This window comes from Humulus lupulus, chromosome 7 (assembly GCF_963169125.1).
Source record: "Humulus lupulus chromosome 7, drHumLupu1.1, whole genome shotgun sequence".
Classification (NCBI taxonomy): Eukaryota; Viridiplantae; Streptophyta; class Magnoliopsida; order Rosales; family Cannabaceae; genus Humulus; species Humulus lupulus.
The window spans coordinates 190,143,971-190,216,059 of record NC_084799.1 but is presented as its reverse complement, the minus strand read 5'-3'; the positions used below and the strand labels follow the sequence as shown (position 1 = coordinate 190,216,059).

General features: G+C 37.8%; 2 protein-coding genes across 8 annotated transcripts; one reads left to right on the top strand and one right to left on the bottom strand.

The window, feature by feature from the left end:
• The first annotated feature begins 13,858 nt into the window (after positions 1–13,858).
• LOC133788969 (uncharacterized) lies at positions 13,859–22,051 on the top strand. 7 transcript variants are annotated; one of them, XM_062226666.1, is made up of 18 exons: positions 13,859–14,241; positions 14,396–14,485; positions 14,577–14,731; positions 15,223–15,550; positions 15,688–15,777; positions 15,872–15,962; positions 16,848–16,914; positions 17,195–17,241; positions 17,593–17,763; positions 17,912–18,010; positions 18,195–18,263; positions 18,466–18,604; positions 19,901–20,105; positions 20,456–20,574; positions 20,706–20,739; positions 21,009–21,197; positions 21,275–21,329; positions 21,800–22,051. In XM_062226666.1, the coding sequence occupies exons 3-16, from the start codon at positions 14,597–14,599 to the stop codon at positions 21,176–21,178; spliced, it is 1,764 nt and encodes a 587-aa protein (XP_062082650.1). In that variant the 5' UTR covers positions 13,859–14,241; positions 14,396–14,485; positions 14,577–14,596; the 3' UTR covers positions 21,179–21,197; positions 21,275–21,329; positions 21,800–22,051. The 7 variants fall into 7 exon arrangements, with proteins under 7 accessions (XP_062082650.1, XP_062082647.1, XP_062082645.1 ...); XM_062226663.1 differs by lacking the exon at positions 21,800–22,051 and adding an exon at positions 21,469–21,792 and having other exon boundaries at positions 13,859–14,236; XM_062226661.1 differs by lacking the exon at positions 21,800–22,051 and adding an exon at positions 21,469–21,792.
• A 508-nt stretch (positions 22,052–22,559) lies between these two features.
• Positions 22,560–23,344, bottom strand: LOC133788970 (uncharacterized). Its single transcript, XM_062226669.1, has one exon. It carries the CDS (start codon positions 23,163–23,165, stop codon positions 22,722–22,724), a length of 444 nt encoding a protein of 147 aa, XP_062082653.1. The 5' UTR covers positions 23,166–23,344; the 3' UTR covers positions 22,560–22,721.
• Positions 23,345–72,089: the final 48,745 nt, after the last annotated feature.

The following is a 72,089-nucleotide window of genomic DNA, read 5'->3' as shown; positions in this document are numbered from 1 at the left end:
TTTAATGGCATAATTAAACAAGTATGGCCCTCTTGGCCTACTAATCCCGCCATTAAACCACATCGGAGAATTCGGGGCATTACATGGACCAACCATGAGTTGGAGAGCTTTAGGGGTGGCGTGTACATTTACAAGTGTTCAACCGCCACAAGCGAGGGTTAAGAGGGACTAGAGTCAAACCTTAATTTTGCCCATTAGGCCGACATATGTTGTAATTACTTTTGGAGTTGTAAATGCCTTGTAAATACTTATTTTGGGATCCCATATACATACTCAAGCTTTGAAATGAAAGTAACCGTTCCTATGATCAAAACTTTCAAACCCCAATCTATTAATTATTCTTAGTTACACATTTATATCCAAATGACTTGATTAACGAGTCTTACACCATTTAAAACACACAGTGTAATGGTCTTGACTATCCAGGGCGTTACAATTTTCTTGTTGGGCCTTGACTCATGGGTGCTTAATGGTGCAGGTAAAGGCAAATGAAAGGTCGACCATCTATGAGTTGGAGGGCTTTAGAGCGACGCCTACATACTCGGCTTGCTTGGCCACCACGGATAAGTTATTTTGAGGAACTTAGAACAGTAGTTTGATTTTGCCGCTTAGGTTGGCTATTTTTGTAATGTTTAATGTAACTGCTTTTTGTTATAAACTTTTTGGATTCCGTGTATATAATCAAGCTTTTTAATGAAAAGTTTAATTTTATTGATCAAAATTTTTAGTACCTAAACCATGATTTAATCATAATTACATTTTTGAGTCCAAACGACTCACTTAACGAGTTAAGCACTATTTTAAACTTACGGTGTAACGGTTCTGGATTAATAGGGCATTACATTATATGTCAATCCTTATACACTATATATTTTTATAACTTATCATAACTATGATATTACAATATATAACTATGATGTTCATACTATATTACCACACCATGCCTATAATACATTTCTCATCTTTTGAATTGATTAAATTGCATGTAGAACTATGAATTAGAAAAAGACTTGTTTTTTTATTTTAACCATTTGACTCATATCTTATCTTTAAATAAAAAAAAAACATAACATAATAAATGAACATATGCAATTTCAATGTAAAAATATAATTGATTTATGGAAATTATAAATTATATAACAACGTTCTTCTTCTCATTAACTTTCTACAACTACAATTTAAAAGATAGAGTTTAACGTACATACATATTACACACCGAGAATTCATATTAAATGGAACTCCCAAGAGATGTTTCAACAATAATATAAGCAAAATTGTGAATTTTATAGTAAAACTTGGTCAACTCCAATTTAATGGTATCTTTATAAGATCTTTCCAAAATTGGTGGATATAAGATACATATATTTCATTTTAGTTCAATTATATTTTTATTATAAATAATTCTAAAAAGAAAATAAATTGTCGTTACCAATGAAAAAAAATATATCCAAACCATTCTAATATAAACTAAATTTTACATATAATTTTTTTTATGATATTCTTTGTATATTTATTTTTACATTTTTAAAATTAAATTTATAATGGCAGCACATGTTTCTACAACTAGCTATTATATATATAAATATATATTTATATATATATACTAGTTAATGGCTAGTGCCTTAGATTTATTAACAATGCTACTATTTTTCTAGTATTTTGCTTATTGCCATAAGACCAAAAGTGATTTAAAAATGAATGAGTAAAGAAATATATTTTTGTTTTGAGTTCTTGTATGTGAAAAAAAAAAAAATACAAACAAATAGTTTATAATTAATAATTTGTTTTTCTTAGACTTGAAAATTAAATTGATTGTGTTACTTATTGAATTGAATATTCTATTATTATTATTATTATTATTATTATTATTATTATTATTATTATTATTATGTGTTTTGTCACTCCTCTAATTTTTGTACAATTATTATTATAAATTGATATTTTGTGAGAAGATAACTTGGTTGTAAATTAATATTTTTCTAAATATTTAATTCAACTATTTACAACTTCACAAATAGTTTATTAATTTGTAATAAATAAAATGCCTCATTCTCCCACTAAAAAAATAATAATAACTACAAATCAATAAATTATAGATAAATAGTTATTCTTAAAAATTTCAATCAGGTGTAAAGGAAAACTTAAACGAGGAGGTTCAATAGAAAAGAAAACTAACACACTTATTATATTAAGTAGTTTTTTTTTTTTAAATAACTATATACATTGGAAAAACTTCATAATAATATATTAGAAATGAAATATCAAGTAAAATATTAAAAGAAAACTAATACACTTATCACACTGAATAGTTTGTTTTAAAAAAAGATAACTATACACGTTGGGAGAACTTTGTAATAACATATTGAAAATAAAACGCCAAGTAAAATATCATTTAATACTTGGTGATATAGGTGGAACATTTTCTGCACAACTAGATGAAGAACAGATCACTTCACCTGTCATTGTAATTGGTATTTTCAAAAGTATATTAATAGTATATTTACATTGGAGTGCGTTAACATTATAATATTTTGTACATTTAATATAAGGGCACTTCTACAGTCCCTCGGTTATATTGAGAGGACTTAGTCCTTCAGGTCGATGTGAGTCGTTGGGTATGTGCAATTTTTGTGTTCAACGGCTGGATTTAATGTGAAAGCTTTGGGTGTGCAAAAATACTGAAATACCCCATATGTGTACCCATTAACCGGCTACGGTTTGTCTTCGTGTAAACTGCATTTTTTTTTTCAAAAAAACTTCTGAAAATTGAATCAGTTTCTTTCCCTCCCCCGACTAACCGAACAAGGTTATTCTCCTCCTCAACTCTGATAAGACATGTATTCTGAAAAGAACCCCATGGCTTCCTCAAGGAAGGATTCAAAGAAGGAGGATGAAAAGTTACACATCCAGGCTGAGTCCAACAGTCCAAAAGTTGTCCCAGAAAGCTGGGATACTACCATCGACAATTACGTATAGTCTCTGGGGAACTCAGTACATGTTCAAGTCAGCGTACTAGTACCTGGGATCAAGTTGAAAACCATCACTCCTTATGAAGTTGTTCGTAACCCCGTCGAACCGAAACCTGGGAGAGCAGAACCAGTAGATGTTCAATGTTTCATTGCAGAGCAAATACGCAAGTTCGACGAAACAATGGCGCAGGCTCAATCCGTGCGTAAGGAAATTGAGAACATTGGAATTAAATGGTGCACTGTGAATGGAATGCAAGATGCAGTTGACACTATGGTTCTGTGTTTCCAAGAGTTGGAGGACATAGTGGACCTTGAACTTAATGCACCAGTCATCTAATTAAGCTATTACTGATATTAATCATGTAGGTGGTTCAACAAGTAAGTTCTTTTCATGGAGTATAACACTATGGATATAACTTTTTGTGGTCATCGGAAGAGGGAAATTGCCATTTTAAATATACTATATACACGTCTGTGTGTGTACAAGACAAATTGGCTGGACCTTATCTTTTGAAAATGATCATGCAGTGGCCACCGTATTTTATTATGTTAAGTAAATGACTTATCATTAATCATTTAAATGTGTAGATGTCACCACCTTTGTATTCATTTCTTATACAGCATAAAAAAAATATAAAAGCTTCAGTTTTTGTTACGTTATTTTATTATACATTTGTCTAAATCAATTATAATAGTTACTTAGTACCAGTCAAATAGTTACGTGTCCACAATCGTAAATAAGTCTCAACCCTTACCTATATTTACTATAAAACCTTCAACTGTACTATTTATTGGACATAAAATTACGCTTCTACCCCCACTTATTTAAACAGTGCCAACTAAAAAAACACAACCGGTTATACAACCGGTTATACCAAGTCAAAATACTCAAAAGTCAACATTTTAATACCAATGTACATTTGACACTTGGCAAATTTCTAGACCCCACATAAAGGACTTAGTCCTGTGAGGGACGCCAGAATTTCCCTTAATATAAATTGCATATTCTTCTTTCCTTGAAGAAATAATACTTAGAATATTCTGAATTTGTTCCAGCATGTAAAATAGAAAATAGTAAATGTTATTTCAATAAAGTTTTAACTGTCAAAATATTCATTACCACTTGAGATGTACTCTTCATAAGAACTGTTGCAGAACATGACATAAAATCTTCAGCATTTCTTCCAATGACTCTATAGCAAAATTCAACAAAAGTCAATAAAATAATTGGTAATATTAGCTATTAAGTTGAAATTATCATGGAATTTAGACTTATGAAATTTATCATTTAATTAAAAATCCGTTGGACTTAAAATCAAGACCTATATTATTTTCTATTAATTAATTAATTAAATAAATAATTGTTTAAATCCATTATCATATTAATTATTTATAATTTGAACATTGATTTAAACTTATTTATTAATTTAGATACTAATTTTTCCTAATTAATAAATCTACCTTAAAATCTCTTTTTTCCTCTAAATTGTATAACTCTGTGAAACTATCCAAAATTGACCTAGTCAACTTTGATAATTCGAATTGATAATTAAATCAATTAATTAAGACTATCTAGATGATTTCATCCAAGATACAGTGGAGACCATGAGCCTATGAAATCAAGCTTCAATAAGTTATCATAAATTTAACAAATAAATTTACTAACTTATTAATTTCTCGTGACTCCACTAAAGACTCATAATTGCACTTTTGAATTCATAGAATGCTCTATAAGCAATATAGATACGTTATTAATTATCCATTGTTACAACCATAATTGTCACTCAATCCTCTATAGACTATCTACAATGAGATGAGACTAAAAATATCGTTTTACCTCTCATTGTATTTTATCCTTAAAACACTTAATTCATTGTAAATGATATTTCAGTAAACTAATATTAATTATTAAAATGAGATCTCTATCATTTAGCACATTGAACCAAACTAAAAGGAAACCATCATTTTACTTCTTCATCAGAAGCTATAGATGTTCATATCTATGATTATCACTCCCACGCAATTATACTACTGAGTTCCCAAGATGTAAGTATGAGCTAGTCCGTAGGGTAAGCTGGTAATGAACAAGTCAAAGAACTCAAATAATACAATTAGTTAGAATACTAAACACTCGAAATTGAGATTGAATTGACTTATGGTCAACTATATGATATGACTAGAATAGATAATAACTGTATGTTTACTTATCCTAACTACTGCCAATATCGGTCCAGTCTGATGTAACAAATACATCCGATCTTATCTACTTTGCTAATGTTCTGGAAAGAATATAGTACTACAATGTGTAAGTAGATTATATCGTAGATTGGCAAGTCAGTGTAAATCTTGTGCACTGACTAATCTTAGGACTAACTTATGTTTGAACATATAATCATATTTATATTCCACTGTGATTACGTCACTATAAATATGATTAGTTATATGCTCGGGATTTAATAGAAGTTTATATTAAACAAATAATCATGAAAATAAAACATGTGAGCAAAATGATTGACCAAGTCAAAAATTGATTTCTATTCTTTTATTGATAATAAAATGAGATTACAAAGAAATTGGGTTTTAAAAAGGGCATAAAACCCCAACACACCGCCCCTAGAGCTCTCCAACTCATGGTTGGTCCAACTTCTCTTTGCCCTTACTTGCACTACGTAGCACCCGTGAGCCAAGGCCCAGCAAAAAAATCCAATTAAGCAAATAGATAATCAACTGAGTATAAGTCATAAACATCATGCTTAGAAGTTATAGTCGAACTCAAGCAGGCATACAATTCATTTGTACGACCTCTGAGCCAAACGAGCGCATACCGGACTCCCAGAATGACCCAGTCGTAACGATCTGCATTCCACATGCTATTGTCGACCACTGCTTATTATCCGGGCTTTCCAGACAAATACAAACAAATATGCATCTCACATCCAACATAACTAGGCATAATCCAAAATATTCATGTTTAAACAGATATATAGAGCATGGTTATAACCACGTTCGATAACCGAGGCCAATGCCCTAATCTTAGTGCAGGTGTCGATTTTCTTACCTCAAGTCCTAAGCGATTTAGCAAGGCAACCCCGAGTATGATTCCATTCTCCCGAGCCTGGCAGAAAACCCTAGTCACAACACCAATAGTACAATTATTAGGGCTAACTCAAACACTGAACTCCAAGAACAAACCCTAGCCCACGGGACTTCAGATTCCACTAAGCCGGGTAGCAGAATCATCCAAGAGCCCTTTGATTTGGTTTACTAAAAACCCAAAACCTATCCTGAAAGTTACTTTAGCATTGTGGCGCCCCTGGCAGCACCGCGACCCCACAATGAATTGAGAAGTCTCCTATAAAAACTTGCATTTTGAGCCGCGACGCTCCTCGATTGTGCCACGGTGCTCCAACAACCAAGGAACCTTTACTAATAAAAAACCCTACATTAGCACCACGACGCCCTCTGGAAGGGCCACGACGCTACGACGGTTAGAGGGCAAACCCTGCCCTCAAGAAAACTCAAGTGGGTCGTGACACTCTTCCTAAGCGCCGCAGCGCTACCATGAAAAACCCATAATTGTGTTTTCTTCCAGCATTCCAATCCCACAACTTTAACCCCAAAGCAGATTCCCAGCAGTTATTCGACCATAAAACACTTCGTACTACTTAGACAAACTATACCGAGCACCAAAATACTACAAGATGCACCCATACTCAAAATTCAAAACCAAAAGTCTCTAACATTCAAAAACACCAAAGAAAATAAAAAACTTAAACCAGGGGAAAAGATTTACCCACTGAAATTTGAGGCCAGAGTTACCAGAAGATGATCTTAGCAACTCTACTCTTTTTGGGCACTTGAATTCCCTTACAATTTTCCTCAAATCCCCCACCAATTATGGGTTTTTCGTGGTAGCGCAAGGTAGCAAAGAGAGAGAGAAACGTGTATGCCCTATCTTTAACTTGAGTTCTAAGCCTTGAATTAATGGAGAGAGAGCAAGGTAGCAAAGAGAGAGAGAAACGTGCATGCCCTATCCTAAGCACTTGGTCCTTTACTCAGCCTATACTAAGGGCCAAATGACCATTTTGCCCCTATCTTTGACTTACCCTCAAAGTTAAGCCAAGGGCATTTTGGTCATTTTGCCTAAATTCCCACTAAAATACAAATTTCACCACTAATTCCCAATTTAATCAATCAACTCATCAAATGCAATTTATTCCCCACCAAATACTCACATTTATCAATAACTCCCGAAATGTGTAAAATTACTGAAATACATCTTGGCTCACCCCGAGCTTGGTATTAATCCCTATTGTGACTTTTCTGCTAATTTTCTCAAAAAGACCGACTCATGCCGAGTATCTCAAATATATCTCATGCCGAGTAATTAGAAACGTGACCTTCATTAACCAACATGAAATTTGTACAATGTTCTATCAAATAATACTTTAATATATAGCGGGTTGTACAAACTTCATAGGGTTTATACATTTTTGGATCCTATGTTTTGTCCCATTACCTGTTTGGACCCTATGTTTTGACAAATTCCTTTTTGGACCATGTGTTTTGTAAAATGGTTCAAATAGACCCTTAAACCTAATTTTGATGAAGGATAAATTGAATATAACAACACAGTTCTTCGGAAAAATAATTTTGTTTTTGTTTTAAATTGTTAGTTTGGTGATGTTATCCCGAAAATTGACATACCTGACGTGACATTAAGTTTGGACACGTGGAATAGACTGGGCAGACCCTCCGACATGTTGATCAATGTATACTTGCAGGATATACGACAAGTTACTGATCAGCATACTATCACAGAGGCCCAGCTAGGGGTGCACACGGGACTTGAAAAACCCGAAAACCCGCCCGACCCGAACCCCGAGAACTCAATTTTTTGAAAAACCCGTCAATTTCGGGCTTAACCCGACCCGAACCCGAAACATATCGAGTCGGGTTCGGGTTTAAAAAATTGTCACATTCGGGTTCGGGTGTAACCCGATGAACCCGAACTAAATTTAAAAAAAAAAACAAATATGCTCTAAAAAGTAAAAACTCAGTCAGATAACCCTAAAAAGTTTTTGTTTTGTTTGTCTTCTTCTCTTTCAACCTTTCAGTCCAGCCCCTTACTCACGCACGGCGCCGACCGACAAAGCCAAGCCACCACCCGCACGGCCAGCCAGCCACCACCAGACCAGACCAGATCGCCTCCCTCCCTCTCCCTCACTCACACGACACGCCTCGCCGTCGCTAGGCCAGCCAGCCACTACCCGCACCACAGATCGCCTCTCCGTTCCAGTGGTAGTAAGTTATTTTCTTTCGGTTAGTTTTAATTTAACTATTAATCTTATTCTTAAGTTTAATATTATATATAATATATATTCAGAAACATTAATATATATATTGAGAAATATTAATCTTAAACATTAATATATATATATATATATTCAAAAACTTTAATCTTAAACACTAATCTTAATATATATAATATATGTTCATAATAAACATTTAAGAGTTCAATTCAAGGCTTTGAAATGCTTTTCTAGGTGAATATTTTGCTACCGTTTGAAAGTTTATGCCTTGATCATAATGGAGATTTTGGTTCAATGAAATTTGCAATAGAATTAAGAGCCTAAAGGATCTGATTTCTTATTTTTCTGACTGAAACAGAGCATGTTGATGATGCTATTCGAAGAAGAGAACATGAACAAGCACTGCAGCAGTGCATAGTTTTTTGTTTGGTTTAAAATGCATATGCTTATAAACTTTATATATAATTGTGATTGTGTTGCAAAAGCTATAATTGGATCAGTCCATGGCAAAGATGAATGGCTTTAATAATCTCTGCAATTAGACTTTTGTCAAGTAAAACAGAGTAAAAAACAACTCCTGCTTGCCAAGCTTAGCTTTTATGTCTTATTGCCACACAGACAGAGGTTTCTAAAATTGCAAAATTGCTTCTATGATTCTTTTCTGGTGGAAAAATCTTAAGAGGATTTCAATTATTATTTGAAATCAACAAACAAAGTATTATTATTATGAACTTTTATGAATACAAAGAATGGGGAGCATAATTAGTGTACATATATCTAATTACCTATATAATTAATCATGGATGATAAACAAGTTAATAATGGGTGGTTGTGTATTGTGTTTGTTGCAGACAAGCTTGTCCAATTTAAATTCCCTGTGATTGTAAAATCAGAGCCTTCTCTGTATTATTTTGTTGCACAGTCACGGTGAGTTCTCTTGTTTTTGGCTGCCTATGTTTTTATTTTATATGTTTGAGTGAGACTCATATTATTATATTATAACTAATTGAAATGCCTTCTCATCATTCATTTGTACCATATTACTTAGTGGATTATAGGCTTGTGTGTTGTTCTGTTGATTAGTTTTTTCTTAAATATGTCGTATTAGGTAATGGATATTGATGAGGTAGATGAAACTCTTCCCCCGATAGATGATCAAAATCAACCACCTCTCACTCAAACTAAAAACCCTACTCCTCCTCCTGATAAGGGTAGAAAAACTAGAGCTAGAAAGAGGGTTAGACCTCCTCCCATCCCTAGTGCTAGTAGTATCGGTAAAACAAAGGGAAAAGGGTCATCTATTTGGGATCATTTTACTAAGGAAGATCCTCCTCCACCCTCGACGAATCCTAACGAAGAGTCTCCTCCCCCAAGTGTATATGCAATTATTGTGGGTTTGACTTCTTGTGTGACAGTAGAAACATGAGACTAGTTATTTGTGGAACCATTTTAAGAAAGTATACGAGCTAAGTCCATATTGATGAGCAGAGACAAAAGACTTTAAGCTTTCAGCATGTAAAGGGAGGGAAAGAGGGGGAGACAAGCTTAGTAGCGGTAGCTTATAACAAAGAAGCTTGTAGGGTAGTCCTCACACAATATATTGTGTTGGATGAGTTGCCATTTAGACATGTCGAGGGTGAAGGGTTCAAAAGATTTGTCAAAACACTCCAACCTAGGTTTGAGATCCCTTCTCGAATGACTGCTGCTAAAGATGTATTGAAGTTATATAAGGAGGAGAATGCGACATTGAAAAATATTTTGAGTCGTGAGAGGATATTGATTACTACCGATACTTGGACTTCCATTCAAAATTTGAATTACATGGTCATCACTGCTCATTGGATTGATAATTCTTGGGAGTATCAGAAAAGAATTATCAATTTTTGCCAAGTGGTAGATCATAAAGGGGAAACCATTGGCCATGAGATCGACTTATGTATTTTAGATTGGGGCATCTCTAAGTTGTTTACCATTACGGTAGACAATGCTTCGTCTAATGATGTTGCCATTAGATACTTGAGGCAACAGTTCAAGGAGAAAGAGAGGGGCCTAATTTTGGATGGAAAGTTTTTACATATGAGGTGTTGTGCTCATATTGTGAACCTAATTGTCACTGAAGGGTTGAAGGAAAAACATGGGTCAATTGCAGCAATTAGAAATAATGTGAGGTTCGTTAGGTCTTCTCCTGCTAGGCTAAAAAATTTTAAGGAGCGTGTCATGCAGGAAAAGATTGAATGTAAAGGGCTTCTGTGTTTAGATGTCCCAACAAGATGGAACTCTGCATATCTAATGCTCAATTGTGCAATGAAATTTCGGAAGGCATTTGACATGATGAAAATAGATGCTAATTATATGAAATATTTTGATGAGGTTGACAAAGATGGAATACCAAAGGAGGGCCCCCCCACTGTTGATGATTGGGAAAATGCTTCAATGTTTTTGAGGTTTTTGGAGACTTTTTACGAAGTAACATTAAAGTTTAGTGGGTCTACTTATGTTACTGCTAATAAGTACTTCATTGAGATCTCCAATATGCAACAAGAGCTATATGACTTAGTAGCTGACGATGATGAGAATGAGTTATTGAGGACAATAGCAATGAGCATGAAACTAAAGTATGACAAGTATTGGGGAAAACTTGATAATTGCAATGAGGCACTTCTAATTGCCTTGGTCCTTGACCCAAGATACAAGCTTGACTATCTTAGTCATTGATTTAGTGCTACTTATGATGAGATGACGTGCAAAGAGATGGTGAAAAAGGTAGAGAAGACAATGTGGGCAATGTTTGATCAATATAATGAGACAACATCAAGTCTTCATCCATCGGCATCTATGACTCAGCTACAATCAACCTCTATTGTTAGTTCTTCATCCACATTCGTCATGCCTGTTAGTGATCGACCTAGTGCCAACAAGAAGTCACGAAATTTGCATGATGAGTTTATGGCACGGAGATTGGAGAAGGATGATGGAGTGACAAAAAATGAGGTCGATAAGTATTTGGAAGAGGAACCTGAGCGACCAACTGAGAATTTTAATGTTTTGGGATGGTGGGCTGGTAGTGGGTGCAAGCACAAGATCTTGTCACTCATGGCTCGTGATGTGTTAGCTATACCAGTTACCACCGTTGCTTCTGAGGCGGCATTTTCTATAGGAGGTCAAATTTTAGATCCTTTTAGAAACTCACTAAGCCCAAGGATGGTCGAAGCATTAATTTGTCTTAATAACTGGTGGAGCGGATCACATCAACCCATCATTGTTCGAGACTATATGGATGAAGAATAAGCGCTTCAAACATCAGAGTATCTTGAGTTAGGTAGTTTAGTACATTTTATTTGGATTTTCGTAGTCTAACTTGCAACTAAACTAATAACTTATAAATATTTTATTTTAAGTGTGTGAATGTTTTTTTATAATATAATATTTATCTTTTATATTAATAATATTTGTAGAGATGACCAATGATCCTACAAGTGCTGGGCTTGGGCCTGGGCCAGCTTCATCCTCTGTCAATTTTCAGTCTTCAGCCTCATCTGCTGCACAACAATCTGCAAATTAAAAGAATTGCAATTGCTTGTAAGAATTTATTCTTGCCTGCCTGCCTTTATGTTGTTATTTATAATCCTTGATTTCTCTTCTTTAATAATTTTTTTTATTTGAATTTTGAAAGGAATGAAGGAAAGGAAGGAAGGAAAGGGCATGGACTTTTCATGTATTTTGAATTTTTATGGACTTAATTTAATGTTTATGGTTGTTTATGGATTTTATTTTGGTTTTGTGGTTAGCTGGTTATGTAATTAAGTTTTTGGACTTTATCTTTGTTTATTTATGGTTGTATTTTGGGACTTTGACATTTTTAATGTTTGTAATTGGTAATTTAAACTTTGTTTGTATTTTAAGTGTTTGATTTGATTGACATTATATTTTAACTTCTTTTTTCTTTTCTTATTTTTTTTTAAATTAAAGGATGTATAATAACATAGTTTAAATGATAAAACATTTTGAAAAGAAAAATTACATTACATAGACAAAACATCCTTTCAATTGTAAAGTTTTGATTTTTGATACTTTTTTTTTTAATGAATGAATGTTTCATACAAACTCTTTCAAGTTCCAACAAATTAGAATTACATAAAAGTTTAAGTCATACATTCCTTTCTAATATAAAGAGAACATAACAATATTCTCTAAAATGTAGTGTTTGAAATGATGTATAATCAAGACTTTGCCTTAATAATAAATAAATGTCTTTTTTATACTTTTTTTTTTCTCTTTTTATTTTTTTAATATAAATTAAATTCTTTATGACTTTGTTTTTTTTTTTTTAAAAAAATCACACTTATCCATTAATGAAAAATATATTTCATAAAGAAATTCATTTCTACAATTCATTGTCTAAAAAAATAAAGCATTTAATATAACTCTTAAATTAAAAAAATAATCACAACTGTTAAATGTTAAATAAAAAAAATATAAACTTAAATAATTTTAATCGTGTATAAAAGTATGCACTATTATAACTCACAATGTTTTTTTTAGCAAATAAACAACCATATTTTTGGAAAAAGATGGTATTTTTGAAAAAAAAAATGGCATTTTTGCAAATTTGGGCTTTTCGGCCCAAAATCACAAATGGCCCAGCCAACTCGAACCCGAACCCGAAAATTTCAGATCGGTTTCGATACCATTTTTCTCAACCCGAAACCCGCAAAACCCGAACCCAAAACCCGAAAATCCGACTCGTGTGCACCCCTAGGCCCAGCTGGTCGGAGTACACTTGACAAATGAATAACAGTCACTGTTCGGTACGCTTGCTAGGGGAGTGGCCGGTCGGTACGACAGACAGATAAACCTGGTCGGCTGAAAGCAGTTACGCTCACTGTTAACAGTATGTTGGAATCACCCAACCACCAGCAAAGAGTGCCTAACAGCCCTAAAAACTTGGCCAAGACTCCTAAAGAATAAGACAGAAACTACCTGCGAGAAGAAAGAGATATTTCCCCATCAGTTATGCTCAGACGCAACCCTTGGACGAGGGAGACAGTATAAATACAAACTTTCCACCATAGTGGAGGGAGTTCAGAAAAATAGCCTACTAGCTAGCACCAAGAAAATATCGAGCAGTTTGGCTTGGTACTCAAACAACTATTCTGTCATATTGTATTGTCTTTTACACATAGAAATTCACTTGTAATCCCTTATGATCTTGTGTAAACCTTCAAGATTAATATAAATTTAAGAAGAGGTAGGTCATTACTAATCTTTGGGGTTGAAACTCAATAAATCCTGGTGTTCTCTATTATTTATTGCTTATTATTACTAGGTTTTTGACTTATTTATGTTGTATTTATTATCTAATTAAAAACTCTCTAATTAATTATTTGACTCTGCATTAGTTAGCTAAAAAATCAGTCAACGGGTAAATTATTTGGAATTTTAGCTTATAAAACATTGACCAAAATCGAATTTAAACGGAAATTTGAACCACTTTATTAAAACATGGTCTAAAAAATCATTGGTTAAAACACACTGAACAAACAGTTAACTGGACAATATAATATACACAATCAATAAACACAACTTCTTAGAGCCGGATAAAGCTGACAAATGAAATACAACTGCGTTGATATTAAAGGTCACCGTGGAGCCTGACCGGTTCTGTTTTCTTTAAAATCGAACATCAGCCGAAGCCTTACATATAAATAGAATACTTCCTCCCGCCAGACAAATATTTCTCTTATTTCTTCCCGGCACTGCACTTCACGCCCACCATCACCATCACCGGAGCCGTAGTCTTTCGTCCCGCCCAACAGCCTCGTCGCCCGCTTCTTGTGTCCGATCCAGATATGGTTTCTAGCGTATATTAATAACAAGAAGAGCCACCTCCCGCCCTCACTCTGAGATTTCTAAACTTCCAGTTCCACTTCAAATTCACTCACAAAAATGGCTTAGGTAAGGTAAGTGAACACTTGAGATTTTATGTCTGTCTTTCTCTATATATAATTCAAATTCACACGCGCGCGCGCGCGCGCTAACACACACATATAATGTATAATATTAACATTCTTTTGGCTCACTTTTATATCTTCTGATTTTGCACACAAATAATAGGCATGCACACCATCTGTTTGATTGATTTCCTCTGACAAGTAGGAAGTTGTATTTAGCAAGAAAACAAGTTTTGAGGCCAACACCTAAAGGGTATTTAATTCTTTTATTATCAGCTTCTTAACACAATTTGATTTATCTTAACCTGCTTACAAACGTTATCTAAATGACATTATTAAACTAGAAAACTTAGGAAGTGTCATAATGGGCACCATCAAAGATGGCACAGTGTCGGGGTCTCTTCCAAGTACTGAAGTGTTTGCAGTGCACTACCCTGGATATCCTTCCTCCATGTCTCGTGCAGTTGAAACCCTTGGGGGTGTTCAAGGGATTCAGACGGTATTATTATATTGATTACTGTTTTTGTGTTGGTTTTTGACTAATATTAGGTCAATTTATCTGTACTGATGTGATTGAGTTTAATTTTTCACTGTACAATAAATCAATGTAAGAAATTAAGTCTGTTTACTAATTTTTAATGAAAATAATTATAAAGAAAAATGCTTTGTAAAGGAATGAAAAGGTTATAAGAATTTGAAATGAGAGTTATACAGGACAAGGTTTTGGAAATGAAAGAAAAGAGAACTAAGGATTCTTTTCTTGTGTCTTCACAAGTAGCACAATAATTATGTTGAGGAGAATAGTGAGAAACTGTTGAGAACCATGTTTTTATTCTATGATGATTTCCTCTGTTTCTAGTCAAAATAGGGTAGTTGTCTTATCTTCTATTATCTAGAAATTTGGTCTCAATTATATTTTAGAACCATTTTTTTTTTTCTTTCCTATTATTTTCTATATAGATTTTTTTCCTAACTTGAGACTATTCACAGGTTAGGAATCTTCAGTCAAATAGGTTGGAGCTCCATTTTCGGCCCGAGGACCCATATTCACATCCTGCATTTGGGGACTTTCGCCCTTGTAACAATCTGTTGCTCAGAATATCTAAAAGCAAGTCCACCAATGGACAAACTAGTGTAGTTTCTGATAATGTAGGGTTGCGGGGTGGAAATACTTTGGATGATAGAACACAAACTGGTGAACCTAAAAGTAGATCAGTTGCTTCTACTGAAGAAGCTCAAGTTCAAGCACCTGAAGCTGATCAAACAGACATTTCTGCTGTTATTGTTGCTCGTGTCCCTGAGGCTTATTACTTTGATGGTGAGACTGATCTTAATTTCAACAATATATACTCTCCTTGTTTTATCATTTGATATATATATATATATATATATATATATTATTCTACAACTTTTGAGCTGATTTTGAATTCTTTTCTTTTCTGTATGTTTATGAAGGAATGGCAGATTACCAGCATGTGGTTGCAGTGCATGCAGATGTTGCTCGAAGGAAGAAGAGAAAATGGATAGAAGTGGAGCCTCACAATGGTGAAGTCTTTATGTTTCTCTTCTTCAATGCTTGGAAGTGAATTCTAAATTATAAATGTAGTTTTAAATTGTTTTTGTTATATGTTTTTTTTAGAAAAGGGTGACCTTCTCGGTGTTGATGAGGAGGATGTGATGACAATAGTGCCTCCACTCTTTGCACCAAAAGATATTCCTGAGAATTTAGTGTAAGATTCTCTAGTATTCTGTTGATTTAGAATGAATATCTTCCTTAATCTCATTTATCTTATATTTGCTTGAAAGATGCCTATTTTAGTGAAGTGATACAAGAAAAGATATGAAACTTCCTGAAAAAGCCTTTTCAAGTTGAAAATAATGTGTTAGGTCCCAAATAGATTCACACACAACACATAGAACATTACAAGAACCATGGACACATAAATAGCATAGTATTGCTATTAAACCCAGTGGTATTCGAGAGACCACCACTCTCCCCAAAAAGATACTGCTCCTAATCTCAGATTCATACAATGGATGCCCTCCCCATCTCCACAACCCTATTTAAATATACCTCAATATGGGCTCTTACACTTCCCAAAACCACTTATCCCTTTATTATTCTTTATTACAAAATATAACCCACAATCCCCACTACCTTATTAATGTCTATTTGCTGACTCTTGGGTTCCTAACATAATGTTCATATTTTTCAAAATGGGGAAGTTAAGACTGAGCTACACCTATGTGAAGCTTTTTGAGTCTAGTGAGGTTTGTGAAAAATGAACATTTAGAACTTTAATTAGTCTTAAATGGGTATGGAGCAAGATCCTATACTTTGACTTTAATTTACATTGTCCAAGCTGTGTTTGATGGTCTAGAGATAGCCAATGCAATTTTAATTGTTTAGCTTTTAGTTTCTATATAATGTTTTTCTATATTCTGTTAATTTTTTGTCAAAGTTGCTCCATACTTGAAATGTTTGATTTAATACATGTAATATGTGTTTGTGGAAAGATGTATATTAGAGTACCTATTTAACTTAGAGGCATGACTTAGTTCTGCTGTTATTTTAATAATGAAGTAATATTTTTCGGAACATTATAATTTATCAGGTTAAGACCTTCAGTTGTACTGAGTCCAAAAAAGAATCAAGAGGAAGTTGTTCAGCCTGATTGTGAGGTAATGTCTATTGCAAACCAAATTACTTGATGCACATTGTCTCATTAATGATAAATAATAAGCTCACTGAACTTTCCTGGTTAATGTATATTGCTCTCATTAATATTTGTTAATCTTTGTTTTCATTATATTGAATTATCATTCTGTTTTGATTGAGTAGCACTCCTGATAATGTATACACCCCTGAATATTTGAAATCGATTCAGTAAACCATATTGCATCATTTAAGATCTTAGAATTTAGTATAACAGTAAATTGACGCTTTCTTCATTTTGTCTAGCAGGTAGACATGGAGCCTGTCCTTGGAATTGATTTCAACATCAATGATATCCTAATTATTCAGTTTACATTATTTCCATGTTTGTACTTATTGCATGTATGGCCCAATTGAATCATTATTCAATTATGATGCACAAATTTAGGCTATAGAGTAATGTCATGATACAACATGAATATCTCTTGACAGGCAAGTCCTTCCCAAAATATTCATGTATTTCACGTTTAAATGGCAAGTAATTCTTCTGTCACGTGTTTTATCTAGCTGTCTTCTTATTTAAGAGTGAAATCTATTTCTGTGATGTGGATATATTTTCTATACAAGTCGTTCTGTACATAGGAAGTTAGACTGAATATGAGCCAAAATCTGTGTTCTTTCTGTTATACTTAAGCATTCCTACAGATACCTAAGAGCATAAATTGGGAGGACTACATGCCTCAGGGCTCAACTCCGTGGGAGTCACAGATGGCTGTATCGAATTTGTTTGATGAGCGACCGATATGGATAAAGCGTGCACTGAATGAACGGTTACTTGACAAGGGCTTTAATTTTGTGGATAATATGCTCAGAAGGTATAGCATTCTGCTGGAACCTTTATAACTCATGTAAAAGATATGATTCTTGTTGTATTTGTTTTTTAAAGAGTTCAGCTGGAAGACTAGTAAAAAGAACTAATGGTTCAGAGTTCAGCAGGGGCTTAACTTATTATGTTTTTTGCAGGCTTCTTTCTAGAGTTGCCTACTACTTCTCAAGCGGACCATTTCAAAGGTTCTGGATTAGAAGAGGATATGATCCTCGAAAAGATCCTGAATCTCGCATGTAAGATTTTTGCCTAAATATTTCATCTAACTTTGCAGAAGGGAGAGATACAATTTTGGATTTAAAGATGCACTTCTAATCTTTTTAAGTGCCATAGTTTGACGGAATGATTTTTCTTATGAGCCTCATCACTTGTTTATTATTTATGATAGAAATAATGATCCCTACTATTTCGCTTTAACAGATATCAAAGAATTGATTTTCGAGTACATTTATCTATTCGAAGTTATTGTGATGCTAACACTGCAAACCAGTAAGTTTCCAAATGTACCCATGTAAACAATTAAGAAGGTTACAGAAATATCCAAGTGTTTATAAAATAGTCCTTTAACTTTTTTTTTTACATGGATATTTTTTTATTATTATTTAATATCAGACTTGCATTTTATTTTACTTGTGCTAACTTATATTTATATATATATATATATATATATATTTGCTCCTTCCTTAAACAGCGCAATGCAGAGATGGGAGGATATATGTGCATTTCGAGCTTTTCCATTCAAGTGCCAAACATCTTTGCAACTATTTGAACTTGAAGATGACTACATTCAACAAGAGATAAGAAAGCCTCCGAGTCAGACAACTTGCACAGTTAGTTTCTCATTCCTCATCAAAATTCAAAATTTTGATTGAAAAAAAAAATGAACTAGAAATTTCACTCTTTGTATCTTGTATAGCTTCAGGCTACTTTGTTCTGAAATATATTACAGTCTAATCTTTAAATCTTGCACCTTGATTATTGAACACATAAAGTTTTGGATTAGACACTACATGACTTGAGCCTAAGTCATTTAGTTGACTTGTTTGACACGAAATTGGCTATTTAAACTTAAAAGAAATAAATCAAATTATATATTTACTTTATAAATGTTTGTTTTAATCATTGTTATTTAAATTAAATGAAAAGAAAAACTTAATTAGTAGTCTACTTGACTTGACATATTAGATCTATATTAAAAGAATCAAGTGGACTATCATATGGGTTCTATGTATTGTAACATGTAATATCATTAAGCGAGTGATAAGCTGGTAATTTGCATGAATGTCAACCCAACTTTTGAAGTGTTTCTTCATATATATCTTGGTCTTGAGGGATTTTGTAAACAACTAAGCTATGTCTTTCATATGTAATTATATATAACCACGCAACAGTTGAACGCTGCATCTGAAGCAGCTTACTGTCAAGTATTTTGTTTTTTTTTTTAAAAAGAAAACATTAGAACTTGTATTAATAATATGATAAATGATACAAGAGGTATATAACAAACAAAACAGAAAACAGAAGGATATAAAGTTCCTAGAACACAGAACTAAGAACTTAAGAAAAGGATCATTTACACAAAACATTGCCATTCTCTGCATAAATAAGAGAAAGGCACATTCTTAAATTCTTTCTCCTTGAAGAGCCAAATGGCTACCCAATGTCTCACTCTGTCCCAAGTCTCTTCTGTGCTATTATCAACCCCCTCTAACAATTTATTATTCCTTTCCAGCCAAATTGCCCACCACACAGCCGCTCTTCCTGCTCTCCATAATGCTTTTTTGCTTCTGACTCCTGATACACCTTGAATGATAAACTCTTAACAATTCTTTGGCATGCTCCAATGAATCTAAAATTCATTCAGAAACCAAGCCCAAATTCTTCTAGTGAAGGAGCAATGTAAGAATGCATGAGAAGAATCCTCCCCACTGCATCCAGGACTCCTGATACAGCTTTACTCTTGAGTTGCAATAGCACCTTTCTATTGCTAGATGTTTTTCTTCATTCTAGGAATTATTTTCTGTCTAAGATGGTCTGGGATAACCTATTATAAATAGTGTGCTTTTGTTGAGAGTTCAATCTGTGTGTTTTATCATGCATTTTTTTCTTGTTCTATGTAATTGCAGTATGGAAGTGGATGGTTTTCACATGCAGTGCTTGATAGCTTGAGACATCGCATTACAGTAAGGTTCCTATCTATATATCCTAAATCTGGTGTTGGTGTTGAGCATTTACTTAAAGCTGCTACCGAAAGCTTTGAAAAGTCAAAGAGGAGGCGCAATAAAGACAATGTAATGCTTCTTGAAAAAGAGCACCAACAAGTGGATGCAGGTTGGAAAACTACTTGCTTCAGTTCTTTATTTTTTTCCCTAAATGAGGTTACAATTCCTGGTTAAATGATTTATAGCTATCAATAAATAATAAGTTTTCACTTGCATGATAATATATGTTTGTTTACAAGCAGACAGATAATTCATTTCTATTAAGCTTTTTGCTATTGTAAGTATTTAGATGGATTAATTATCAATAGGATATGATGGCTGTTGCTTCACTATATCCCCTAATTGGCTCTTTGTACTGGCATTCTTCAGTGCTCTTATCTGGGGAAAGACATTATTTTTGTTGTCATGCAAAAATCACATTATTTGCTATCAAATATTCATTTTGAGTGATACTTTCAGTGTACAATGATGTAGATGTTATGCAAGAGGAACCCAATAACATTGAGGTTGAGGTTGAGGATGATGAGGATGAGGATGAGGATGAGGAGATTCAGGTTGAGGTTGAAAATGATGAGGAGGTATTTAATAAATACAAGTCTTTTATGTTATGTTGAAACAGATGTTTTGGTGTTGTCTTAGATTGTCTTTTAGTGCATGTAACAATTAGTAAATTACTGCTTCTGTTGATTATATTATATTTTCTTTGTAGGTTGATGATGAAATTTCTTTACAATCTCAATCATGTATCCTTTTGCCATTATTTAACATTACTAGAAAGGTAAATGTTGATATCATCTTAGGAATTCATAAACTTTTATTAACTAGGATTGTTTTCTGAAAATTCATGAGCGGTATGCTGGTGATCAGCTTCCTAATATTATTGTACAAAGAAACTCTGATAGCACTTTACCAAAATGGTCTAGAAACAGTTTCTTTTGAAAGTAGTGCTACTGGTCAGAATTTTTTTTAAAAGATCCAAGACACATCTTCTGGTTTCCTATACATTGTTTAGATCTGAATATGGCAAGCATCTCGAGGACCCATTTACAGGAATTGTTTGGTAGTTTTCCATCCAATAAAGGAGGAGGGGATAAAGTACAAAATGCAGATATAAGTGATGAAGAATATCAAATACTCGAGCAAGATAGTGACGGCAACTTCTCTGATGAGTATGACTCCTGAGTTGCCAAATATTCAGAAGGTTTGTATGTATCCACAGCTGCATTTATACAACGAAGTTTGTACATGCAATACTGAGAGGAGTTTTATTGGCTACAGATAACCTTGCAGCGTTGAATGGTACACATGCACATGCAGTCACATTACATACCGGGTAAATTCTCTGATAGCTTTTCCCCATTCCTAGTTTAGTATTTTTGTTTAAAAATACCAAATATCATGGCATGTGTTAGTGAGTGGATTTCAATATGATGTAAGTCTCACACTTGACCTGTTAATATTTTGGGCAACAGTTGCATAAAACAGCAATATTGGCAATATTCTGGACTGTGTGGCTTGAGAGGCACAGAAGAGTCTTTACTCTTCAAAGAAATTTTAGGTGGCAACTTTGACTTGGAATGTTAGGTTTTGAGGAAGTCTCTTTTTTAGATTTAGTTAGAGGTATAGTTTCATGTGATGTTTCAATGTATTATATTTGTTTATTTGTCCATTTTAATTATATTTTGTTTTATTAGTAGGCTTTCATGTTTTGTACTTGTATGGTGCAAACATGAACCTATTATTTTGTATTGTATTCTAGTAAAATTAATACAAAGTTTTGTTTCTATTTTTAAAAATATACAGTGTTCGACATTGGTGATGTTACCTCAAGCAGGTGTGGTGCATACTCATGAGATGAATTTCTAATTATTTAAACCATATGAATAAAACTTATAATTTATTAATTATTTACTAATCAACAATTAATATTATTAAAGTATAATGTCCATATGGAATATGTTTGAGAATATTAAACCTTTTGTAAGAACTTGAGTTACTTTACATATAACTAATTGGTTTTAAAATAGAACCATATAAACTTGATGCTGCATATAAGTCTATTGATTCTATTATAATCTCGAGTCTATATCCACATTTTTATTTTCAGATCGAACACAGAGAGATACTTTACTATTTTCCCAAGTTAAACTTGCAACTTTTTAGTCCTTATCACTAATTAAAGATAAGAAATACATAAAATAAGCGTACCAGAAGTGACTTAACCTCTTTTCTTAACAATTAATATTTTGTTTTGTTTGAATTCATGTTAAAATATCATATTTTAAAACTTGTGTGTATTGATTTGGGAGTATTTGAGGAATTTACCAAAACATTTTGCCAGTGGGCGAATAAAGAGACCTTATTTTTCTTTTATATTCTTTACATTAATTAATTATCATATTTAAAAATAGTATTGTCATATTAGTAGTAGCATTCTTATATTTGTAAAAAGATTCATTTCAAATCCAGTTTTGCAAGTTTTAAATTATAGCAGCAAAAGTGGACTTTTCTCAGTCAAATAGCTTGTCAAATTATGAAATGAAAATCCATTTTTCTCAACACATTAATCACAAAAGTTTTGATTAATAATATTAATCGAGAAATTATACTTGAATAATTTCTTGATTTTTTGTTTTAATCAGTAAACCAACCAAAATAATAATAATAACGTACAACACAGAGAAAGAGATAGAGATAGAGATGATCTTAGATCAGGTCGAGTAGATCAAGAAGGATGAACTTTGTTGGAAGAAATTCCCTTCCAAGCCGATTTCATGGAAGCCGTGGCTGCGTTGAGAGCCGCCTCCATATACCTCTTGGAAGCGATGGTGGCGGCTTTCTCCATCAACGTCCCCATCCTTCGAGCTCCTTCGGCTTTGCTCTCCAAGCTGTGGAGCTCCTCCTCCGCCATCCGCTCCATTTCTTCCTCGAATCTTCTGAACTCGTTCATGGCCGCCTCCATCGCCGATTCGAGCTGCTCCTCCGCTTCTTCCAACGCCATCTCCGCCTCCTCCGCTTCCTGCTGGCTTTCCAGCTCCAAGGCCGCCCACGATTTGTACGCTTCCACCTCGAACAGTTTCATCAGGTCTTCGATGGTGGAAGGGTCGAAGTTCTTGTCCTGGAGAGCATGGTCCGAGAGAAGACAAAATTGAGAGATCAGAGACTCCATTGTTTGGATTTTTCCCAGAAAATGCAGATCTAATAGAACAAGTAGGACACGTTGAGCGAGTGAGTGGGGTGAGAATCGCCGAAAATGAATTAATGTGATGTATTATTATTATTCTTCTTTTTTTTTTCATTTTTATTATAATGTAATTTAATACCATTTTAAAAAAAAAAAAAAGTTAGTTTGATTAACGGGTTGGAAGAAGGGGTATTTATGTACTTTTGCTTTTGAAATTATATTTTTTTTAAAAAGGAAATTTTTACATTTTTTTTTTAAAGAAAATTATGATAATTGAGACTAAACAGTAAGTACATCGTGAATAGAACTAAAATACCTATTTTAAGTTTTAATTATATTTATAAAATTTTACACTTAATATACCTTCAATTCTAATAAAATCAAAACTATAATTTTTTTTGTTCAAATTGAGTCTTTTCAATCTCTAAAAATTATGTAACCCAATAATAATATTTTCTCACTAGAAAAATCATCTAAAAGTATATTTATTCTATTTTTAAACTAATTTTTCATAAATTTATCTCTGAAATTGAATTAAAATTTTATTTTGTTATTTAATAATCTATTTTTATTAAGAACTATTCAATTTATTTTAAAAAAAATTAATTCTAATTTGTTAATATGATGTGCATAAATTTTTTTAGTTTTATTTTTTTATAAAATAAATATAGAATTCAAGACCAAGTATATAATAAAATGGGATGTAATCTATCTATATATTATATAAATGAGAGCTTCAAGATATGACACTCTAAAATTGTTCTAAAACACTTTATCTATTTTCTCCTTTAATTAAATTTTTTATTCATTTTATAGATTATAATAATATAGTAATTAAAAAAAATCTAAAATTGTTCTAAAACACACTATCTATTTTCTATTTTAATCTAATTTTTATTCATTTTATATATTATAATAATATAGTCATTTATAAAAAATGTAAGTAGTTACATGTTTTTTTTTAAATTTAAATAAAATATTTACAAGATATTTTCTCCTTTAATCTAATTATTTTATTTATTTTATAGATTATATATAAATTAATACATTCAAAAAAAAATATTTTATAAATTAATTCTATATATTATATAAGTGAGAGCTTCAAGAGATGATATGACACTCTAAAATTGCTCTATAACACTTTATCTATTTTCTTCTTTAATCTAATTTTTTATTCATTTTATAGATTATAATAATATAGTAATTAAAAAAATCTAAAATTGTTCTAAAATACTATCTATTTTCTATTTTAATCTAATTTTTTATTCATTTTATTTATTCATAATTCTTTTTTTATTAATTAGTTAATTCTAAATATTTGTTTTGATAAATGACATAAATATCCTTGTTATTGATTTCTCCCAAGCCTAATAGCAAGGTGTTGGGATTAGTGCCCTCTAAAACATATGTATGGTAACCATTTGGTACCCTGTGTTTTTGCAAAGTATTATTTTGGTACTCTCTGTTTTCAATAATGCTCATATGGTACCCTGTATTTTAAAATCATACATATTTGGTACCCTAAACTTAAATTTAATGAATAAAATTTTACTAATTTAATCAAACTTTTGTCAATTATGCAAGTTCCAAATTTAAATTTCATTACTTAATTACATATAACTAATGAGAGTTTGATCATATTGACAAAATTTTATCTTTCAAATCTGAGTCTAGGGTATCAAATATGTATAATTTTAAAATACAGGTTACCATATGAGCATTATTGAAAACAGAGGGTACCAAAATGATACTTTGCAAAAACATAGGGTATCAAATGAGTAAATTTCCTGAAAAATATTTTATGAAATAAATAAATGAAATTAATTTTAGCGTATATTTATTGTTTTTTTTTATCAAGAAGGAAAAATATATTGATCAGACAAACAAATACAACAGGAGGCCAAAGCAATAACTCCCCCTCAATTACAAACTAGAGAATAAATGAATTAACTGTTTCTCTAGAGAAGACATCTTCTTAGTTCTAATATTAAGACTTAGAACTCTAGCTTTAACAAAATATTTGATCAAAGAATTAAGCTGAAAAACAGTAGTGAAGCTATGCTCAAAGCAACATTTGTTCCTATTAATCCAGAGATAATAAACTGTGGCAGCTAGAGCAACTGTCACTACCTGAGCCATGCAACCTCATTTAACTTCAGCTAGCCAAGAACACCAGTCTTTGAACTTCTCAGGCCAAATAAGCTCTCCCAACCAACCATATACAGACTAAATCACTCTCTGGGAGAACTCACAATCAAAAAAGAGATGGGAATGACTTTCAATCTCAAACTCACAAACTGGACAAGACAAACTAGGAATAGACAAATGGCAGGAATTTAACAGATCCTTTGTGAAAAGCTTCTGGTTTACAGATTGCCACAAGATGAACCTATGCTTGGGCACTGAAAGACTACACCAAACAGACTTCATACTACTAATTGGAACACAAGGAATGGTCAAGAGGTACAACTTACTCAACTGTAGTTTCCCCTGCACAACAGCAGATTCCAAAGTCGATTTAGACATAGACTTGCTTGATCAACTTCCTCCAGTACTAGCTAGAATCTTGCTGCAAAACATAGTCCCAGATCTGAGCTCCTTTTAAGTAGATACAATTCACCCATTTTACCCAAAGCAGGTCCTGCTTAGAGGATAAAGCCCAGATGTATTTTGCTAACAATATTTTATTCCAAAGAGGCCCCTCTTTAAAACCCAAACCACCATAACTTTTAGACTGGCAAACTTGCTCCCAAGAAGTAAGATGAAACTTACTTCGAGAACCTTTTTCTCCCCACATGTAGAGTCCAAGAACTTTACTTAACTAGTTAGATAGTAGTAGCAATAGTAATAGTAGTAGTATTTTTATGACTGTGGATTTTGGTTCAAACCGAGATTTATTTGGACACTCGTAGTAACACTTGTAAACTTTCTAAGTTTAACCTATAGTTTCAGAATATTAATTTTAACCTAAGGTTTGATTAATATGACTGATATTGATGGTGATATTTATTATATTATAAGGTTTAGATAAACCCAATAAGATAGTAACACTTGTCATGTGTAGGTTTAATGATAATTAAGTATTTTTGAGGAATAAATTTATTAAGAGTAATATTTGAATATCCTAGGGTCTGTCAGCAGCTTTGCAAACGTTAGAGGACTTAGTCAAGATGTTTACTCAATTCAAACTAAGCTTAAAATGTGCAATTTCGTGTTTAAATATTCAGCGTATGCCGATATATCGCAGCTATAGGGGGCGATATATCGTAGTACGGGGATACGAAAAACACGTAACTTCGCACGAGCACCTCAACGAGCCTCGAGCATGCTGGCCCAGGCGATATATCGGCTCCCTTAGCATAATTTTGAATGTTTTTTAAAATGTTCCCATTTTAATCTTTAACCTCTTGATAAGTCCAGCATCTTTCTGACCGAGTCTTCAGTCTCTGCTGAACGATAATTCAAATATTTTTCACTTAAAAAGCCATTATTTTATTCAAGTTAAATGAAGATATTTTCATTCTTGAACTCTATAAATAGGACCTAGTACCCAGCCATTTATTCATTCATTAAGCTATGTTCAGAGGCTGCAAGTTGCTAGGTTATTGTGAGAGTGTAAACACTTGGGTTGGGAATTGTTGACACCGTTTTTCGTCAACAGTGAATATAGTTTTTCGTCAACAGTGAATATAGAGCACGTAAACAATAAATAGTTATGGCCAGAAAAATACAATAAAACAAGTAGGATTTTTTACATGGTTCAGCAGTTAACTCTGCCTAGTCCACGAGTCTTTGTTATTAGAACTTAGGAAATTTCTGGAAATTCTTCAAGGATGAATTCTCCAGAGTTTCTCTCAAGATCACAAAATTTCGGTCCTTTACAAAGGTGCATGACTTCTCTATTTATAGAGGAAGTCTCAGAATACTATCCCACACGTCTCTGGGAAGTTATCTTTTACATTAATAAATTTAATGGCTTTAAAAGCCTGTAACTCCTATATACAAGGAATCGTCCCCTGAAGACCAGGGGGCATATAACTGACTAATAAATAACCCTTTATTATAGGGAAGTTACAACAATAAATGTATACTGCATCTCTCCAAGTGACTCACTAAGATGTTCGAAATCAACAATCAACATCGTCAGCGTCATACCATCCCAGGTCTCTGAGTGACTTTCGAGTTGTATGATTTTCTCAAAATCAACTTAGAATGAAACACCGAGCTCACACTTAAGCCAAGCTCGGGCCACTTGATCCGAGGTCACACGGCAATGGACGTATCCTGATGTTCTATCTTTCGAGCTTGCAAGGACTTCGAGGCTACCCATCTTCGAGGTTGCCACCTGCTTTGTAGGTTTGATGCCTAGGTTGCGAACACGTATTCTAGATTTTGCGAGCTCACACCTGACGAATCCAGCTTTCGAGATCACAATTCTTAAGGCTCGAAATATGGGTGTAACATTTTGCCCCCTCAAAAGTATTTGTTCGAATCCTATGAGAAGGAAACTTTTGAACTACTTTCCTCGGGAACTGCACCGTCACACATGTTCGAGTATGGACACGTGCCAGTTGGGTATTGCTCACTCAAGGTACTCGAGTACCTTGGAAACCTGCCCACGATCGTTCGCCTACCACCTTTTTGCCGCCATCTTGTCATTTGTCCCTGACCGTCAGATTTGATAAGAATCCTGACCAATGGCTCGGATTAATCCCTTTTTTCCACCTCTGATTGTCTATATATAAGACCTTAGCCATCTTCCTCATTTTACTTTTACGTTCATCAGAGGAAAAAAGAAAAGAGAAAGGAAAAACCAGAGGCTATCCCAGAAAGCTTCTTGCTTTTGCATGTTTTCCCAACCAAAGAAGCAAAAGACCGCCAGCTTGCTCGAGACCGTGGGATTATATTTGCAGCCTCTTCTTCAATCAACGATTTCTCTGCAATCATCATCTTCATTGCATAAGTATCTGATATATATATATTTTAACAGTTTCTGGCTTTGCTATTTTTTAGTTTCTGGGAATGCACTGGTTCATTTTGTAGTTTGATATACTAGGACGTTTTGACCAATAGGTATTCAGGTTTAGGTTTTCCCATTACTGGTTCTAAATCCAGTTTGTATGAAGAACAAACCCAAACATGGTCTCTTTTTCCTGGGTTTTCAAAATTTAAAAGACGTATCTTGCACACCAAGATATTGGGTACCAAATCTTGGTTTTAAAGAATGCACGATACCAAAGAATACCATTTTTGAACAACCGCCACCTTTTTCCCTGATATTTCGGGATTCTAAAAAATTAGACCCACTTCCCTCCTCTTTTTTCGTGGAATACACGTTGGACCCTTAATCGGGTTTCCAGGATCGAGCTCGTCTTGTACCCAAGCACTTTCCGAGCTTGTTTCACCAAGCTCGTTATTCTTGACTCCTTGCATGCATGACCCTCACCATTTTTTCTTTCTCGCTAGATGTCACAAAATCTGGAAAGACGGTGGGGATCGCTGCTTGCCATCCCGTATTCGCCAAAAACTCTGAGCCCAGAATCGCTGTTTGCTCGGAACCAACGTCTGATTTGTGAATACAATCTCGCCCGCGAACAGGAAAAAACCCGAGCTCATTATCGCCGCCAAATCGCCGAGGTCATAGAAAAAAAGAGAAGAATCCTTCGAGAGGCTCTTTATCCGGAATCTGATTCAGGGCCCAGACCGATCCCCCTTGATCCTAGGTTAAAAGTGACAATCGCGTACAACCCGGGAGAGCTTCAATGCTCACTGATGGGGGAGCCCTGTACCTCGCAGCCAAGGAGGGAGTTTTTTGAGGCCGAGCACTATTGGAGCTCGGTTACCTCGCTAGGTCAGATAAACGATATCTTGGCCTTTCACGGTATCAGACTGTCAGGCTCGTTAAGGTGTCGAGCCCCTACTTCCATCGAGCGAAGCTGCTACGCTCCAGGAGATGGAAATCCTGACAACAAGCTGAGGTATGCGGCTTGGAGCCAGGAGCATATGAAGGCAGGAGCGATACTGCCTTTGAAGTCTTTCTTCAAGGACTTCACAGACTTCGTTGGGTTGGCTCCATTCCATCTCAACACTAATTCATACAGGGTTCTGTCTGCCCTGAGGTTGATATACCACGAGTTGAAGTGGGAAGGACCGAGGCCAGAGGAGATCCTGTATCTTTTCTGCTTGAAAAGCAATCCCTCCAGAGCTTGGGGAGGAGACGGCTTCTATTACCTTTCGAGCTACCCGAAGGAGAAAAAGATGTTTGAGGATCTTCCCAATCATCCTCCAGATTTTAAGAAGGCCTTCTTCTGGACGGATGGCCTGTCTCCGTCACGATGCTATTCGTTCAGACGGATCCGTAAGTACCCCACCTCCTTTATCTCTGTGCTCGAACTTTTGTCTATAGGCTTGTACTTAGTTGAAATGTATTTTATTTTCCAGCCAACTATCGTCGTCCCACTCCTTCTGCCGAGATGAAGGAACGTAGGGAGGCCCTGCTCCAACTCCCTTATGGCAGGAGATCGCTCTCATACCTTTTGGACGAAGGTAAACTTCGAGCTTGCGGGCTCTTGGGAAATGGCCAGTCCACCTCGGACTAGTCCAACAAAAAATACGACCACTGGGAGCTCGTGCCCCTGCCAACAAGCATCCTCCCCCCAAGGAGAGAGGTGAGGCCCCCGCCTCCAGTTCGCCGAAGGAGCCTGCAATCAGGGAACGAGGCCAACGATGAAGCCTCGAGCTCGGGCTCAGATGATCAAGGTACAATCATCCTAAGCTCGAAAATGTGGTCCCCCACCCTGTTAAAGCACAAACCCAATAGGCTAGTACTGTGTGAAGACAATAGGAACCACTTTTATGTGTGGACTTTGGTAGATGAATGGGTTCATAGGTTTGATAGCTGGCTCAGGCAATACGATACTATGTATAGCCTGAATGAGGTATGGAACAGAATAGCCGTCCAATACGGGACCAATGACTATAGGGACCTTTCGAGGTTGTCGTCCACATATAGGGAAGGTACTCCCCCCGCCTCTTCTGAAGATGGGGGAATTTCATGGTCTCCGAGCTCAAGCTCGGAGGAGAGTTCCAGTTAGGTTTTTCTCCACTTGTTTTTTTTTTTATATATATCTTCTAAGTTTGTTAGCACCATGATAAACCTTGATTGCAACTGTGCAGGTGCTATGGACTCCGACCTTGATGCCGTGCTCTTCAGTGGTGAAGGAGCTCAAAAGAGTAAGCGCCCGAGAGGCTCGCGGAGGTTAGACCGGCCCTCTAAAATCCCCAAGCGCACTGAGAAGACCCCATCGGCTCCAACTGCTATGAGCACAGCCGAGGACTCGAATGCCCAGGTTGACGCATCTGTCTCGACCGCACCTGCCACGCTTCCTCCAGCCACAACTCTTCCAACACTCGGCCAACCCCTAAAGAAACCCTCAATTTCCAAGTCACTCCTACCATCGGCCCGACCTCATGTTGATGAGTTCGTACTTGACAGTACCGCTGGGGCCAACAGAGCCGTAATTGGTTCGGATGTCCTTTCTCGGGTGGGTCAGAGTCTTTCAGGATTCGACGCTGATCACTGAGAGGTTGTGAATAAGGCCCGAGACTGCAATACTCTTTATGATAAGAGTATTGAACTTACTGCCGCGGTAATTTTCGTAACTTACCTTTAATTGCTTATGTCTTGGCTTATATTCTAATTCAATCTCTTTGTGTTTCAGGCCCTCGTCGTCTCGGCACAAGTTAATTATAAGCTGACCAATGAGGTGCATACGAGCATGTCTCTGGCCCAGGAGTCGAGGGATCTCCAGCTTAAAACGGCTGATGAACTCAAGGACTCGAAGACAGAGCTTGAAAAGGTGAAGGCTCGTCTTGCGGAGCTGGAGAAAGCTAATGCCAAGCTCGAGGAGGAGAAAGCTGCCACTTTCGAGATAATCAAAAATGAAAAGGCCCGCCTCCTCAACGAGTTCAGAGAGAAGAAAGACAAAGCGGTCGATCAAGCCATGTACAAGATCTGGGCTAACAATGCTGACCTCGATACCAGCTTCCTAGGTCCTCCTGAGGCGAAGCTCGTAGATCAGTGGAATGCTCGGCTTGAGGCAGAGGAGGTTGCTCGGGAGGCCGCTAAGGAGGCTGCTCATAAGGATAGTCATGCTATTTGTCCTGAGGAGTCTAGTGTTGCTGGCGCTGAGAAGGCTAAGGAGATTGCTCCTTCTTGAATCTCATCTCGGGGCTGCGTCCCTTTATTTTTGTAATTGTTTTAATTTATGCCCATCGGGCTGATACAATTTCTTTTTCTTTTCGTTTAATATACATGCATTACATTTCTTGATTCGAGATATTTTGCACATTTTATATTAAAGAATCGTGTATGCTTGTTTATTCTCACAAACATAATTTGGACTTAGGCTCGAGGCTCAATGCATTCATGCACAGTTTGCTCGAATTTTCCGCTTCCGATCTCGTTATTCGTCAAGGTCGAATATTACTTTAACCATGAACCCGAAAGTACTTGTATGGTGTGTAATGCAAACAGTTTAGTTATATCTTACTTTTTATTTAATTTTTCTCGTCCTCGGTTATCTCTCCGAGGTTATGAGTTCGAAACTATTTTTTTTATAAGATACTCCAGCCTCGATCTCGATTTAACTCGAACTGGGTTTATGTTCCAACTTATCGTCGATTAGTTTTAGCTGGTTTGCTCCAAACCTGTTAAGGTCGTGATTGGTTTGTAATCCACACACTTATATGTTTTTGATAATTCGTTTATATCCAAATTACCTTAGCTCGCGCATTTGGTTACATCCAAACACTTGTATGTTTTTGACAGCTTGGTTATATCCAACCCATCCCAAATGGCGCATTTGTTTATCTCCAAACGCTTGCGTGTATTTCGTGTATGTTATTTTATTTTTCAAGCTGATGGTATATATACCAATGATGCCCCCTTAATATCCTATGAGTGTGACCATAGGTTATTAAATTAAGAGAGATTGCAAAAATAAAGAAAAACATAACATATTGAACGAAATAAATCTTTATTTGATAAAATCCAAAAGTAGACAAAACAGTACAGATAAACAAGCATGGTTACATGCAACACCCTTCCTATACTATTGATAGTAAGGTCTTAGGTGTTCGCCATTCCATGCTCGCAGTACCAGGCTCCCATCCAATCTCGCTAACTTGTAGACACTAGGTCGGATGACTGACTTTATCTGGTATGGTCCTTCCCAATTTGGCCCGAGCACGCCAGCTGCTGGATCTCGCGTTGCCAAAAATACACGCCGTAGCACCAAATCTCCCACGCCAAACTTTCGATCCCGAATTCTCTTGTTGAAGTACCTGGTAGCTCGCTGTTGGTATGCAGCGTTTCTCAGCTGAGCTTCGTTTCTTCTTTCCTCGATCAGGTCTAAGTTTTCTTCGAGCTGAGTGTGTTTTGAGTCTTGGTCATAAGCGTGGGTTCGAATTGTAGGAATCTCGACCTCAATAGGCAACATAGCTTCGCAACCGTATGCCAGAGAGAATGGGGTATGTCCCGTTGATGTTCGAGCTGTAGTCCTATATCCCCATAGGACTTGGGGCAATTCTTCAAGCCATCGTCCTTTTGCTTCCTCCAACTTTTTCTTTAGCGAACTCTTGAGAGTTTTGTTTACAGCTTCGACCTGGCCATTCGCCTGGGGATGAGCTACTGACGAAAAACTCTTTATTATTCCATTCTTCTCGCAAAAGTTGGTGAACAAGTCACTATCGAACTGGGTTCCGTTGTCGGATACAATTTTCCTCGGCATCCCATATTGGCATACAATGTTCTTTACCACAAAGTCAAGGACTTTCTTGGAAGTTATTGTTGCTAACGGTTCAGCCTCTGTCCACTTTGTGAAGTAATCTACGACAACTACAGCATACTTCACACCGCCCTTGCCAGTTGGGAGAGAGCCTATGAGGTCGATTCCCCATACCGCAAATGGCCATGGGGAAGTCATCATGGTCAGCTCAGATGGTGGAGCTCGAGGAATCGTGGTGAATCGCTGGCACTTATCGCATTTCTTTACGTACTCGAAATAATCTGATTTGATGGTAGGCCAGAAATAACCTTGGCGTATGATTTTCTTGGACAGGCTATGCCCCCCAGTATGGTCTCCACAAAATCCTTCATGAATTTCTTCAATGATCTTCTTGGCTTCGGGTGGAGTCACACACCGAAGTAATGGCATGGAATATCCCCTTCTATACAGCTTTCCATCCAAAATGGTGTAACGGGGAATTTGATACATTAATTTTCGAGCCTGGTTTCGATCTTTCGGAAGGACGCCGGTCTCGAGATATTCGACTATCGGGGTCATCCAGGTAGGCTCGGAATCAATCATACACACGTCTTCCTGCCCCGGCTCGTTAATGCTAGGCGCCGAGAGATAATCTATTGGCACAACATTTAGCTCATCATTCTCGGTGGAAGTAGCGAGCCAAGCTAAGGCATCTGCATTTGAGTTTTGCTCTCGGGGAACCTGTTCGATCGCACAAAACTCGAAATGTTCTAATGCGGACTTTGCCTTTTCTAAGTAAACTGCCATTTTCGTGCCACGAGCCTGGTATTCTCCCAAAATTTGGTTAACCACAAGCTGGGAGTCGCTGTAGCAATGTATTGCTTTAGCTTTGAGCTCTTTGTCTATACGGAGTCCCGCCAGTAAAGCCTCGTATTCGGCCTCGTTATTCGATGCGTTGAAGTCGAATCTTAAGGCAGAATTAAATCTGCTTCCTGCGGGAGTAATCAAAATGACCCCTGCCCCCGATCCATTTTCATTAGATGACCCATCGACGCAAAGTTTCCACAGCTCGTGGGCCGGGGTTATAACTTCATCGTTGGTCATGCCAGTACGCTCCACTATAAAGTCCGCCAGGGCCTGTGCCCTAATGGCCGTCCTCGGGTGGTAGGTGATCTCGAATTGCCTGAGTTCAACCGCCCACTTAAGAAGTCGACCTGAAGTTTCTGGCGTAGACAAGACTTGCCTCAGCGGTTGATCGGTTAATACATGGATGGGGTGCGCCTGAAAGTAGGGTCGTAATTTGTGAGATGAATGAATTAAGCTGAGAGCTAGCTTTTCCATCAAGGGGTATCTCGACTCTGCCCCCAGTAATCTTTTACTGATGTAATATACGGGCCTCTGTACCTTTTCCTCTTCTTGCACGAGCACTGCACTTATTGCATGTTCGGTAGTGGCAAGATATATGTATAGTACTTCTCCCATAACAGGTTTTGATAAGATGGGGGGTTCTACGAGGTGCTTTTTAAGCTCCTGGAAGGCCAGTTCGCACTCTTTCGTCCATTAAAATTTCTTGCCTCCCCTTAATAGGTTGAAAAACGGAAGACAATGGTCTGTAGATTTCGAGATAAACCTACTCAGTGCCGCCATCCTGCCGGTCAAACTTTGGACATCTTTGTGTCTTCGAGGTGAGGGCATGTCGATTAGGGCCTGGATCTTGTCTGGGTTAGCTTCTATCCCATGAGCGTTTACAATGAAGCCTAGGAATTTTCCGGATGATACCCGAAAGGAGCATTTCTGAGGGTTAAGCTTCATATTATACTTCCGGAGCACGGAAAAACACTCTTCGAGGTCATCAACATGGTTATCGTTAAGTTGAGACTTGACTAGCATGTCATCAACATAAACTTCCATGTTATTTCCTATTTGCTCCGAAAACATCATATTCACGAGCCGCTGGTATGTGGCCCCATCATTTTTGAGCCCGAATGGCATGACATTATAACAATATAGCCCCTTGTCTGTTATGAAGCTCGTATGTTCCTGGTCAGGGGCATGCATGGCAATCTGGTTATATCCAAAATAGGCATCCATGAACGACATCAGTCCATGCCCTGCCGTGGCATCCACGAGCTGGTCAATCCTTGACAAAGGAAAACAGTCCTTTGGACAAGCCTTATTGAGGTCCGAATAGTCAATGCAGGTTCGCCATGTCCCATTTGGCTTCGGGACCAACACCGGATTGGCTACCTAGTCAGGGTAAAAAACATCCCTAATGAACCGGTTTGCTTTTATCCTGTCAACCTCCTCCTTCAGTGCCTTTTTTCTGTCGTCATCCAGTTGTCTTCGCTTTTGTTGCTTCAGCGGGAAGCTTTTATCGATATTTAGTGTGTGGCTCACTATGTTCGGATTTATTCCTACCATATCAGAATGTGACCACGCAAAGACATCCTGGTTTTTCTTCAAGAAGCAAATTAATTGCTATTTAGTTTCCTCCTGGAGATGTTTCCCGACCTTTACTGTTTTGGAAGGATCTGACTCTTCGAGCTTGATTTCTTCGAGCTCTTTTAATGGTTCGAGGTCAGCTTTCTCCTTCACCCTTGGGTCGATCTCCTCATCTATCTCCAAGATCATCCCATATTTGTTTTGAATAATTACGAGTGCCTATGCACTTGTCTATTTCTTTCCTCTTAGGGAGATGATATAGCATTCCCTTCCAGCAAACTGGTCTCCCTTCAACGTCCCAATGCCGCTAGGAGTAGGGAACTTAATGGCCAAATGCCTCACAGACGAGACTACCCCCAGCCCTACTAGGGCGGGTCTTCCGAGCAGCACGTTGTAGGCTGAAGGCAGGTCTACTACCACGAACTCCATCATCTTGGTTGTTGAGACTGGGTAGTCTCCCAAGGTTACGAGGAGTTCAATGGATCCCATGCAAGCGGACCCTTCTCCTGAAAAATCGTACAGTGTTGTCGCACATGCTTTCAGGTCGTGAAGAGTGAGTCCCATTTTCTCTAGGGTGGCCTTATAGAGAATGTTAACTGAGCTCCCATTGTCTATGAGAACCCGGTGAACTCTCTTATTTACCAGCTGGAGAGTGATGACCAGTGGATCATGGTGAGGAAACTGAACATGGGACGCGTTGTCCTCAGTAAAGGTTATTGGCTGAGACTCTATCTTTTGACTTTTAGGAGCTCTAGGTTCGGGTGCGTAAGGAGACCCGTCCCCAGTTTTTAGCTCATTCACATACCTTTTTTGGGCATTTATGCCCACTCCCGCGAGATAAGGCCCTCCCGAGATGGTTATCACGTCTTCTCCATCAATTGGAGGGGGCCTATCTTCTTCCCTGGCTCGGGAATTGTTGTTTTGTGCAGGTTGTGGCGCAGCTGCCCTCTGGCCTATAGACGCCTGATTAGTATTCTGGTTTTTGACATATTGTCTAAAGTAACCTCTCGAGATCAATCCTTCGATCTCGTCCTTCAACTGTCGACACTCATCAGTAGTATGCCCGGTGTCTCTGTGAAATCGACAATATTTGCTGGAGTCCCTCTTGGACTTCTGATTTCTCATTGGGTCTGGACGTCTGAAGGGGACCTGGTTTTCATTAGCCAGGTATATGCTCTCCCGAGACTCGTTGAGCTCGGCGTACACTTTGTACACGGAGAAATATATTTCCCCCTTCTTTTTCTTTCCTCCCTCGGCCTCGGGGTTACTCCCTTCGTTCTTCTTTCTCTTGGAAGGGTTTTCCGCAGCAGGCTTTGAAGTTGGTGGGTCCGCCGAGGTTGAGGCAGAGTTTACGTTTATCGTTGTAGTTACGGGCTAGGAGGTCGCATTAAGTGTCGACCTCGCTTCCTCTACATTGACAAACCTTTGTGCTCATTTGTTAAACTCGGTTAGGGACCTCACCAGTTTTCTCTGCATGTCGTCCCAGAGAGCACTTCGTGGCATTACTCCAGCTTGGACAACCATTAGATGACCGTTGTCATCCACATTTCGAGCTTGGGCAACTTCCAAGTTAAACCTTGTAAGGTAATTTTTTAATGTCTCACCTGGCTGCTGCCGAACGTTAGTCAGAGTTGATGCCTCAGGTCTAACCCCCATCATGGCTCTGAATTGCTTCTTGAAGTCCTTAGACAGCTGATCCTAAGAAGTGATTGAGTGTCTTCTATATTTTTCGAACTAGCTCTTGGCTGGTCCCGTTAGCGATGCCGGAAATAACATGCATCTGAGCTCGTAACCCACGTTACTTGCTCTCATTATGGTATTGAATGTACTCAAATGGCTGTATGGGTCAGACTTTCCCTCAAAAGTTTGGACATGAGGGATTCGAAATCCTTGAGGAAACGGAGTATTGGAAATATGGGGAGCGAACGGTTCGAGCTCCTCGTCAGAATCTTCATATCGACCCTGACCTTGCTCATTTTTCAAAAGCCTGAAGGCCTTTTCCAACTGATCAATTCTTTCCTGGACCGGGTCCGCGAGGGGTCTTGCCTGAAATTGGCTGTCGTCGATCACAATTCCAGGTTCGCGCCTCCGCAGGGGGTCTTTATGCCTATTTAGGCGATCCCTCAGTTCCGGGTTTGTTGGGTTAACATTACCCCGGTTCTGATTCAAGTGTTCTGTCAAGTCGGAGCGATTCCTGTGGTTCCCAGTATTCTTTCGACCTCGATCATGCATACTGACTGATCTGGTATCTCCAGAGTCGTCACTAGTAAGACTCATCGCATGATTATTTTGAGATGGGTCTCTCTCATGCTGCCTCGTCTCTGTAGTGCGAGATCGGGACGTTTGACTTCTTGCAGATTGGGCGCCTCTCCTCTCCCTGAAAGCTTCTCTGTTCCCTTCCTTCCCGCACGTCTTTCCTCATCATCTCGAATTGGTTGAGCATTCTTGCGAGGAGGTGAAGGGTATCTTATAGGCAATGGAGGGAATCGTATGGGTGACCGTGGCTGCCACCCATTTCGAGGCCTAGACAGTCCGGAGTTTGCCCGAGATGGGTCAGTTGCATTCTGCGTGTTTCCAGGGATTTGAGTCTGAGCCTCTGCAGGGGCTTGGTTGTTCCCAGTTCCCACTGGTACCCCCACAGTTGAATTAGCCAGAGCCTTAGCTCGGGTACTTCTTTGGGGTCTCGAGGGAGCGGATGGCTCTGCTGGTGCCGGAGGTTGCACTGGCCCCCTTGTGGCAGCATTTTTTTGTGGACGCCCATGAGGCCTGCGGGGAGGAACATGCACGTTCCTCGGAGGAGGGGCTTGATTTTCACGTTGACGTGGGGGCTGAGCCGCCCGAGCCTCTGCGGCTATCCTAGCCAACTCCTCATTCCGCTTGTTGGCTTCAGCCAACTGCTGTTTCAGCTGCCGGTTTTCAAGTTCCACAATGGGAACGTACCGCTCAGGATTGTAGTACATATCCTCATCCCTTGGAGGTGCTGGTGGTCCCCGAGAATCGGAGGACTCGCTTCTCCCCTCTACATCTGGGTTTACCATTGGTTGCTTCCCAGGGCGTCTTGGATAGTTTTCCTCAGGAATGTTTTGATCTTTTGCGGCCATAACTTGTTCAGGGACTGAATGCTTAAGGCTCTCAATGAAAGCACCAAACTGTTGACGCCGTTTTTCGTCAACAGTGAATATAGAGCACGTAAACAATAAATAGTTATGGCCAGAAAAATACAATAAAACAAGTAGGATTTTTTACGTGGTTCAGCAGTTAACTCTGCCTAGTCCACGAGTCTTTGTTATTAGAACTTAGGGAATTTCTGGAAATTCTTCAAGGATGAATTCTCCAGAGTTTCTCTCAAGATCACAAAATTTCGGTCCTTTACAAAGGTGCATGACTTCTCTATTTATAGAGGAAGTCTCAGAATATTATCCCACACGTCTCTGGGAAGTTATCTTTTACATTAATAAATTTAATGGCTTAAAAGCCTGTAACTCCTATATACAAGGAAACGTCCCCTGAAGACCAGGGGGCGTATAACTGACTAATAAATATCCCTTTATTATAGGGAAGTTACAACAATAAATGTAGACTGTGTCTCTCCAAGTGACTCACTAAGATGTTCGAAATCAACAATCAACATCGTCAGCGTCATACCATCTGATAACTCTACAAAATAGAGTTATTTTACCACTTTTTATGTGCTAATTGTTGCTTAATTCTTGAGTTTTTAAGTAATTTATTAAGTTTTTAAGTAATTTTGAATTTATTAGTCTTATCATGATTTTATATACTTTTGTGTGTTTTTATAGTATTTTGTTGTAAAATATTGTAGTTAATTATTTGAATTGTTATTGTTAAGTTAGTGGTAAAAAATGTTGTATTATTGAACTTAAATGTAAAATATAATTAAGTTATAATTAATATTTTCAAAGAATTAAATTGATTTATTTTATAATTGAAAATATTGTATTATGATTTATTTTATATTTATTTTGTAGGGAATTTATGCTCTTGAAAAGCAAGAAAAATAAAGGAAGATTGACATTTTTAAGGAAAAGAAAGAAGGAAAATGGCACTTTTAAAAAATGTCATGATTAAGCCATGGGCCCAAGCCCAATTCTCCTTCCCAGCAAGCAACCTCACGTTCATGATGCCTCCTGAAGCATTTCCTTCAGCCTTGCCTGCCCACACCAGCCGAAGCATCAATCTCCTCCAACCACCTGGGGTTGCGCCACCTGTCCAAGCACTTCAGCATCACCATCCTTTATCAACTTGCCCATTTCCCAGCCCAAACCATGGGCTGCCTTCACCCTACACGCCTGGCACCATACCCACCAGCCGCCTGAACACAAGCCACAAAGCAGCCCCTTCATTTGTCCCATAATTTTGGTATTGTGCCCATAAATTGTCCAAAAGCACATTTGTCCCCTATGACAAAAATACCACTTTTTACCTCACTTTCTACATATTTTACCCCAAAACATCATAATTACACCCTATAATTTACCCCTATTTGCCATATTATAATTAATTCAATTAATTTAATCAATTTAATTAATTTGAATTGATTATTTTAATCATCATTTTTTGCTATAAATAAGGGATTTGTGGTGGCCATTTTTTGGAGGGGAGGTTACTATACCAAATTCTACACATTTCAAAACCTCTCTATTCTCTTCTTCTTCTTCTTCTTTTTGGTTATTTTCTATGTATTTTTAGAGGAAATTTGGGGGTTTCTCCTCCAAATTTTCCTATTTATGTTTGTAATTTTTAGTTTGTATTTGCTATTCTAGTTATGTGTTTCTAATCTTTTTAAGATTATTAAGGTGATGATGAAACAATTTGTAACTAGATAGTATTTATTTTGTATGTTGATTTCCCATTTTGTGCAACAAAGTTTATGGAATTTTCTTCTTCAAATATCTTCTTTCATCTTAAATATCATGTATTTTGGATTGTTAGCACATATTTACACTTTGTTATTCATTAGTGCTAAAACATAATATTCTTTGTGTAAGATGTGTCATTAATTTGTACACATCCATGCTTAGAACAAAAATATTATGTTTGGCCTTATAAATAATATTCATTGATTTATTTGTTATTTCATTAGATTGATTTACACTAAATGCTTTGAAATTATAACTTTGAAAAGTGAAGAAAAATCTTATCTTTTTAGAAATAATTTGTGCTTAAAATTATAAATCTATTTAGAAAATGATAGTTTGATTTATTTTAACTATCACCAAAACTTGGGAATCAATGTACTTATAATTATTATTTAACTTACATTTTGTGGATTCTAATCCTTAATAATCTTATTTTAACATCTTGTTTACAATTATTAATTTATGTTTATATATTGTCTTTTATTTATTTATATATATTGTCTTTAATTTCTTTATTAGTATCTTATATTTTATTTTTATTATACAAAAATCTCATCAATCTTTGGAACTAGGTTAGAATTTATTAATTTTGGTTTAAAATAGTTTCTCTTTTTCGATTTTAGTCAACTCCTTTGGGTTCGATCTCGTGCTTACACGAACACTATATTCCATATACGATTCGTGCGCTTGCGAGTATAAATATTTAAACATACCCGTTTTGGGTCCATCACCATCCCAGGTCTCTGAGTGACTTTCGAGTTGTATGATTTTCTCAAAATCAACTTAGAATGAAACACCGAGCTCACACTTAAGCCAAGATCGGGCCACTTGATCCGAGGTCACACGACAATGGACGTATCCCGATGTTCTGTCTTTCGAGCTTGCAAGGACTTCGAGGCTACCCATCTTCGAGGTTGCCACCTGCTTTGTAGGTTCGACGCCTAGGTTGCGAACATGTATTCTAGATTTTGCGAGCTCACACCTGACGAATCCAGCTTTCGAGATCACAATTCTTAAGGCTCGAAATCTGGGTGTAACAGGAATTATAACCTTACCAAACACTTAGGAAGTAAGGTTTATAGCACATTTCGGTTCAAGGTTTAGATTGGTCATAAAAGCATTCAAGGTATTCCAAACTCTAGTTCATTTTGGTATCATTTTCTTTAAGTTCTTATAGTTTTCTACTCAGCACCCTAACTTCATTTTTTATTCTTGGATAGGAAATCTAAAATCTTGAAAATAAGATTCTTGGTAAGTATATTTTTGATGGTATAGTTCTTTCATCACTTTCATCCCTTTTTCTTTAGTATACTCACCCTTTCGTTTATGGATTTTAGGAGTGTTCCAAAGTCCCAAACCTGTTCTTATATCGTGGTACTTTTGGTAAGGAAAATAGGATAGGATTCTATATGTTATGTTATGTGTTATCTTATGATTTATGTGCTATGTTAACCTATTATTTATGTGATGTTATGTATGTTTGTAGACTTGGGCATATGACCTGTACAACTAACAAGCCCCAATAAATTTATGGGCATATGACTTGCTTAGCTAGCAAGCCCCACAAATCTAATGGGCATATGACTTGTTTAGTTTATAGGAGCCCAAGTAATAATGGCCATTATAGTATATGTGACATATGTTTATGATATGTTTTATGTTGCATTATGAATTTTGTGTATATGGTTTACGTGTTAGGTTTTCCTTGCTGGGCATTAGGCTCACTCCTTTATGTTTATATGTGCAGGAAAATAGCTTTGGTGGCGGGAAAGGTTCTTGGAAGCTTGGGGATGTGTATTGAGGCGGAATGGAGTCAAAGGACCGAGTGTTCGATTTGAGGATGAAGTCTCTTTAATTATGGTTTTATATGTATTTTCCGCACTTTATTATGTAATTCATTTATTTACAATTATGTTATGTTTTTCTTTTAAAACAATGGGATCCCATATCCTACTTTAAATTTTATGTAGTTTAAAATTTGTTTTCTTTTACAAGTTTTTAATGAAGTAATGATTATTTCACTTGTAAGTTTTATTAAAGATTAGTGTCTATGTATAGTTGTTGTTAATGGTCCAAAGTCTAGAGTAGTTGGGTCATTACACCACAGAAAATTCCTACAAAGGCGATCAATATCTTTGATAACGCCCTGAGGTAATAGGAATATGCTCATCTAGTAATTTCTTATCCCCAACAAAACAGAATGGATTAATTGGACCCGACCTGCATAGGAGAGATTTCTACTGGCCCAAACATTTAATATCAATCTGATTTTCCTAAGAATTATATCACAGTCCATGGCCTTCCATTTGGTTGGTCTCATCGACATTCCAAGATAAGTCAGAGGAAAAACCCCTTCAGCCAACTGAGTAAGATTCAGCAGGGAGACTTTCACAAGGTCAGAAACTCCTCCAAAGTAAATTCTAGACTTATGTTTATTAATAACTAGACCCGAAGAAGAGGAGAAGGCTTCAAATGATCTTTGAATAATCTGAACAGAACTTTCATTAGCTTTGCAAACAAGAATTAAATCATCAGCAAAACAAAGACTAATAATGTTTAAAGATTTACATAAAGGATGGAATCTGAAGCCTTTATCCTTAGAAGCTTTAAGTAATAAACGGGTAAGGTATTCCATCACTATTACAAAGAGCAAGGGAGAGATAGGATCACCTTGACGAAGCCCTTTACCTCCCTGAAAACATCCTTGAATCCGACCATTCATCAATAAGCAGTAGGAAATGCCTCTTAAACAGACCATAACCCATCTTATGAATCGACCAGGAAATCTGAAAGCGTTCAACAGATTCTCCAAGAAGTCCCAATCTATAGAATCATAAGCTTTACTTATGTCAATCTTCATCAGCATCGAGGAGAACAATGTCTCCTATTATATCCCTTAATTAGATCTTGAAGAATAAGAACATTATGAGCAAGAGACATATTCTTTATAAAAGCCCCCTGATTGTGATTGATCAGATTAAGAAGAACAGAAACCAGCCTATGACAAAGCATTTTTGAGATGCATTTGTAAATAATTGTACAGCAAGCAATAGGCCTATAATCAGCAGCACTAATAGGATTATCAACCTTAGGTATGGGAGCTAAGCTAGTATTATTCAGAAATTTAGGAATATACCTAGTGTCAAAAAACTAAAGAACTGCCATGGACACCTCCTTGCCTATGTCTTTCCATAAAGATTTAAAAAAGCCAGCTCCAAAACCATCAGGACCTGGGCTTTTTATAGAACTAATACTGAACATAGCAACTTTGAGATCTTGACAAGAAAATGGTTTGATCAAATCCAGCTGATCATTAAAGTTCAGAACCGGACCCAAATCTGTTATGGTAGGATCAATATAACCTGAAGCTTTACTTGAACTACCCAAGAAGAGCTTGAAATACTGAACAAAATGATTGATCACCTTTTGGTAGTTATCTTCAATTCGGCCTCCTTCAGAGACAAATGACACAATCATGTTGGCCATTTTCCTTTTCTTCAAACTATCATAAAAGAATGAGGAGTTTTCATCTCCAAAACAGAGCCAATCTATCTTACTCTTTTGAGAAAGGAAACTGGCATAAAACTTCTCCTGCCTCTTAAACTCCAGAAATGATGTTCTTTCTTCAGTACACAAGTTACTGTTATTCGGGTCTGAAAGAAGGTTGGTTTTAGCCTGTTGATACATAATTTTACTTTCCTCATAGTTCCTAACCACATCTCCAATAACCCTCCAGTTGAATTTCTTCAGCACATGCTTGAGGCGAATAAGCTTCCAAACAACTTGCTCCAAGCCACGACCCTCAACATTTAAAGGCTTATACCAGTTGGCAAAAACTGTAGCCCTGAACTGAGGATGAGAAGTCCACATATTGTAGAAACGGAAAGGTTGAACTCCCTCATTTTGAACTGCTATTTGCTTCAAAAGAATTGCACAGTGATCTGAAACCACCTCCCAGTGCGAAATAGCAGTAACGTTAGGAAAAGAGTCCAACCAATCCTCATTAGAGAACACCCTATCCAACTTAGAGAAGATAGGATTTCCCCCTTCCTGATCATTAGACCATGTATAAAAAGATCCCATTATCTTCAATTCTTCCACCAAACCAAGGTCAAGCCATTGCCTAGCATCTTCTAGTTCTTTCAATGTAATAGCCCTTCCACCCATTCTATCATTTGAATAAAAAACAGCATTAAAGTCACCTAAGATAACCCAAGGCTTAACTGGGAAAGTCAAATTGGCCAACTCAAACCAAAGGGACCGCCTTGCCTCCAACTGATTCGAACCATAAACAACTGTAAGACAAAACTCTTGATTAGTGGTACATATTCGAACCTTACAGTGAAAAAATTGGTCATGATCTTTGATAGCTTCAATTTTAACCCAGCTAGCCTTCCAAATCAATAAGATTCTACCCTCTAATCTCAAACTACTATAGTAATTCCAACCCACACAATTAGTACACATAACTTCCTTAAGCTTCTCTCCCTTGATTTTTGTTTCAAGGAGAGCCCCAATACCAACTTTATTCAAACGACAGACATCTAGGATTGATATCTGCTTATTCTTCTTATTTATACCTCTAACATTCCAACTCAATATGTTGCAGCTCTCCATTCAAAGATAAATTTTGGGTTGAGTCATTTAATACCTTCTGCTGTTCTTGAAGAACACTAAATGAGTTCCTTGTTTTCTGAAATGGAACTTGGCTTACTGGTTTCAGGGTCCCTGATTTTTTCGGATATGACCACACTTGATCTTTTGGGATCACCTCAGGTTGAGACCCTCCCACCTGCTTCAATTGAGGCTGAGTTGAATTTACCTGAGCATCCTCTTGGGTGTTTGCATTCTTTATAGACTCAACAGGATCAGATGCAGGCACTTTCTTAACATCCTTCTTTTTCCACTCTGCATCATTATCAAACTTGCAAGTAGCAATCGTATGTCCCAGCTTTTTGCATTGTGAGCACTTCGTAGGTAACCATTCATAATCAACCAGTTGTTCCATAACTTGACCTCTCTCATTGAGGTAATTAATAAACCGGGGAATGGCTTCAGAAATCTCCATATCCACTAAAACTCGAGCGAATTTAATCATAGATCTTTCTTTCGTTATCCTATCAATCATTATAGGCTTTGCGATTGTACTAACAAGAGCACTCAAACATTTTACTCCCCAATATTGTAAACCAAGATCAGGAAGCCTAATCCACACTGGTATCAATTTAATTGATTTCAAGGAATCAATATCAGTCGTCCAAGGCCGAAGGACTACTAGTTTCTTATCAAAATGTATCACCCCTGCTTCCAGGACCAGATCATGAGCTGCTTCATCCTTAAATTTGACCATCGTAAAACCAGCATTCATTCTAGCCACACGTTCAATTCCAAGTTTTCCCCAAATTCGTTTGATGAATCCTTCAAAAACTGCTAGTGGAGGATTAGCACCAATCACCACGCAAATTAAAGCAGAATTTCAGTAGGAGGCTTCGACTTCAATCTCATCAACATCCAGCTGAGCAATTTTCTGACCATCCTTCTGAATTGGCTCCATGAACTGCAATTTTGTACACCCATATAAAGGAAGAGACTTCCTAAAATGGGTCCAGGTTTCTTTGGCTGACTCTTGAAATGATCGAGCCTCTACCTCTTCAGCCCACGTCGTAGAACCCATACCTGTGGCTGGAGCAGATTGTTCCATCTTAGGAGGATCTAGAACCGCAGAATCAATTCCCATCGCAGGGATATCAGTAGCTAAATTCTCAACATCTATATTCTCAATATTCTCTCCAGTCAGATTCTGAACCGATGCTTCATCTTTGGATGAAGGGAGCTCCTGCATAGCATCTTGCGTCACTAGCTTTTGCATAATTTTTCGCCTCCTCGCCATGGCCAGAGAGAAAATTATGCTTCACGCTTTCGGTGTAATGCTTATATTTATTGTTTATTATTATATATGAATATAAAAAATTCTCAAATTCGTTATTGTGAGTACAATTTTGGTATTGGTACGAGATGATTAAGATTGTGGGGAATGAATTTAAATAGTTCGCAGTAAAACAAAGTTATATGGAATCTTTAGATTAAACTAGTATTATAAATACATGTAATCTAGATCTGAATTACAGATGTAGTAGGACATCTTAGTGGAGGTACTTTGTATACAGTGGTTAGACATGAACGAGACCCGATATGTTATTAATACTTAATAATACCATTTACTTTATAAATATTAATTTAACATAGGGTAGGTAACCATTTGGTACCCTATGTTTTTGCAAAGTATCATATTGGTACCCTGTGTTTACAAATAATGTTCATTTGGTACCCTATATTTTGAAATCGTACATATTTGGTACCCTGTATTTTAAAATTGTACATATTCGGTACCCTAAACTCAAATTTAATTAATAAAATTTTACCAATTTAATCAAATTACTATCAATCATACGAGCTACAAGTTATATATAACTGCTGACAATTTGATCATATTGACAAAATTTTATCAATTAGGATACCAAATATCTATATTTTCAAAATACAGGGTACCATATGAACATTATTGAAAACAAAGGGGTACCAGATCGATACTTTGCAAAAACAAAGAGTACCAAATGAGTAAATTCCCTTAAATATATTAATAAGATGATCATATACAAATTGATCTTAGTCTTGTAGTTATTATGAACTCATGTTTATGTCATATGAGTTCTTTAATTCACTTGTTATGGTTTGTCAGAATGATCAGGCTGAAAACTTTTGTTTTGGGAATTCATTGATGTAGATGGCTGGGTAGTAACTCTACAAAATAGAGTTATTTTACCACATTTTTTATGCTAATTGTTGTTTAGTCTTTGAGTGTTTAAGTAACTTATTAAGTTTCTAAGTACTTTTTAATTTATTAATCTTATTGTAATTTTTTTAGATTTTTATATGTTTTTATAGATATTTTATTATAATATGTTGTAGTATAATTATTTGAAATTAATATTGTTAAGCTAGAAGTAAAAAAGATGCAATTTTGAGCTTAAATGTTTAAGTAAATTAAGTTTTAATTAATATTTTCATAGAACTTATGTTGTATATTTTATTATTGAAAATATTTAGTTTTAATTTAATTTATGTTTATTTTTGTAGATAATTTGTTGCATTTTTTCTCTTGAAAAGCAAGAAAAATGAAGGAAAAAATGGCATTTTCAAGGCAAAGAAATGAAAAAAAATGGCATTTATGAAAGGCCTTCAACTGCCAGCCTTCCTTCAGCAGCCTAGTTTGGCCCACACCAGCCAAGCCCCTGCCCCCTGCACCACCGAAGCTTCCCAGGCTCAACACGCCCCAGGCCCAACCGAGCCCAGCTGCCTCAGCAGCCTCCCAGCTGCCTGAATCACCTGGCCCAGCCACCCAACCAGCTACCATCACCCTTCTCTTGAGCCCACAATGTACCTTTGTCCCCTATGTCCAAAAACACCATCTTTTTACCCAATTTTTCCACATATTTCATCACAAAATCATCATTACACCGTATAATTTACCCATACATGCCATATTTACTTAATTTAATCAATTTAATTAATTTAAGTTTATTATTTTAATGCTCTCATTTTGGCTATAAATATGGAAGTTCAAGACCATTTTAGGGTGCTTAATTTTTGGTTACCATCTTCTTTTCTACCATTTTCTCTCTCCCATTCTCTCTTCCATTTTGATGTTTTTCAAGAGAATTTTCAAGTATGTATTTTATTTATTTTGTAATTTATATTCTAGTTATGTGCTTCTAATCTTTTTCATAAGATTATTAAGATCATGATGAAGCAACTTGTAACTAGAAAATATTTATGTTGTATGTTGATTTCCCTTGTAATGCAACAAAGTTTATGAATTTTTCTTCTTCATATATGTCTTTCATCTTTAATATCTCATATTCTGGATTGTTAGATAATATTGCACTTTGTTCTTCATTTTGCAAAACATAATATTCTTTGTGTAAGATGTGTCATTAAATTGTACACATCCAATGCTTAGAACAAAAATACTATGTTTTGCCTTATAAATAATGTTATTTGATTTTTTGTTGCTTCATTAGGTTGATTCACATTAAATACTTTGAAATTATACTTTTTTGAAAAGTGAAGAAAAATCCTATCTTTTTAGAAATAGTTTGTGCTTAAAATTATAAATTTATTTAGAAAATGATAGTTTGACTTATTTTAACTATCACTAAAACTTGAGAATCAATATACTAATAGGTATTATTAAACTTACATTTTGTGGATTCTAGTATCTTAATAATATTTCCTTTTAACACTTATTTTCAAATCATTATTGGTTTATTTTCATTCTCTTAAATAGCTTTATTTTAAATATTTTATTTTATGTTTATGACATATAATTTCATCAGTCTTTGGAACTAGGTTAGAATTTATTAATTTTGGCTTAAAATAGTTTTCTTTTTTATTTTAGACAACTCCTTTGGGTTCAATCTCGTGCTTACACGAGCACTATACTTCATATACGATTCGTGCGCTTGCGAGTTATAAATTTTTAAAACATACTCATTTTCGGTACGTCTGGGGACATAATATACATTTATAGAATCTATACCTTTCGGATAGGAATTGGATAATGGTTATCTTAAGGGTTGACTTTTGGAACTGAAAGGTTATTGAGCTCAAATTCATAAATCAGTTTATGAATTAACCTTCACTAGTAAAGTTAATGGTACTAAAGGAAACAAGATATAATTACAGATGTTAAATGGTAATTAATTCCTACTTTAATTATGAACCAATAATAGATGATTGAATTGTATGTAGCGATTAAATCAATGAACACTTTTTATATCTAAAAGTACTCAATAAATAAATGTCTATAATTACAAGAATGTAGTCTCATATTTTTAGTAAAATAATATTGAGATTAATAAATTAAGGTTATTATATTAAAGAATTTCAATTAATAATATAAATTTATTGGAGCTTGAAATTATGGGTCCATAGGTTCCCAAGATGGCTCTATCAACACTATTCAAGGTAAGAGTTGAAATTGGGAAGAATCAGGAAAATGACATATTTGGAATAAATTTGTTCTTCAGGGTCAAATATGTAATTGAGATAAATTAATTAATTAATATATTAATTTTCGAAATTAATTAATATATTTTTCTAAAATTATTTTTTAAATAAAATGATATTTTCAAAAATAGCATTTAAATATTTAAGATAATTAATTAGTTTTATTTATTTAAATAATGTGAAAATATATTTATGATAAGTTAAATTGGATTTGAATTTGAAATTATATTAATTCTTTAAATAATCTGATAAGATAAGTTATCATGTTTAGATATTTTTCAATAAATAATAATTAAAAGAAAATGGTTGGAACACTTCCGTGAAATCAGGATAATTGAGATTGGTAAAGATATCAATCATCACCATTCAAGGGCCTCAAATAGAGCTTGGCTTTCCATAAGGTAAGAACTATGGTTACCAGTTATCGGACAAGAGAAGCCAACAACTACCTTACCATCTGAGTCTCTAATTACTGCACCGAAACCCATCCTATTTCTTTTTTAATGAACAACTGCATCCACATTCAGCTTGAGTGTGCCTTTATAAGGGGGAACCCAGTTAATATTTAGTCTCTGTATTTTAGAACTAGTTTGACGAGCATTGATCCTTTTAGCAACTTTATATTTCTGTAAGTATGCACTTACCCAAGCTGCCATGAAGCAATTCCATGAAGCAAAGAATTCCTGTTGTTCCAAGAAGCCCACAAAATACCAAGAAAAACCTCATATTGATCAAAAGTTAAAACATTAAAAGCATATATCAAGAGGTCAACAATATCCATATTTTTACAAGACTGAATTAGATTATCAAATTTGGATTTTTTTCCAAATTTTTCGAGCTCTAGAACAAATCAGTAGAGCATGAGAAACTGAATCTACCTGGATACCACAATGAAAACAGAGGGGTGATGGAAGTATTTTCCTAGAATGTAAGCTTAAAGCAGTTGGGAGAAGATGATAATAAGATCTCTGAACAAAGTGTTTAATTTTAGGGGGGTTTTGAATTCCATAACTTGGTCCACCATTTCTTAGTAATCATTGGGTTTGATGATGAAGGGCTAGAGTTTAAGGATTGAGTTAAATGATAGGCAATTATAACTATTAAGCAACCAGAGGGATGAAAATTCCAAATTAAACTGTCTGATTTGCTTAGAGAGGTGAGAGGAATGGCATCAATGACTTCATTGGAGAATATAATTTAAGCTTATCACAATCCCAACTACCCGAGGGAGAAAAAAAGAAAGAGACAGGAGGAGAGGGGAGATTAACATAAGAATTGTAAGAAATAAATATAAAGTCAGGAATCCAGTACTCTTGGAGAGCATTGACAATGTTACTATTGCAAACTTTCCAAATCAAACATTTCTTCATAAGGTCCCTTCCCCATAAAATTATTTGCCAAGTATGCGATGGAGTGTCCTTTTTTGGCCTCTAGGAATCGGGTGTTGCTGAAGTATCTAGCCTTAAGCAACCTAGCTAAAAGGGAATCAGGTGACTTAAGAATCTGTCTGGCTTGTCTAGATAATAAGGCTTGATTAAAATCTATTATGGATCGAAATCCTAATCCCCCAAAGAATTTAGATGTACAAAGATTAGACCATTTATTCCAATGAATGCTAGATTTGTTTCCCATAGAATTCTACCAAAACTTAGGCATGAGGGATTCTATTTTTTGACATGCATGTAGTCTAAAGCAAGACATCGCATAAGTATGAATTAATTGAATATCAGATTTTAAAAGCACTTCCTTACCTGCTATTGAAAAACAATTGCTATTCCAAGTGGTCAAATATGATTTAACTTTATCTATAATAAAATCAAAGAAAAGTTTTTTAGACCTACCAAAACATTGAGGAAGACCTAAATATTTTCTAATGAAAGGTTTAGTATCTCATCCTAGCACTTGAAGGAAAGGTTCAAAATCTGAGATAGAAGTAATTTGGGAAAAGAGGGTCGAGGACTTAGTAAACTTAGTAAAGTTAACTAATTGACCTGACACTCTATGATAAAATTGCAAAGCATCCTTAATGGCTTTAAAAGAAACCGTATCCACTTTAGAGGAAAGAATACTATCACCAGCAAACAACAAATGAGAAATGGAAGGAGCATTTCAAGAAATTTGTATGCATGTATTAGCATGTAACGCCCTACTACCCAGGGACCATCACACTGTGTATTTTAAATAGTGTTAAACTCTCTAAACGAGCCATTTGGCCATAATTGTATAACTAAATGTGATTAACGGTTTAGGGTTAAAATTTTTAGTCAAAGATACAACTGTTTCACTAAAACGTTTACTGTATACATGGGATCCCAAAATACATTTGAAAGGTTAATTACAATAAAAGAGTTATAACCTGTCGACCTAAGCGGAAAAATAGGGTTTGACCCTAGTTCCTCTTTAAACCCTCGGTCGTGGTGGTCGAGCAGCCACATATGTACACATCATCACCTAAGCTCTCCAACTCAAGGATGGTCCAGCTTTCTTTTACCTTTACCTGCACCACATAGCACCCGTGAGCCGAGGCTCAGCAAGAAAACTTAAACATGCTCATAAGTCGTTAATAACATGTCACCAAATCATAATAAGCATGCCTAGCAGTAATAACCCTATTCATGCATGCAGGCAAGTACAAAAAAATGGTTATGGGATCATTCTAGGGCTTGCAGCCCTAATCAGATGACCATGGGGTCAACCTGGGGTCCTTTGCCCTGAATAGATGACCGTGGAGTCATCCTGGGGTCCTGCGCCCTGAATAGATGACCATGGGGTCAACCTAGGGTCTTTACCCTGAATAGATGACCATGGAGTCATCCTGGGGTCCTGCGCCCTGAATAGATGACCATGGAGTCAACCCGAGGTCCTGTGCCCTGAATAGATGACAACGGAGTCATCCTAGGGTCCTATGCCCTGGATAGATGATTGTGGAGTCATCCTGGGGTCCTGTGCTTTGAATAGATGACCATGGGGGGGTCAACCTGGGGTCTTGTGCCCTGGATAGATGACTGTCAAGTCACTCTGGGCCTTTTAGCCATGGCTCTGAGTAACTATCCGTGGAAATAGTCAAGCGATTTAGTTTTTATTCAACCATAGGGTTGGACAAGCGTATAATGATCTGCTGATTAGATCTAATCATATAGACCAGCGCTCGATGCACTATTGCTACTCTTGACTAATAAGTCAGTGCTTTACGACCAACGATCAATGCTATTGCCGTCCTTGACTAATAATGTACCACCCTAGATAACTAAGACCGTTACACCGTGTGTTTAAAATAACGCAGGACTTGCTAATCAAGTTATTTAAATGAAAATGTGATCCTAAAGTCATAAACAAGAAAGGTTTAAAAGAGTTTGGTCATAGATGGATAATTTTTATTAAAATAAACTTTTAGTACATGGGATCCCGAAAATAGGGTTTAAAGAACATATTTACAAAATTTCCAAAAGTTACAAACTACCGAGGCCATTCTAATGGAAAAATACATATTTTAGGTTTCCGTCCCTGTACAATTCCCTCGACCATGGCGGCCGAGCAGTTGACAATGTACACCTCACCCCCAGAGCTCTCCAACCCATGGTTGATTCATCTTACCCTTGCCTTTACCTGCACCACGCAGCACCCGTGAGCCAAGGCCCAGCAAGAAAACCATATAATAGAGCATAATCAATAATCATTAATCAGATAATTCACAATTCATCAATCAGATACTCAACAGACCACGGTGTTCACATAATCAGTGATATCAATCTGCAAACCAATAATCATTCATCCAGGTAATAAATATGTCATAATTATCAGATTAATACAGTAAACATATCATTCAATAACTAGGGTCGACGCCCTTAGGTCGCGCCCTCTATTTAAGTCACTGTCTTCGACTCACTTAGGCCGAGCCCAGTGTTCAACCCACTGTCTTTGGCTCGCTTAGGCCAAGCTCAGTGATTGTTTAATTAACCTCAGCTACCAGTGGCCGAGCCGCGTCCTGTGCACAAATTTAGATTCCGACACTCTTAGGCCGTTTATCTCATGTCCCCATGGCATAATACCATCATATGACATCACATACAAGTATAGGGAACTCTTAGTCCCAATATAACCGCATAATCGGGTGCAGTTCTCTTACCTTTGATTTCAAGCAGAGAAGACAAACTGATTCCAAGTACAATCCTTAGCTTCGAGCCTTGGCGATAAACCTAGTCACAATCCATAAATAGTACTTTGATGAGTTTAAATTCCAAAGGACAATTCAGGGACCAAACTCACACTCTCGGGACCTCTAACTTCACTAAACAAAGTGGTGGAACCGTCCCCCCGAGCCCCCAAGAGAAACCCTAAAAAGTACCTAAAAACCCAATTCTGGAAGCAGGGTAGCGCTACAGTGCCACCAGAGGGGCGCTACAGCGCTACCAACAAAGACCAAAGCCTCCCAGAAACACAGGCTAGTGCTATAGCGCCTTAAGCCTAGCGCTACAGCGCTAGCACCAGAACTGACAAATTCTGGGTTTTCTTCCTTCAAATTCTCCCGAGCCAAAGCTCCACAAACCCACTCTAAACCTCAACTAAACTCAAAATTGAACCTACAATTCCCTATAGCTCAACCAAACAACCCAACAACATCAAAAGCTCAGCTAAGAACATCATCAAACACAGAAATCACACTTGAGCTCTAAAGCTCAAGAACATCATCTGAAAACCAGAAACCCAAAGAATAAAAGACAGAAATTGTTACCCCTGATCACTGAATTCGACCCTAGGTTGCCTTCACTGTTTTCCCCTAGCTTTGATTCCTCCAATTCCCAAGTTTACTTCCTTAAACTTCCATCCCAAAACCAAAATCAGTAACCATATATAACAAAACCCAGATAACACCTTAAACTTTACCTTAATTTAGAACTAGTTCTAGCTGAATTCTTTAGTTACTCTAGGGATCAAAGTTCCAAACCTAGCCCAAGCTTCCTCTTGAGTTCTCAACTTCAATTTCCTCAAGGCAGAGTGGGAGAGAGCAAATCGTGAGGGAGAGAGGAAGAGGTGAATTGAGTGTTCTATTTTTCCTTCTTTCCTTCTTCAGCTTCTAGCCCCTTTTTCTACAACTTACACCAAAATCTAAATGAGTCTAATATATCAGTTATTCCCTTAATAAGCAAAAGACCCCTTTTCCCTCCCAATTAATTCCAAGCCTATTAATCACTCTAAGGGCATTTTGGTCATTTGCTCCAAATTCCCGCTAATTCCTTGAGTGTCCCTAACGTTTACCACTTAAAATCCCGTCATCCAATTAATCACCAATTATTTCCCCCAATGTCTAAAAGTCTCCATTATATTACCCAAATTCCCAGAAATACCCCCAGGCTCCCCCGAGCCGGGTATAAATCCTCGTTGTGACTATTTCGCCAAACCGCTCACTAAGACCGTCTCAAGCCACATGCTGCAAATATATCCACATAATAATGTGGTCTCAACAATTATCACATATAATTATATTTATGCCCTCAACGAGCCAAAATTACAAGCATGCCCTTATGAACAAAGCAGGGCCCACATTCACATTTAATACTCATAAACATGCATCTAACCATATCCATATACTCATCTAATCATGCATGCCATAAAATCATGCATTTAATCATTCATTCACATAAATACCAATCATGCCTCCCGACACACTAATCAAGGCCCTTAAGCCTTATTAGCAATTTTGGGTCGTTACAAATAAGTCAGTGCTTCCTTAATGAGGTAATGCAAACAAGCATATATCATATGTCAAATATCCAAATATAAGGCACTCAGCATGTTTAATCAACAATTACAAGCATAATCATAATCATGCACATTTATAGAGACTCAAGCTCTGATTAATTCCATATTCAACATTCATGTCATGCCATAATCACATGTATCACATGCATCACATACTGGGTGCAATTTTCTTACCTTTGCTCCAAGCACAGGTTACCAATAAATAACCCTTGAGCACGATCCTGGTTCCAAACCCCTAGTGATAACCTAGTCACAACCATAATATAGAATCCCGTCAAAAATGAGTAAATAAACACTTTCAGACCGAGTCCTAGCCTTCGGGGCGTTGAATCCTACCAAACCGGGTAGTAGGATCGATACCGAGCCCTTAGGTTTAAGTTCCCACAACTAAAAACCCAACCTAGCCAAAACTATACATGCAGGCTGCGACTTGGCCCTGGGGGTCGCGGTGTGCCTCCCAGATAGACAGCCCTCTGCCTGGGCTTCAAGGTGCAGGCTGCGACTTGCCCTTGTGAGTCGTGGCGCGCCCCCCAGGTAGAACCCCTCCTGGTTCTGGGTTCACACAAGTCGCAACTTCCAAGAACAAGGTCGCGACCCAACCTTGAACCCAGCCATTTCCTTCGTTTTTTCCCATTTAAAATCCTCCAAAAACCTATCCAAACATATTCAAATCCCAAAAACAAATTTCTCAAACATCCCAATGGCCCAAAACCATCAAAACCTAAGCTTTAAACAACTCAAAAACTCATCAAAACATAAAATCCAATCAAAGCTTAAAAACTAAAAAACTCAAAACTTAAAACTTGGATTACCTCTAATTTAGTCATTTCCCAATTAAATCCTCCAGCTAATAAGATTCTAATCTTCCCTAGAATCGTTATGACTCTAACCTTGCTTGAATCCGAGTCCTAAAACTCGAGTTTCCTTCGAAAATGCTAACGACGTCAAAAAGAGAACGGGAGAGAGAGAGAGAGAGAGAGAGAGAGAGAGAACATACTAAACGTTCTTTTTATGTTTTTGACTGGTTACTTCGAGCAAAAGTAACCTCAAGCAAATCCTAATGCTCGGGGTCCCAAAAACGCCCCCGAGGTAAAATAGTCAAAATTCCCAGAATTCACTCCTGATCTCACTAACTCCCAATATATCATCAAATAATTATTCTCATTACCCAATATCCCGGTAATGTGTTAAATACCCAATATACCCCTTGGCTCACTCTGAGTCAAGTATGGGTCCTGTTGTGACTTTCCCATTAGCTTACTCCCTAGGATCGTCTCGTGCCGAGTAACCCAAGCATATCCACATAGCAATGTAGTACCACACACATACCACATATATGTCAAATATACCCATAATAGGCCAAATTACAAAAAATTTCCCTTTTAAATAGAAATGGGCCCACATGGATATTTAATACACCTAAACATGCATATCAAGTCATATTATAATATAACTCACATAATCACATAATGATGCACACATATATATCACATAATCACTCCACAATTTGCCATCTTGGCCCCCTAATCAAGGCCCTAAGCCTTATTAGGAAATTTGGGACGTTACAACTATCCACTCCTTACAGAAATTTCGTCCTCAAAATTTTATTTGAATATCCTGGAATATCAATCCCGCATATCTAAATCCAGTTTCCAGGTTGTTCCCTCAACCTTATTGTTTTTGTATCATACCTTAACCAAAGGTTTAGTTTTGTTCCTCAAAACTCTGTTCTTTCTGTCTCATATCTGGATTGGCTATTCCTCACAGGATAACTCAGCCTCTAATTCTAGATCCTCATAACTCAACACATGAGTCTCATCTAACACATGTTTCCTCAACATGAAAATATGAAATACATTGTATACGGTCGACAGTGTCGAAGATAAGACCAATCTATAGGCCACCTGACCGATCCCTTCCAGGATCTCCAACGGTTCTACAAATCTAGGGCTCAACTTTCCCTTATCTCCTCAGCCCTTTCCATGGTGATACTCTAAGGAATATATAGCCTTCCACTTGGAACTCCATGTTCCTTCACTTCAAATTAACATAACTTTCCCATTTACTTTGAGAAGCGAGCATTCGAGATTTAATCTTTTCAATAGCGTCAATGATCCCATAAACTACCACAAGATCCAAATATAACATCTCACTCATCTCATCCTAGTGAATGAGCGATATATAATTCCTACCATATAGCATCTCATAAGGTGCCCTTCCAATAACTAGATAACTCCCTCTGATTTACCATCAATATGAGGATAGTAATCTGTACTGAACTCCAACTGTATACTCATCGCCTTCTGCAACCTTCCCCAAAAATTGGAAGTAAATGCAGGGTCCCTATTAGACCTCAAAGTCCCATGAAGGTGTACTATCTCTCTCACACAGGAATCTGCATAACTATCAACTGTATCATTCATCCTCACTGATAAAAAATGAGCTGGCTTTATATACCAGTCCATAATGACCCAGAATGAATCATACTAGCCCACTATCCTGGGCAATCCCACCACGAGATTCATCGTGATGTTCTCTTACTTCCACTATGGAATACACAAAGGCAGTAATGGCCTTACTGGTATCTGAAACTTTGTCTCAACCTGCTAACAGGTTAGGCACTTTGCCCGTACTTAGTTACGTCCCTCTCCATCCCATACCACCACTATAAAGCTTTCATATCCTGGTACATCTTCATGGTGCTTGGATAAAGAGAATAAGGGGTAGTATGAGATTTATCCAGAATCCCCTGTTTAATCCCAGTGTCCATTGGATCACCAGTCTGATCCTTATACTTCAATAAACTCATACCTGGCACTGTATAATCCTTAGCTAACCCAGCTAAGACGTTCCCCTCAATTCTACCCATATGTGATTTTATAATGCCCCAAAATCCCTAATGAGGGTTAATGGTTTGATTAGTAGGCTAGGAGGGCCATAATTGATTTATTATGCCATTAAATGATTATGTGCATGTTTATGTGAATTATATTATAATATGATGATAAATGCATGCATGTGGGTCCGCATTTCATCGTAGGGGCATTTTGGTAATTTGGTCCGTTGAGGACATATTTGTGTATTTTCATGCATGTTGGTGAATTATTGACGAGACCACATCATAATGTGGATTTGTTCAAGCCATTCGGCATAAGAGTTGAGTGCAAGTTAGTGGTTTGGTCATAACGGGGTTAATTTCGAGGTTTGGGGTGAGTCTCGGGGTAATTTGATGATTAGAACATTACCGGGAATAAAAGGGTAATGGGATATGATTTATTGGTATTTTATAATATTGAGAATAATGGGAATTGGAGGGCATTAATTATAATTAACGAGATAGGCGGGAAAGGACGATTTTCCCCTTGGAGGTTGTTTAGGGTTTATTTAAGCTTAGGGGCAATATGGTCTTTTCACCCTAAGGATAAATATAACCATTAAAGGCTGTAGAAGCTTAAACCAAAATAGAGCACCATCGTCATCTTCTCTTGACCAATTTTCTCCTTCCTTTTCCTTTGAAATTTTTGAGCTTCTTTTGAGGATTCAAGCTAGGGAAGTGAGTCTTGAGGGCTTAGGGTTGTGTTCCACCATTGAAGAGGGTTCTATAATGAGCTTGAGGTAAGGTTCTAGCCATTAAAACTCTGGTTTTATACTATGTTTTCATTTGGATTTCAGTTTGGATTTTGAGTTGGATAGTTGAGGATTGATGGGAGATTTTGGCTATGATTGATTGGGTTATGATGCCTAGGACTTGTGTATATGGTTTTGGGGTTATTTTGTGAGTTTGGGTGAAGTTTAGAATCAATTCATGAAGGTTGGAAATGGAGAAGTCAAAGGAGGGAAAAACTAGGTTTGAAAACCCTAGTTGTAGCGCTACAACGCCCAGGTATGGGCGCTACAACGCTAGCCAGGGGCCTTTCTACTCTGCCTGTAGCACTGGGGCGCTAAGGGGGCAACGCTACCCTGATTTTCCACATTCCTATTTTGGGCACTTTTGAGGGTTTTTGGCTCGAGGTTTCAATTCTTAAGGCTCAGGATCGAATCTACTCACCATTTGGGTATGATTCGAGGTTCCGGGAGTGAGGTTTATGTCAAGAACCTTTTGTTGCTCATTTTTCATTGATGGAAGTTATATTTGGTTATGACTAGGTGACCGCTAAGGAATCAAAGGTTCGATCGTTCTCAAGGTTGTTCTTTTAACTTGTTTCTCGCTCGAACCAAAGGTAAGAAAACTGCACCCCATATGTGACATGCATGGTAATTAATGAGGCATGTTAAGTGTTTAAATGTGGACATTTATTGCATATCAAATGCTTAGCAAATATTGCTTACTTGTGAATGGAACTAACTCATTAGTCAGAATCGGCAATGGTGTCGGTATTAACTGTGAGGTTGTGACTCATTAGTCAAGTTCGGCAGTAGTACTGAGCATTGGTCATATGGTATTGACTTATGAGTCAAGAACGATATTAGTGTGTTTAACGCAAGCAGAAAATATTAGATCTAATCGACATAAGCATTATCGTCCTGAGCATGAAATGCTTGACCGACGTTAATTTTGGTGAAAAACAAAAGCACTTGTCCACCACGACCAAGGTGTTTCTCAAAGGAACTAGGGGTTAACCCTATTTTTGCCGCTTAGGTCAGCGGGTTATAATTTTTACACTGTAATGGCTATTTTGGATTGTAAATAACTTGTAAATGCTTTTATGGACCCATGAACAGTTTTATATTTTAAATAAAATATATCATTTCCTTTTGATCGAGTTTTTAATATTAGTCTGTTAATAACACCTAGATGCATGTTTATAACCAAATGACTCGATTAGGGAGTTAAGCACGGTTCAAAGTTCACAGTAACGGTCTTGGTATTAGAGTGTGCCAAGGTTTAGGGTTCTTGTAGATTGGCTAGGCATGTACACTCACCACTGAAGACAAGCTCGACTCATGGTTTGGTAACTATTTATGTGGTTATATATTTAACTGCTTAAATATAGTATAAATTCTTTACCTGTCTACATGAAATACGTTAATAAGGTTGTGCCTTGACTACTGCATCATCAACAAGAACGTGCTTATTAGTACTGATATTGCTAGAACATACTTATTAGTATTGTTCATTGTGAATTATCAATTGATACTTGTTAAATGCTAAATGCTATGATCATGTATCCATTTGTATATTTGTATAATTGTGGATCATGGGTGACTATCTGTTGATGTTGGACTGTGAGGCGGCAAGAGGATTAGTTATTACTGCTTATCTGGACGCATTGATTTTTTCAGCACAGTATACGTGATAGAATGATTCCAAGACAGACAGATTCATCAACTGGCCAGGATGATCAAGGCCAGAATAACAGGCAGGGTCAAGAGAATGACCAGAATCAGATTCCACAGCCAGCTCCTGATAACTGGCAGCAGTTGTTTAATGACCTGCAGGCTAGAGTTTTGAGGCAGGAAGGAGAAATCTGCCTCCTGAGACAACAACAAGTTCCTACAAGGAACGTTTTGCCTGAGGCACCACCTGTATCAGTGCCAACAGTTGAGCAGCTGCCTGAGGTTGGTAGCAAATGGGAGCCTCTTTATGAAAGGTTCAGGAAACATCAACCTCCATTTTTTGAAGGCAGTGCAGATCCAGCAAAGGCAGAGCAATGGATGAGTATGATTACCACCATCCTTGACTTCATGAGGGTGTTTGGTAATGAGAGGGAGGCTTGTGCCACATATATGTTTCGGGAGGATGCCCGAATTTGGTGGGAAGTTATATCCCAGACTAGAAACATTAATGCCCTGAGTTGGGAAGAGTTTCAGACTCTGTTCAACGAAAAGTATTACAATGATGCCATCAAGATTGCTAAAGCTGATGAGTTTATCAAATTACTTCAGGGAAGTTTATCAATGACTGAGTATGCCCTGAATTTTGATAGATTGGCAAAGTATTCCATGGAGCTGGTTCCCACTAATGGGACCATAAGGGAGAGGTTTCTCCAGGGGAGACAACCTAGATTAGCCCGGGATGTTCGTATTACCACTGTGGCTGGGGTTACTACCTATGTACAGGTGGTTGAGAAGGCGCTCATAGCTGAAAGCGCAGAGAACAAGATTTGGCGGGACAATGCAGCCAGAAAAGAGTTTAGGAGGACAGGTCCTCCATTTGTTGGTTCTAGTAGGGGTGGAGGCCCCAGTGATCAGAAGATGAAGATTTCTGACAACTTCCCAGCTCCAGGTCCTGATAGGCGACCACATGGTATTTAAATTGGCCACCGTGGTGGTAGTGAGGCTTGGAATACTTATCCTGAGTGCCCTAGGTGCAAGAGGCACCATTTGGGAGAGTGTAGGGCAAAGGCATGTTTCTTATGTGGGGCAGTGGGTCATTTCAAGAAAGATTTCCCTAAAGCAAGAAAGGAAGAACCCAGAAAAGCAGACAGCTCGACCCCAGCTCGAGTGTTCGCATTGACACAAGCAGAAGCTGAGGCTTTACCCTCAGTAGTTACAGGTTAGCTTCTTAGTGCTGGAACCCCTTATACTGTTTTGATTGATTTTGGTGCTACACATTCTTTTGTTGCTAGTAGGATTTATTGATAGATTGTGTAGACCCTGTGATTATTATGCTGTGGGGTTTGGAACCTTATTACCCACTGGGGAGTTGGTAGTATCCAGGAGATGGGTCATATCTTTGCCAATGACAGAGGAGGGCAAAGAGTTATCAATGGATTTGATAGAGTTAGTTATGACTGGCTTTGACATGATTCTTGGTATGGATTGGTTAGTGACGTATGGGACAACCATAGATTGTAGAAGGAAGATGGTCACCTTTGAGCCTGAAGGTGAGGATCCTTTTGTGTTTGTTGGTACTGTGCATGGACCCCGCATACCTATGGTTTCTGTTTTTTGGGCTAGAGATCTATTGCAAGGAGGTTGCATTGGATTCTTAGCTAGTGTGGTTGACACCACTCAGGTCATGCCAGTGAGACAAGAAGAGATCGGACTAGTCTGTGAATTCCTAGATGTGTTTCCAGAAGATTTACCAGGGTTGCCACCACACAGAGAGATTGATTTCGTGATAGAGCTGGCACCAGGGACGAAGCCATTGTCTAGAGCACCTTACATAATGGCCCCAGCTGAGTTAAAAGAATTGAAAGTACTATTGCAAGAGCTGTTGGATTTGGGTTTTATCAGACCTAGTTTCTCACCTTGGGGTGCGCCAGTTCTGTTTGTAAAGAAGTAGGATGGTTCTCTGAGGATGTGCATTGATTACAGAGAACTGAATAAGTTAACAATTAAGAATAAGTATCCTCTGCCAAGGATAGATGATATGTTTGATCAGTTGCAAGGTAAAAGGGTATTCTCAAAGATAGACCTTCGTTCTGGTTATCATCAGTTGAGGGTCAAGGAGGGAGACATAACAAAGACTGCTTTTCACACTAGATATGGGCATTATGAGTTCTTAGTCATGTCTTTTGGATTAACTAATGCCCTAACTGCTTTTATGGATTTAATGAACAGGGTGTTCAAGGAGTATTTGGACTAGTTTGTGATCGTCTTCATTGATGATATCCTAGTTTATTCTCAGTCAGAGTCAGAGGATGAGAAACATTTGAGATTGGTTTTACAGAGACTGAGGGAGCACAGATTGTTTGCAAAGTTCAAGAAATGTGAGTTCTAGTTATCACAGGTATCTTTTCTTGGGCACATTGTCAGTAAGGAGGGGTGTTATCCCCAAAATTTTGTTCAATGACGTGGCAATCAGATGGACAAGTGGCAAGGCATGGTCAATAAATGTGTTATTTAAAGAGGTGAAAAGGTTGAGAATTGACCTGAGGAGTTATGATATTACTGGTCAGGAATAAGTTTAGTCGGTCGGTGGTGTGCCATGCCCGACCAACAGTGTGATTTTCCATGCCCGACCGGTGGTGTGCCATGCCCGACCAGTGGTGTGATTTTCCATGCCTGACCCGTGGTGTGCCATGCCCGACCAGCGGTGTGCCATGCCCGACCAGCGGTGTGCCATGCCCGACCAATAATGTGATTTGGCCAACCAGTGAGTTGTCTTGGCTGACCAGTCACTTCGGGGATGGATTTGGTCGGTCGATGAATCAGAATCTGAGAAGTTACTGTCTAGTGACTCTTCAGTAAAGCCTCAGTAACAGCTTCAACCCGAATCATTCGCAACTGCCGCGGGAATCTCTCAGATATCCCGGAATAATAGCTATATTGTTGTAATTTGAATTTATTTATATTTATTAATTAAAGTTGGTTGGAACAACCAATGACCCCGTCAAAGAGATATTTCTCATGTACGATCCATGAGCCTATAAATTAGAGGTTCATGGCATCATTTGTGGGGCTGAGATTTGGAGATTGGAAAAGAAAGCTCTCTAGTTTTGAGACTTTGGGACCATTACTTGGGGTATTCTGGCAGCGTTTTCTGAGAGTTCAGAGAGAGAAACACTGTATTTTCCTACTTATACTTGAGAAACTCAGTTGACCAAGGTTCATCTGATCTTAAGTATAGGTTAAATATATCACAACTCTAAGTGGATTAGGCTATTACCAACAAATTGGGGCTGAACCACTATAAAAATTACTTGTGTTATTTACTTTCTATTCAAGGTTATTGTCATTTTTGCGTCTACTCGCAGTTGGCCAAAATCGTGGTCAACATTTTTTGTGCTTTCATTGAGAGCCCGAATAGAAGAAATACACCACTACCCTACCAATATGGCGCCCAAGAATGCCAATATGGCGTCCAAGAAGCAGGTACATCAAAAAAGCCTACTAGATCAGAAGGTCCTGGAGCTTAGAACCTTGAGACTGAGCCCAGGGTCTTTCTTGAGGAGACACCTCCAGAAGTTGAACAACTCCAGGAAGCAATAGGCACTTTCCAAGAGGATATGATGCAATTCAATGCTCAGCAGGAGTCTTTCACTGAGGAAATGGTCATGCAGAAGGTTGCATTAGAGCAGAAAAAACAAGAGATGGATGCCAGAAGTAAAGAGATCAGGCGACGACACGAGGAGGCCAACCGGCGACATCGTGAGGTTCCACTTGCTCTAGAAGTGGCTACTCAGTTGGCCCAGGCCAATGTCCAAACCGCAGCACGAGGAGCAGCCACCCAGGGAGCAAGGAATAATAATATTGGTCAGAGGACCGCTGGCAGAGCCAATTCTCGGGGACTGGAAAGAAGTAGGAGTAACCCCCCTGGTCGGGAGGATGATGGGGTCTGCTCCGGAACTGCCTCGACGCAAAGGGAGAACTCTAGAACCCCTTCCAGAAGCCACCGATCAGTAACTTCTAGATCAGGGAGTCACCGATCAGGTGGTAAGAAGACTCCGCCCAGGAATAATCAGACCAAGACTCCTCGAGATAAAAAAAACTTCTAGCTACAAAGATGGACATGGTCGAGACGAGGGGGACAGTCATCAGATCGACCGGTCAAAAGAAAAAGAAAAGGAAGGCACTGACCAGCAAGGAGGAAAAGACTCCTCGGGCCGTACCGAAGAACTGCCACTACATCTCGGCTAGATGCGTAGTGGGAGAGAGCAGGTCCTGCGCAATAAGCCTTCTGAAAAATCTAAGAGCACGGTGTTTGACCGGGTAGGAGAACATGCTTCCCGGAAGGATCTAAGGGACGTTATCACCAACTAGAGGAAGATCGTCCCGGTCGAAGGGCAAGATCTGACCCGCCCTCTCTGTAACGCCCTGGTTACCCCAGAACAGTTACAGTGAACGGTGAACCGAAAATTTGACTCGCTACCCGAGTCCTTTGGTTAAAAACGTGAACTAAGTGTTATTAATAGGCTATGTTGGAAAACCAATAAAAAGGAAAGGATACATTTTATTAAATGCATAAAACTATGCATGGGCCCATAAAAACATTTACAAGTTATTTACAACTCAAAAAGGTCATTACTGATTCAAATTTACAAACTCGCCGACCTAAGCGGCAAAAATAGGGTAAACCCCCTAGTTCTTCTGAGAACACCTTGGGCGTGGTGGTCAAGCGGCTGCATATGTACACAACACCGCCTAAGCTCTCCACTCAAGGCTAGGCGAGCTTTTCTTTCCCTTTACCTGCACCACATAACACCCATGAGTCAAGGCCCAGCAAGAAAACACAATATAGCATGATATAATATCAACAATGATCATAATAATCATTCAGGACTTTTAGTCCAAAATTGGGGAGTGACAGTCGCAAAAGTCACTAAAGTGGGTACAACTCCCTTTAGCCATGTGACGATAGGGTCACAGGGGCTTAACAGATAAGTGAAACTTTCACTAGCTTAAACAGGATAGGTGCATGATGACTCGTCACCAACATAACCTTCCTCATGACTCTAGAGTCATAACTATGGAACACTGTTCCCTAGCCATGTGAGAAGCAGTCACCTAGGCCTTTGGCCCTAGCTCTGAGTAACTAGTCTTAGACTAGCCAAGCGCTTATAAGTTTCATCGACCTTAGGTTCGGTCCAGTGTTAATGCCTTAGAGTCATTCAACACTGATATCAATTAGATCTAATCTTCATTCGGCCCTGCGTTCAGGACGCTTATGCCGTTTCTGACTCTTAGGTCAGTGATACGCGACCAGTGTCGTCCCTGACTAATCAGTGCCATACACAGGTAAACAACATCCACTAGCATTTAATATGCTATCAATTTTCACATTTATCAACCAACATGCCTCAACAACAATCATGCATGTCATATACACAGGGTGCAGTTTTCTTACCTCTGATTCGAGCGAGAATGAATAAAAGAACAACCCTTGAGAACGATATGACTTTTAGTCCTTTAGCGGTCATCTAGTCATAACCAAAATATGGGACACCATCAATAAAATTAACATCAAGGGTTCCCAAACCAAGATCTAGCCTCCGGGACATCAATCCCCACTAATCTGGGTAGTAGGAACAATCTCGAGGCCTAAAACCAAGTTCCCGGGGTCAAAACACTCAAACGGGCTCAAACTTGTCCAAGGGCTGCGGCCCTAACACCTTGGGCCGCGGCCCCCAGCCACTCCAGGAGCAAGGGCCACGGCGCCCAGCAAGGCCAAACTTGCTCCACCAGCTTCTTCGAGCTAGGGCCGCGGCGCCCAAGAACAGGGCCGCAGCCCCCAACCCAGAATCATCCCCAAACTCGTTCTCCTCCATCCCAAACCCTCCAAAAACACACCTAAATACTTCCAAATCATCAAATCAAAGTTCTCAAGCTTCCCAATGATCCAAAACCATCAAATCCCGAGGCTCAAACGAACCAAAAACTCCATGATTCACAAAATCCAATTCTAAGCTTAGAAACTCTAAAAACTCAAAACTTAAAACTTAGATTACCTTCGATTGGGTTGTTTCTCGTCAAATCCTTTGGTAAAGAAGCTTCTAATCTTTCCTAGGATTGCTATGCCTCGATCCTCGCTTGATTCTGACTCCTAGAACTCGAGATTTCCTTGAAAATGCTTCGAACGGTAAAATGAACTAACGAGAGGAGAACGAGAGGTTTTCTAACGTACGGTTCTATCTGACAAGCTACTTCAAGCTTAAGTAACCTCAAATAAAACCTAAGGCTCGGGGTCCCAAAAACACCCCCGGTAACATTATAGTCAAAACTTCCAGAATTTCCTCCTAATCTCAATAACTCCTAATTTATCATCAAATAACATTCTCATTACTCAATATCCCAATAAAAGACCCCCGTTATGACAAAACCGCTAATTTATAATATAAGACCATCTCATGCCGAATAGCTCGAATATATCTCCATAATAATGGGATCTTATTCACAAATATTATAATATAATATTATATTATATTATAATATAATTCACATAAATATGCATATAATCATTTAATGGCATAATTAAATAATTATGGCCCTCCTGGCCTACTAATCCAGCCATTAAAACGCATTAGGGATTTCAGGGCATTACACTATCGAGCAAGTAGAAATACTTGACGACACTGCACCAGATGGAAATGCCCGACCGGGAAGTCAAAATTTTGGAACCTCGTCAGTTGCACCAACCTTCCAAGCCCAGCTTGACGCACTAATGGCTGCAGTGCAAGGTTTATCAAAATGACCTTCCGGGATTGATGCGGTAGACCACAGGAGTGGCAGTCCATTTTGTGCCCGGATCAGAGCAGCCCAGCCGTCGACAAAATATAAAGCACTGGTGCTGCCGGTATATACAGAAAAGGCGAATCCCATCAGACATGTTGGGAAATTTGAGAACCAGATGGAACTGCTTGGGATAAGTGATGATTATCGATGTAGAGTTTTCCCAACTACATTGTCAGATACTGCCCAGGAGTGGTATTGGAAGTTTAAGCTGAATTCCATTACCTATTGGGAAGCATTCAGGAAGGAGTTTTGTAGACAATTCAGCGCTGCCCGGACTCCACCAGTTTATGCCAACCACTTGGCAGATATCAAATAAGGAGATGAGGAGACGAGGGGAAGATGGTTTCCATATCCAGAGATTCATGAGAGAAGCCAATAGAGCAACTGCTGTAGGAGACAAGGGGAAGATGGTTGCCATATCCTCTGGAATCACTTACCGGAGCCCATTGTGGGGTAATATACATAGAAATCCAATTTCAACACTTCAACAATTTCTTGACCGAGTGGACAAGTATATGAAATTGGATGATGCAATCAAGAAAGTGGAGAATGGCATAAACAATCCGGGCAGATCGACTGACCCTCCTAAGAATGGTGGAAACAGTCAGAATGGTGGAAAGAAACGTGGGAATAACGGGTCTGGCCGCCATGAAGAAAAGAAGGCTAAGTCGAGTTCAAACGAAAAGCCAACCAAGTATGAGCCTCAGTTCACTAATTACACCACTCTCTCGGCCAGTCGGGCAGAAATATATCTTGCTAGTCATGAAGAGGTTCCCTACAAGAAACCTCCACCCATCAGGAAAGAGATGAGTAAGAGAGACATGAATAAGTTTTGTCATTTCCATGGAGATTATGGTCACAACACGAATGAATGCAATCACCTCAAGGATGAGATAGAATTTCTTCTCCGGTCGGGAAAGTTGAAAAAGTACTGGGCAGAGAAACCCCAAGGAGAAGGAGGCAGCAACAATCCTGAGTTCAAACGACAGAGATCTCCACCCTTGCAACCCGGGCCTGTGGACTTTACCTTGGACACTATATGTGGAGGTCTATGCTTGGATGGGGATAGTAACAAAGAAAGGGAGAGGTATTCCCAGACACTTCGACATGAGATGGAGTGCTAGGATGAGAATGGGTGAACAGAGCTTGATCAGGAACCACTGGAATGGCGAGCGCTTGTGGATATATTATCACTAATTACCGCTTTCAGAGTGGTAGCTTAATTTCAAGTTGTTTAACTTGTTATTTAAATTTGGTTTATGAGCTGGTTATTTGCTAATCAGTCATTTATTTTTTGAACAATTTTTGTTGTTTAAGACTCGTTATTAGACACGTTTTGTCCTTGTTTAATTTACGAGTAATAAAATAGACTACGCGCAGCGTGGTCGATTCTTGCTACAAAAATGCATGTGTGTTAATTTTTTGAACAATGTTCAACTGGTCGGTAAAATCAGATAGTGTTCAACTGCTCGGTACGTTCAAGCAGTGTTCAACTGCTCGAATATTTTCCATATATTCTATTTGTTTCACGAGTAATTAACTGCTCGAATAGATTCGGTCAAGTAGCAAGTGACCAAGGATCTTTCAACCCTCGATCACTTGGGGGGCACATGGGGTATAATGGTATATAATTTAACACAGGCAATAAGAGCACGAGTTAAGATATCTTTTTTTAGGCTGACTTGTAAACTTTCAAAAAAGGCCATTAAGCTAACTTGTTTGACAAAGCTTAAGTAACTTGGAATTTTTCAAAATTTCAAGTTAGAAGCAAATATTCGTGTGACAATAAACATTATGCTCATAAAATGTTAGAGCAATAAGAGTGTGAGAAAGTATACTTAGTAGGACTTATGAAATGTCTAGAATTTCTAAGTTAGAAAACTAAGTACTCATGCAAAAAAATAAGGCATACATCAGAGTGACTTTACTATTCACAAAAAAATTATAATGTTTTAAGTTTAAAAAGACTTAGAATGTTTCAAGTTAGCAAAGAAAAGTAAAGTATAAAATCCAACAGCTCGGCCGTACGAGAAAAATATCAAAGCTGCTAAGCAGTAATTGTCTTCACAAAAGTATAAGAAAAAAGAGTAAACTACTGGACAGGTACAAAGTTTAGCTAGTCAGGTGCAAATTTTTCCTGGTCAGGAGAGCATATACAACTTCCCTGGTCGGCTGAGCATGTATCACTCGTCGAGTAGGAAACTCTATTGTTGGACAGGAAGCTCTCAGGTCGGCAAAGAGTGTCTACTGGTCGGGTAAACTAGTCCCTGGCTGGTCAACACCATCTTCAACATCCAGAACCTCCTCTAGTCGGAATGATAGAGCATGAGAGGCAAGCATAGTGTCAGTTGGAAGAGCAACCTCCTCAGCAGCCTTGGCTTCGCAGTTGGGGAGTTCTTCAGCCTTTGCTTCTTCAGAGAGAAATTCGAGGTTGAGAGGCTTGTTTAACTTCCCAATCTGATAGAAGCAGTTGAAGCAGATTTCTTCATAACAGGCCAGATCAGTTTCCTTCTTCTGTTTCAGCTCTTCATTCTCTTGAGTCTTCTTCTTCAGCTGGTCGGTCAATGTCTTATTGGCCTGGACTTGCTTGTTGTTCTCATCAACCAACTCCTTCAACGATCTATCTCAGTCAGCAATTGTTTTCTCAGCCTGCTTAGTCTTTTCTTGGAGATATTTCTCAGACTTAGTCAGACTTTCAATCTTTGCCTGGGCTTCCACCAATTGATCATTCAAGATCTTGACTAGCTCCTTATAGTCGACTGCTTGGTGTTGAGCATGACTAACAGTGATGAGTCCCTGGAAAATGAGTGCAAAGCAAAAATATTCAATACACAGTGAAAAATTTTCTTTGAGAAGAGAAATCAACTTACCCTAGATAAAGACATTTTTGGGGAAATAATAACAATTTTGAGCAATTCACAAAGAAAAAAAGTAAATTGTTTTGAATGTCATGTGGTGTCCTAGCGATTTGGTGGTGTCTGAACGGCTGGGTGATGTCTGAGTGGCTAGGGTGGTGTTCGAGCGGTTGGGTGTGTGTTCGAGCGGCTGGGTGATATCCGAGTAACTGCGTGATGTTCGAGCAGCAGCGTGGTGTCCAAGCGGCTGGGGTGGTGTCCGAGCGGTTAGGTTGTGTCCGAGGAGATGGGAGCATGTCCGAGAAGTTGGGGCGTGTCCGAGCAGGGGTGCGTGTCCGAGGAGCAAGTAGGCGTGTGTTCCGAGCGGCTAATACTGTCCGAGTAACCAAATTACTCGAGTGGCTAGGAGGTATCCGAGCAGCTTGCAGGAGTTTCGAAGGGCCAAGGTGATGCCAAATTGACTAAGGATGTATCCGACCAGTTAAGAATTTTCGAGGAAGTCAAGACAACCGAGTGGTTGGGGTGCATAGGCCGAGCAACTTGGTGGGTTCCGTAGAACCAAGGCAGCCGAGAAGACCCGATCTGCTAACAGAGTCTGAGCGGCTAGGGGCCCGAGGAGGCAAATCACCCTAGGGGCTAGCTGGGTACCAAGGAGCTATTTGGGTTCTGAGGCACAAGGGTTCCGAGGGCCAAAAGGAATCCGATCGGTTAGGAATGGTAAAAGAAACAAGTTTGATGTGCTAAAGGGTATGGATCATAGCGTGATGTATAAACATATTTTCTTAATCTTGGACTATGCAAATAAGATCAAGAAGGGAACTTCAAGGGTTTCAAAAAGTTTCAAGAAAACTTCAAAGTTCATAAAAACCCATGAACCCGAAAGTGCGATGGAAGATGGGAAACTGATAACTATCGTTTTCATGGACTGAACAGTTCAATCGTGGGTTTACTTGAAAAGGCATGAGAATATAGAAGGTCATTTTCATAATTTTAAGACGCAATAATTATTAAATTTACTACGGATCCTTGCAAGGAGTTAGAGGAAAATTTTATCATATGAGAAAATCATATAATAAACTTAGGGGACAAATGTTATCCCCAAAATTTCGTTCAATGACATGGCAATCAGATGGACAAGTGGCAGGGCATGGTCAATAAATGTGTTATTTAAAGAGGTGAAAAGGTTGAGAATTGACCTGAGGAGTTATGATATTACTGGTCAGGATAAGTTTAGCCGACTGGTGGTGTGCCATGCCCAACCAGTGGTATGATTTGCCATGCCCGACTGGTGGTGTTCCATGCCCGACTAGTGGTGTGCCATGCCCGACCATGTGATTTTCCATGCCCGACCAGTGGTGTGATTTTCCATGCCCGACCGGTGGTGTGCCATGCCCGACCAGTGGTGTGATTTGCCATGCTCGGCCGGTGGTGTGCCATGCCCGACCGGTGGTGTGATTTGTCATGCCCGACTGGTGGTGTGCCATGCTCGACCAGTAGTGTGATTTGGCCAACCGGTGAGTTGTCTTGGCTGACCAGTCACTTCGGGGATGGATTTGGTCTGTTGACGGATCAGAATATGAGAAGCTACTGTCTAGTGACTCTTCAGTAAAGTCTCAGTAACAGCTTCAACCCGAATCATTCGCAACTGCCGCGGGAATCTCTCAGATATCCCGGAATAATAGCTATATTGTTGTAATTTGAATTTATTTATATTTTATTAATTAAAGTTGGTTGGAACAACCAATGACCCCGTCAAAGAGATATTTCTCATGTACGATCCATGAGCCTATAAATTAGAGGTTCATGGCATCATTTGTGGGGCTGAGATTTGGAGATTGGAAAAGAAAGCTCTCTAGTTTTGAGACTTTGGGACCATTACTTGGGGTATTCTGGCAGCGTTTTCTGAGAGTTCAGAGAGAGAAACACTGTATTTTCCTACTTATACTTGAGAAACTCAGTTGACCAAGGTTCATCTGATCTTAAGTATAGGTTAAATATATCACAACTCTAAGTGGATTA

Bases quoted from the DNA above. Each gene is read 5' to 3' on its own strand.
- LOC133788969 (XM_062226666.1), top strand. From the start codon at position 14,597: ATGGGCACCATCAAAGATGGCACAGTGTCGGGGTCTCTTCCAAGTACT. The intron at 18,605-19,900 runs GTTAGTTTCTCA...ATGTAATTGCAG, and splicing joins CGAGTCAGACAACTTGCACA to TATGGAAGTGGATGGTTTTC. The intron at 20,106-20,455 runs GTTGGAAAACTA...TGATACTTTCAG, and splicing joins GCACCAACAAGTGGATGCAG to TGTACAATGATGTAGATGTT.
- LOC133788970 (XM_062226669.1), bottom strand. From the start codon at position 23,165: ATGGAGTCTCTGATCTCTCAATTTTGTCTTCTCTCGGACCATGCTCTC.